The sequence below is a fragment of the Lynx canadensis genome, chromosome B4 (genome assembly GCF_007474595.2).
Source record: "Lynx canadensis isolate LIC74 chromosome B4, mLynCan4.pri.v2, whole genome shotgun sequence".
Lineage (NCBI taxonomy): Eukaryota > Metazoa > Chordata > Mammalia > Carnivora > Felidae > Lynx > Lynx canadensis.
The window spans coordinates 131,037,834-131,105,373 of NC_044309.1; the positions used below are offsets into that span (position 1 = coordinate 131,037,834).

The 67,540-nt window shown below is 57.9% G+C and overlaps 4 protein-coding genes across 4 annotated transcripts; 2 read left to right on the forward strand and 2 right to left on the reverse strand.

The window, feature by feature from the left end:
* Window positions 1-2,819: 2,819 nt before the first annotated feature.
* MICALL1 (MICAL like 1) lies at window positions 2,820-29,457 on the forward strand. The gene is given in 19 exon segments (XM_030320584.1): window positions 2,820-2,965; window positions 2,968-2,991; window positions 2,994-3,030; window positions 4,463-4,465; window positions 7,328-7,376; window positions 7,863-8,004; window positions 12,503-12,591; window positions 13,947-14,089; window positions 15,681-16,126; window positions 16,752-16,809; window positions 17,710-18,101; window positions 19,530-19,945; window positions 21,973-22,107; window positions 22,731-22,857; window positions 22,997-23,087; window positions 23,253-23,326; window positions 26,213-26,327; window positions 26,513-26,559; window positions 27,523-29,457. Coding segments are annotated over 19 exon segments (2,586 nt in total). The 5' UTR covers window positions 2,820-2,889; the 3' UTR covers window positions 27,645-29,457.
* Window positions 29,458-30,446: 989 nt separating this feature from the next.
* Window positions 30,447-38,090, reverse strand: CB4H22orf23 (chromosome B4 C22orf23 homolog). The gene is made up of 7 exons (XM_030320583.1): window positions 37,986-38,090; window positions 37,532-37,643; window positions 36,391-36,453; window positions 32,409-32,591; window positions 31,633-31,764; window positions 31,316-31,416; window positions 30,447-31,174 (listed from the first exon to the last, which is right to left on the reverse strand). The coding sequence occupies exons 2-7, from the start codon at window positions 37,632-37,634 to the stop codon at window positions 31,103-31,105; spliced, it is 654 nt and encodes a 217-aa protein (XP_030176443.1). The 5' UTR covers window positions 37,635-37,643; window positions 37,986-38,090; the 3' UTR covers window positions 30,447-31,102.
* A 149-nt stretch (window positions 38,091-38,239) lies between these two features.
* Window positions 38,240-47,634, forward strand: POLR2F (RNA polymerase II, I and III subunit F). The gene is made up of 5 exons (XM_030320586.1): window positions 38,240-38,353; window positions 39,982-40,051; window positions 42,725-42,855; window positions 46,894-46,965; window positions 47,457-47,634. Exons 1-5 carry the CDS (start codon window positions 38,334-38,336, stop codon window positions 47,545-47,547), a joined length of 384 nt encoding a protein of 127 aa, XP_030176446.1. The 5' UTR covers window positions 38,240-38,333; the 3' UTR covers window positions 47,548-47,634.
* Window positions 47,635-52,343: 4,709 nt separating this feature from the next.
* SOX10 (SRY-box transcription factor 10) lies at window positions 52,344-61,737 on the reverse strand. Its single transcript, XM_030320585.1, has 4 exons — window positions 61,588-61,737; window positions 60,552-61,087; window positions 55,633-55,901; window positions 52,344-53,342 (listed from the first exon to the last, which is right to left on the reverse strand). Exons 2-4 carry the CDS (start codon window positions 61,007-61,009, stop codon window positions 52,639-52,641), a joined length of 1,431 nt encoding a protein of 476 aa, XP_030176445.1. The 5' UTR covers window positions 61,010-61,087; window positions 61,588-61,737; the 3' UTR covers window positions 52,344-52,638.
* Window positions 61,738-67,540: the final 5,803 nt, after the last annotated feature.

The window sequence follows — 67,540 nt, forward strand, 5'->3', positions numbered from 1 at the left end:
ACTCAGATAATGAGCTTATAAATGGGCTACCCACAGTTGGACTAATGGGGGCCCAGAGGGCTGTGCCGTATAAGTTATTATTATGGCAACCGGATCAAGGTCTGATCTGGGGCTGTCTTCAGGGACTTGAAGGGAGCCCCTTAGGCTGGTGAGTACAGGGATATAAGCCCTCTTGGGGGGCGCCTGGGTGGCTCAGTCGGCTAAGCGTCCGACTTCAGCTCAGGTCACGATCTCGCAGTTCGTGGGTTCGAGCCCTGCGTCGGGCTCTGGGCTGACGGCTCAGAGCCTGGAGCCTGTTTCGGATTCTGTGTCTCCCTCTCTCTCTGACCCTCCCCCTTTCATGCTCTATCTCTCTCTGTCTCAAAAATAAATAAAAAAAAATTAAAAAAAAAGAGCCCTCTTGGGTATTAAAGACAGAGTCCTGGCGGCCTTTGAGGGCCAGGGTGGGTCCTGAGGCCAAGTCTCTGATTTAGTGAAGGAACCTTCCTTTCCTGGAGTTGCTTTCCCACAGGGGAAAGGGCAGGATGTACGGAGCTCAGGGCTGGTGAGGGGCCAAGAGGTCTGGCTAGGCAGGCTGGCCCATGGCAGCCACTTCCTACGTGGCCTGAGAGTCCCCATTCTGGGCCGAGAATGTGCCTTCCGGCCTTGAACAGATCTAAGATGGGAGGCTGGCCCCGGATGGGGTCATGATGGCATTCTGGGCTGGGGCTCCGAAAGTCCTTGAGGAGGTGGGAATCCCCAAGTGGGCTTCTCTCCTCCACGATTTACCAAAAGGCCCAGGTAAGAAACTGGATACAAACTGTTTCTAATCCATTTTACCTCATGTTTACCGCGTACCAGATAACAATAATTAGAATTTATGAGTGATGACCGAAAGGTCTGGCACATTATGTCTTAATCCTCTCAGCCACTTTGTAAAGCAAGAATTATCCCTATTTTTTTTTTCCATTGGAGAATAATTAACACGCGGTGTTACATTAGTTTCAGGCGCACGATATAATGATTCGACAATTCTGTACATTACTCAGGAATTATCCTTATTTAAAAAAAAATTTTTTTTTAACATTTATTTGTGAGACAGAGAGAGACAGAGCATGAATGGGGGAGGGGCAGAGAGAGAGGGAGACACAGAATCGGAAGCAGGCTCCAGGCTCCGAGCCATCAGCCCAGAGCCCGACGCGGGGCTCGAACTCACGGACCGCGAGATCGTGACCTGAGCCGCAGTCGGCCGCTTAACCGACTGAGCCACCCAAGAGCCCCTAAAAAATTTTTTAATGTTTTTTTATTTGAGGGAGAGGGAGAATCCCAAGCAGGCTCCATGCTATCAGCGAATGGCCTGACTCGGGGCTCAAACTCACCAACTGTGAGCTCAGGACCTGAGGCGAAATCAAGAGTCGCTGCTTAATGGACTGAGCCACCCAGGTGCCCCTGTCCCTGTTTTTAAGATGTGGAAACTGAAGTTCAGGGAGGCCCATCACTGGGCCGAGTGAGTGGGGGGAAAACCAGGATTCCAAGCCCGGGGGGATAGGACCCCCAAAGGCCCCTTCTTTCCAACCTCCAAGGGCTGAGTGGTGGCAGAGGTGACTAAGACCCTGCCCCTTCCCTTGGGATGTGGAGCGACAGACCCATCCCAGCTAACTATTACATTGGTCAGGGTGACGTCACCACCATGGCAGCTGAGTGGGAGGCTGATTCATCTGAGGTCTGGATGGGGCTCTGGGGAGGAGTCCCTGACCCGGGTCTTGGAGAGGGGAGCAGAATATGGCTTGGGGCTGAGGCCCAGAGCCCCGCTTGACAAGGGCCTGCTTCCCACAGGCCGGGCCCACGGGGGCCCCACCCGCCACCACTGTAATCCGGGCTGGCGAGGAGGAGATCCCGGAGCCTACACAGGGGGAGAGAACCCTGGAGGACCCGTGGCTAGGCTCAAAACATCGCTGAGTGGACACCTAGGCTGATGGGGGGGTGGGGGGTGGGTGGGAGGAGGGGTGGGGGGGCATGGAGGCTCCCGGGCAGGCAATGGGGGAGGGGACGGTGGCAGACAGGGCTGTGGAGGTCAGGGGTGTTTGGGAGTGGTGAGACAGGGTCGGGGAAGCTGGTGGCCATCTGGGGGGCGCTTTGCGGTCAGCAGGGGAACGACCCGACGGACCTGACGTGGGGGTAATGCCGGCGCCAAGTTTCGGGCCAGGAGAGCTGAGCGGGTTGAGGGAAATCAGTGTAGGGGATCTGCACGCAGGTCCTTAGGCCAAAGCGTGGGAAGAGAGCAGAAAGGAGAATTCCAGGGGGGGCATCGTGGTGGAGGTAGTGGGATGGAAGAAGTCATTGTGGGCCGGGCGAGTCTCCAGGAGGTGACGGGGCTGTCCCGGAGTTGTCTTGAGGGCTTCCCGAGGGGAAGCGGTGGCCGGGACCGCGAAGCGAGGGGGGCTGTGGCAGTCAGGGCCATCGGGAGCGGCGGGTCGGAGAGGAGCGTCATGGGGGAGGAGACGAAGCACTGCCTGGCTTGGGGACAGAAGCCAGGCCACACAAGATCCAGTGACGCGGCAAGGAGGAGGTGGAAAGAGGAAAGAGGGAAGCAAAGAGACAGAGAAAGGAAAAAAGAGAGGGGGGACGGGAGGAGGGGAGTAGGCGGAGGAGGGACGGGCAACGCGGGAGGCGCTGAGGGAAGGTCAGGGAAGGGCAGGGAAGGAGCAGCGAGAAGAGACGGGAAACGCGAAGGAGACGGAGAGGAGCGCGGTCACCAGGCCGCGGCCCGCCTCCTACGCCCTGCGCACCGCGCCGCGGGTCGGCGCCCGCAGCTCGGAGCGGCGCCGGAGCCGGAGCTGGGGCCGCCGCGCGAAAACGGCCCGAGCGGGGCCCGGGGGTGAAGCCTGATCCCGGCGGCGCCCGGAGCTCATGGCGGGGCCGCGGGGCGCGCTGCTGGCCTGGTGCCGCCGCCAGTGCGAGGGCTACCGCGGCGTGGACATCCGCGACTGAGCAGCTCCTTCCGGGACGGCCTGGCTTCTGCGCCATCCTGCACCGGCACCGGCCCGACCTGTGTGAGTGACGGGGTGGGGGGAGGCGGGCGGGCCGGGGAGTAGGGCGGCGCGGGCCCGAGCTGGGGACCCCCGCCCCCCTCAGTGACGCGGAGCCCGGGCGGTGGCAGGCGCCGCCCCCCGGAGACCGAGACGCCGACCCTGCCGACGGCCCCGAAAGACTTTGGAGGCACTGAGCACCCGCCACCCAGGGGGGCGCCCCCCCTTCCCCACGAGGCCCCGCCCCGCCCACTGGGACACCGAACCTGTCCCCCATACTGGTCCGTGGCCTAGGGGCACCGACCCCGCCCAGAGGGCACTGATTTCCGCCAAAGGGACGCTGAGCCCCCGTAGGCCTTGACTCTCTGAAGGGGAGCCGAGCTCTCCCTGGGGACCCTGGGCCTTTCCCCGCACCACAGTGCTCTCAAACAGGCGCACTGAGCACCTCCCTCCCGGAGAGGGAGGCATTGAGGCCCGTCCCCTCTGTGAGGGGTTCCCCTTGCTCACTTCTGTGGTTCCCCCAGGCCGTCTTGTCTCCAGCCCGGCACAGAGGAGACCCCCGTTAAGTGTGGTTGGACGGGTGGATATACACCCCCTACCTCCCACCGCAGTTAGGACACACACACATCTGCCTCCCAAGTGTGTGCCCCACAGCCCTGCTGTCCTCAGTGGGACAGGGTGGCTGAGTGAAGGCCACCACGGGGCTGCTCCAGGGTGGGAAGTGGCCCCTTCTTACCCCCAGCTGCCCAGTGGGGTTCTCATGGAAAAATTTATTCCGACCCCCCCCCCCCCAGCAGTTGGCAACTTGGGGCTTTGACCTCAGCTGGTCCTGCCTTGGGCCCTGGAACCTCTTCCATTCATTCATTCACTCAATTCATAAGACACCAAGTGAAAATTAAGCTGGGGCCCGCCACTTCTTGGGCTTCCTGTCTCATCTGCAACTTGAGACCAAGAGGTCCTTGCCTCTCTTGCGGACGGCGCCCCCGACAGGGCTCCCCGAGCCAGGCGGGCTCTGCGGTCTTTCCGTGTCTGTTCCACTGCAGACCTGTGCTCCCCCTGGGAGCGTCTGGGGGGGCTCTGATGAGGGAGAGAAGGGAGGCGAGGATTGCCACAAGGATTCCATGGTGCAGATGCGCGTGGTTCACTCTGTACCGGGGGGTACAACGTCTGCGTGCCGTGGGGCCCTGTGTTGGACCCTGGAGCAGAGGGTTTGGGGGGACGTGGACGCGAAGCTTCTGCCTGCCGTGGGACAGGTGACAGCTGCAGTAACACAGACACAGGGTGGGTGAGCTCAGGAGTGGGGCTTGGAAGGAGGGAGGAGAGGGGCACCCACATTGGACCCGTGTGTTGGAAAAGAGGGCTCACGGGATCTTCTGTTTGGGCAGGGGGCGGGCCTCGAGGCGGGAGGCAGGGGACAGGGCCAGTGTGTGAAGGGACCTGAGAGTCAAGCTAAGCTTGTTGGGCCTGAGCTTACCAGTATCAAAGTGCAGGCTGTTGGGTTTTGTTCAGCTCCCAGGTGTTCTAAGTGTGTGACCTTGGGTAAATCACTAGACCCCCCCCTCCGGGCATCAGTTCCCTCATCTGTAAAGTGGGGTTGATAATAGGACCGACGTCACAGGATTGGTGTGAGGCAACGAGCGTGCAATTAACAGTAGTTATTGTAAGTTGTGTGATTAGAGAGTCGAGTATGATGAGTGTGTGTTGTTCCTTCCTTTACTCAACAGTGTTACAGAGTCACCACTCTGTGCTGGGCCCTGCCTGGTGGCGGAGACGGCAGGAGCCAGGTGATGGCAGGTGCCAGCCAGAGGGGGCCACCTGAGCAGAGACCGGGGGAGGGAGCACTGCTGGGGCCTGTAACGCGTGGCAGGGGGGACCCGAGATACAGCTGGCCCGGAGCGCCAGGCTTGCTGGCTCAGGAGGGGGGATGGAGCCACGGGGAGCTGTGTGGGTTTTATTTTATTTTATTTATTTATTTTTTTTAACATTTATTTATTTTTGAGACAGAGAGACAGAGCATGAACGGGGGAGGGGCAGAGAGAGAGGAAGACACAGAATCAGAAGCAGGCTCCAGGCTCTGAGCCATCAGCCCAGAGCCTGATGCCGGGCTCGAACTCACGGACCGCGAGATGGTGACCTGGGCTGAAGTCGGATGCTTAACCGACTGAGCCACCCAGGCGCCCCAGCTTTGTGGGTTTTAAGCAGGGGAGGGCAGCTCCCCTTCTGAGAAGAGATCCGGAATCCTGTCTAAACATTCATTTGTAGAGCAGGCCAGTGCCCGGGCCACCAGCCCATTGCACCGCAGAGAAACTGAGGCCCAGCTGCCACATGAGGCGTAAGGAGGATCTCCATGAGCGTAGGGGCAGGGTAAGGGCCGAGGGCAAGAATCATCTGGAAGGTTCAAGCTCTTGGAGCTGTGGGCCCTGCCTCCGCTAGGGGGTGGGGTTTGCCCTCCTGAAGGGGCTGGTTCATTGTTCCCCACCCCTGCCCCCCCATCCCTTGAGGACAGAGACCATGTGGGTTTCATTTTTTCGGTCCTGGTCTCCCCCCAGAGCCAAATGAACTTCCCAGGGTTTTTTGAAACTCTTAGAGAATATCTGTGTACTAAAGTCCAGATGTTGATGAGGGACAGAGATGGGGGTGGGGGAAGAAGCCGGAGGAAAAACTAGTATCTCAGGGGCCCTTATAGTTTTCACACTGTTTCCGGAATGTATTCATTCAGTGAACATTTATCGAGCACTTACGAAGTACCGGGAATGACACAGGGCATTGAGGGCACAGGGTGAACAAAATGTGACCCCAGCCTTCTAGGAACCCTGCCAGGGAGGCTGAAATAAACTGCCAAGACTAGTTGCCTTTGTCTCATTGGGTCTCTGAACAAGCCTTTGCTGGGGCTGGGCTGGCGACTGCTCACCTATCCACAGAGCAGGAGGCTGAGGTTTAGGGGTGTGAAATAGCTTGCTTATGGCCAGACTCTTAGGCAGTGGCAAAGCAAGAGAACTTAGGGACCCGGCTTTGGGGTCGGGGGAGAGGGAAGCGAGCCGGCCAGATGTGGCCAAAAGGGCTGAGGCTCATACGTAGTCAGCTCCCCTGTCCTAGTCCACCCAGCCTTGGGGCACCTACCTCTGGGGTTTTCAGGCTCCCCTTTCCTGCCTCTGCCACGGTTCATTGTCTGGGGCAGGAGGAGAAAGGCATGCGAGGCCCGCCCTTCCCCCTCCCAGACTCAACCCTAACCCTCCCCACCAACCTGGGAGGTGGTCTTAGAGCTCCCCCCACACTACCGATGGGAAAAGGGAGGCCGAGAAGACTGGTGACCTGCCCAAGGCCACACAGCAGGCCGGAAGAGCAGAGCTGGGACTCTGACCTGGAGGTGGTGCTGCCTGCTCTGGCCCCTGGGCCCACCGTCTGGGAGAGTCAAGGCGGCACTTTTCATCCATAGAAGGGCAAGGCTTTTGGCGGGGGCACCCGGGAGGCTGACGCGCAGGAAGGCTGTGCGAGTTGGTGTGGCCTCTCTGGGTTTGTGATATGCAGAGGAAAAGTCCAGAAATGTGGCTGCTTCTCGAGGCCGAGTGGCTTCCCCTCTCTGGGTCTCAGGGTCCTCATCCGTAAAATGGGATAAATACCTGCCAAATAGAGTTGCTGCAAAAATAAATTCCAGACAGGAACTCGGCACAGGTCAGCTATCTGTGGCTGTTTCTGTCGTTACAAACATTAGTCCTGGTCTTAGTGTTGTCTTTTTTTTTTTTTTTTTAAAGCTTATTTGTTTTGAGAAAGGGAGAGGGAAGGGGAGAGAGAGAGAGAGAGAGAGAGAGAGAGAGTGAGAGAGATAGAGAGAGAGGAGAGAATCTCAAGCAGGCACAGCACTGTCAGGTCCACAGCCCAACTCGGGCTCGATCTCACGAGCCATGAGATCATGACCTGAGTGGAGATCAAGAGTCAGACGCTTAACAGACTGAGCCACCCGGGCGCCCCTTAGTTTTTTGTCTTTGCCACTGACTCAGGACTCGGCTTTCTGGTACAGTGAGAGGAGGGATCTTAAACTTGAAAGCTTGGACTTGAGCCCCGCCCCTTCAGAGTGATTTCCAGCCTCTGCTTGGATGCCGGAGGGGGCCATGAGCTCATCCTCTGCCCCTCCTGGCAGACCTGGCTTTGTGAGTGTGTGCCCGTGCCTTGGTTTCCTCCTTGACTGTCCACAGACCCCTCCCGCAACCCTGCTGAGGCCCACACTGGGTGGGATGAGGTCGGGGCCGCCGTTCCTTCCAGACTCCATACCCCTGCCCCAGTCACCTCCTCAACGCTCCTCCTCCCTTTACCTTTTACAGAGATTTTGATGCGCTTTCCAAGGACAATGTCTTCGAGAACAACCGTTTGGTGAGTCCCCAAGCGGATGGAAGCTCTGTGGGCTTGTAGGGGCTGTGGGCGCGTGGAGCGGGGTGGGAGTGGGCAGGGGTGTTGCAGGGCAGGAGCTGAGGCAAGGGGATCCTGGACCAGCTCCCTGAGAAGCTGCTTTGCACTGGGGCCCTGCCTGCTCCTCTCCCCACCCCCTTCTTCCTTCTGGCCCCCCTGTGTCTGGATTACCAGCCGGCCCTCCGCCAGGCCATCGTGTGGGGCCAGAGGGGAGCCTATAGTCTCGGACCCTTCATCCCACTGAGGGGAGCTGGGCCTAGGCTGAGGGGCGCCCACTAACCCCGCCTCCTCCTCCTCTTCCTGTTGTGGCTGCTTTCATACCCACTCGTGCACCTGCCCCCGCTCCCCCCACTGCCTCTACCACTCCGCCTTCCCCCACCCCCGCCCCCACTCCTACCCTTGCACCCTCCCCTCTACCCCCCACTCCACCCACGCCTGCCCTCACCCCAGGCCTTTGAAGTGGCCGAGAAGGAGCTGGGGATCCCTGCTCTCCTGGACCCCAATGACATGGTCTCCATGAGTGTCCCTGACTGCCTCAGCATCATGACCTACGTGTCCCAGTATTACAACCACTTCTCCAGCCCGGGCCAAGGTGAGAGGGGACCAGCCCTACAGCGAGGCTGGTCCTGGGGGTGGGGCCGGGGATGTGCAGGACTGTTTTTCTGAGCGTTCAAAGGGGCAGCGGGGGAGGCAGCACATCATTTATTCACCAGATGATTCATTGAGGCACTGACATATGGACCGAGTACAACAGCACCGCGCTGGGCCCCGGGGGTGCAGCCGTTCACGATCACTGCCCTCGTGCAGCTCACAAGTCTCCTGGGCAAAAAACACCCAAACCAATCGCCGAACAAAATGAAGGTAGAGAGACACAGCAGGGCGAGTTCGTTCGCTGCCTGTGAGTTCACCTCTCTGGCACTCGCCCTCACTTCCTGTTTGCTGATACTTCCCTGGGGTTTTTCCTCCCGAGCCAGCGAGACCTTCAAGGTCTGAACGCTGAGAGGCTGGGGAACTGGGGGTGGGGCTGGGGAACTTGGGGGAGCTACAGGGTACTTCTCTGCCCTGAGGTTACTGGCTGCTGAGCCCCCTGCCCCGGGGCATCCTCCTGCAGAAACCTCCCTTGAGGACAGCTGGGCCTCTCCTTCTGCTGAGAAGAAATGGGCCCAGGGGCCCAGAGGGGAAGCGAGGAGCTCAAAGTCACATAACAGGAGGGCTGAATGTCTGGACAAGAATCCAGCTGTCCTGACACCTGTGCCGGGTCCCCGGGGGCCTCGCCTCCGCTCTCCATGTGGACCATCGCAGGCAACCTCTTTAAAAAAAAAAGTGTTCTATAAAGACAGATTTTTTTTTTTTCTTGCTAAGAGTAAAATATACTTCCTATAGAAAAGGGAGAACATAGAGAAGAGCATAAAGATGAAAATAATCTGTTACCCACCCAGCCATAGAGATCGATAGTGTAATTGAACAGATACCACTATGTGTGTTTTGATAGAAATCAAAATGAAAGTATTTCCTGAGCACTGAGTCCTTGGTGAGAGGCAGTAGGGTGGGAATTAAGAGCACGGACTTAGAACTTTAGCTTTGCCATTGACTCTCTGGATGACAGTGGGCCACCATGGCCCTCTGCCTGCCTCAGTTTCTCCTTTGCGATGGGGATAAGAATAGCACCCGTCTCTTAGGATTGATGTGAGGAGCGAGGACCTGCGAACCTGTCTGGTCCTTATTTAGGACTCAAGGTTGATACTATGACTTCTTTATTTCGTTGGTTAGAGTTTTAGCCTGTTTACCTAGAATTACAATTCAGTCTTACCTTCTGGAAGGTCCCTTGTTTCCAAACCCTCATCTCTTTCAACTGAGCTCTTTTCCGGACGGCCACCCTTCCGAGGACCTGTGAGGTGGGAGGGGTGGGGAAGGGCCTTCCACAATACTGTTGCTCGTGCCCGCTGTATTCTTGGGTCCTCACCGGGCGACCCTGGTGGGCCCAGCTCCCCTCGCTGCGTCTGGGTGGGATCACCCCCTTTCTTATCGCTAAAGGCACAGTTGGTGCTTTTCATACAACTTGGCCCCTAAATGCAAACCATTTTTATCCCACCTGATGTTCAACCCACGGAAACAACAGCAATGTGTCCCCACCCTGGGGGCAAAGCTGGCTGTCAGACTTCCCCAGATGGTCCTGTACTGTACTTTCTGGGCAAGTAGAAGGATTTCAAGGGCGATTTTGACTAGACTTGACTTTCGCTGGACTGGGTAGCTTTGGAACCTGGCCCTGGCTAAGACACCACAGCACCGTGCCGAATGTCCCCCCTGCACCAGGCTCCGTGGTGCCAGTGACCCTGGGCACGGCAGCTGACCCCTGCCCTCCAGCAACCACGGCGTGGTCTGGAACCAGAGTGTGAGTGAAGGAAGCCCGGTGGCTGTGCGAAATGGGCAGTCACAGGGTGGCACGGGTGAGGGTCATCCTTCTTTTTTTTTTTTTTTCAACGTTTATTTATTTTTGGGACAGAGAGAGACAGAGCATGAACGGCGGAGGGGCAGAGAGAGAGGGAGACACAGAATCGGAAACAGGCTCCAGGCTCTGAGCCATCAGCCCAGAGCCCGACGCGGGGCTCGAACTCACGGACCGCGAGATCGTGACCTGGCTGAAGTCGGACGCTTAACCGACTGCGCCACCCAGGCGCCCCGAGGGTCATCCTTCTTAGTGGGGCCCCTGAGGGTCTCTCCCGTAGCTCAGTTTGAGCCGCTCGCTGCCCCAGCCATAGTCATAGTGAATTGTTTTGTGTTTTGAGTCTATCACATCCCTTCTCTGCTAAGCCTTTCTTCGTGGTGATCCCCCAGCCCCAAACGCCATCTTCTTTTCCACTTTTCCCACCCACAACGTTCTTTCCTACCCACCTTCCCATCTTCACATTTTGCCTCCTCTAAGCAGCCTGCCCTGATTTACCCCCTCCCCCCCCCCCCCGGTGCTCTTGTGGCTCCCTGCCCTGTGGTGAACACATCAGACTCTGTTCATAATATTTTGATCACTCCTCCCTCTTCCCCTGCAGACCATCTCTGTCCGGTTCACGGCTACGTAGCCCCAACACCTGGCACTTGATCATTCATTTAACAAGTATTTACCGAGCCCCCTAGGGGGTGTGCCAGGCGCTGGGGAGAGAGGCGAGAACAGGAGGGAGGGAGAGAGAGCACAGGTTAACAGTAGGTAGTATAACTGCAAAGAAGTCTGATGAAGGAGACAAATCACGGAACTGGGGTAAAAACCAGTGGGAGGATGAAGAGGCTACTGGACGAGTGGTCACGGAGGGTCTCTCTGAGGAGCTGACATCTGAGCTGAGCGTTGGACAGAGAGAAGAAGGAGGGCATTTGAAGATCTGGGGAGGAATGTTCCAGGCAAGGGGCAGCACAGGGGCCTGTGTGCTTCAGCGGGGAGTGGGCAGGACAGAGGGATGAGGACAGAGGGGGATGATGGAGGGTGCTCCTCGATTAGGCTGCCCCGCTTCCAGAATCTCTGACGGTGACTCATCACACACGTTCCCATCACAGTCCAAGTTCACGCATGTGCGTGTCACTGAACCAAGTTTCAGGAAACGATTCTTCCCCTTAATGACATGTGATACACGCAGGGGCGCCTGGCTGGCTCATTAGGTAGAGCACGTGCCTCTGGGTCTCAGAGTTGTCAGTTCAAGCCCCACGATGGACGTGGAGAGTACTTAAAAAACACCACCACGGCCGTGGCGCCGGGGCGGCTCAGTTGAGCGTCCAGCTCTTGATTTCAGCTCAGGTCATGACCTCAGAGTTTGTGAGTTTGAGCCCCGTGTCGGGCTCTGTGTTGATGGTGTGGAGGCCGCTTGGGATTCCCTCTCTCTGTCTCTCTCCAAATAAATAAATAAACCTAAAATAATTCTTTTTTTTATTTAAAAAAAATTTTTTTTTTCAACGTTTATTTATTTCTGGGACAGAGAGAGACAGAGCATGAACGGGGGAGGGGCAGAGAGAGAGGGAGACACAGAATCGGAAACAGGCTCCAGGCTCTGAGCTGTCAGCCCAGAGCCCGACGCGGGGCTCGAACTCACGGACCGCGAGATCGTGACCTGGCTGAAGTCGGACGCTTAACCGACTGCGCCACCCAGGCGCCCCCCTAAAATAATTCTTAAAAACAAAAAAAATAAAGTTTGTCAAGTGATATTTTAGACTACAGTAAGGAACTTGGGTTTTATTCCTAAAATTATCAAACCGTAAAATTGACTTGTTGGGGTATATGGTTTTCTGAATTTTAGATTTTTATTTTATTTTATTTTATTTTTACATGTTTATTTATTTATTTTGAGAGAGAGAGAGAGAGAGCTTGCGCACAGCGTGAGCAGGGAGAGGGGCAGAGAGAGAGAGAGGGAAAGAGAGAGAGAATCTCAAGTAGGGTCTGTGCTGTCAGCACAGAGCCCGACATGGGGCTCGATCTCACAAACCTGAGATCGTGACCTGCGCTGAAATCAAGAGTCAGACGCTTGACCCACTGAGCCACCCAGGTGCCCCAGGTTTTTATTCGAATCATGGGGTACAGAGTAGGCGCTCAGTGGATATTTGCTGAAATCGTAAAGGAGTGGAGTTTCAGAGGGGGCTGGTGGGGTACGGTGGGTCTTTTTTTTTTTTTTTGCTTGAGGGAGTGCAAGCAGGGTTCTGGGCCACACCAGCTCATTTTCCTGAATCTTCAGACCAGCGCCACGTGGCTCGTCTCTTTTCCTTCCCTCCAACCCCCTTCCCCTGGTGGGAAGGGAGCCACTGGTCCTGCCGCATACTGGGTGCTGCTAATTCTGTGATCCTACTGTTGCCTTAGCGTTTACGCTGCCCCTGAGCGGTAGGAGTCACTGTCCCACTTAGTGGAGGCTCGGGGAGGTTAACTAGCTTGCCCTTGCCCTTGGCTCGGAAGAGGAGGTGTCCGCTGGCCAGTGTGAAGTCGGGGTCTGCTCTGGTCCAGCTGTGTTGGGTGGTCTGCCCAAAGGCGATAGCTGTGGAGCTCAAGTTGTAGGCCAGGTGGGGGCCTCCTAGGACTTCAGGGTCTCTACCTGCCTCAGGGTCTCCCTCCTGTCTCTTGGCAGCTAGTGTCTCATCACCTAGAAAGGCCCAGGCACCCTCCTCCCCGCCATCCGGAGCACCTACTCCAGCACAACCAGGAGACAGGGCTCAGGTAGGCAGATGCCTGGGGTGGGCGGGCTGGGGCCACTGCGGGGTTCATTCTTGGTGCTTGTCCCATTGGCTCTGGCCGTAGAGCCTCATTGGCCAGGGTGGGTGAGGGGGCATGGGTCAGATTCCAGTCCCGTTCTGTGAGCAGGGAGCTCCTTCTCTTTCTCCAGGGCTTGGGGTAGAATCAGGAGCTGCCAGGCCTGGGAAGGGGGCATGGGACAGTCTGCAACACTGACTTTGCCCTCGTGGCGCTGGCAGGATTTACACGTTATCATAGAGCAAATACTCCCCAGGTTCCTGTTGAGACAGGGTTTTAGCTTCCCAGCATGATTGCATTGTATCCTCTCCACACCTCTGGGACGTCGGTATTATGTGTCGAGAAAACTGAGGCTCCGAGAGGTTTCTTCACCTGTCCAAGGCCGGTCCCCTGCTCCCAGATGTTTAGAGGAGCCACATTTCAAATGTGGATAGCACTTCCCGGTGTGCAAAGGGCTTTTTCCCCTTCCCAGCTTCCCCTTGCTGGAGGGGCTCCTGAGGGACGGGGAGCTGGTGCAGTGTGGGTGCCCGGTGAGCTGGGGCTGAGACAGTCAGGGGTTCTAGGATTCCGTCTGCAGGAGGGAACCCAAGGCACAGAGGGTATGAGAAGCAACCTCAAGGTCACAGTGCTTGGACGTGGAGAAACCGGGATTTAAATCTGCAGCCCCAGGAGGGGAGGCAGAGAAGGCAGACGAGGTGGGCCTATGAGGACAGTCACCCCTCAGGGACCAACCTGCAGGGATGAGAGAGGGGAAGGGGTAATACAGCCAGGAGCCGTCTTTCTGGCCGGGAGGGCCCCAGAAACCGGAAGTCAGGATTTTTGTTTCCATTCTGACCCAGTGACCTTGAGCCAGTCTCTCCCCGTCTCGGGGCTTCAGTTTCCTCATCTGCAAAGTGGTGACTGTCTCCCTCTGCTCCTCCGGGGCTCTGATGAAGTACATTACTACCGCAAAGCTGATGCAGACGTGGGGGGGGTTGGGCAATGGCTTTTGGAGGGGAGGGGGACTATTCTTTAAAAAAAATTTTTTTTAGAGAGAGAGAGAGAAAGAGACAGTGCGAGCAGGGGAGGTGCAGAGAGAGAGAGAGAGAGAGAGAGAGAGAGAGGGAGACACAGAATCCGAAGCAGGCTCCAGGCTCTGAGCTGTCAGCCCAGAGCCCGACGCGGGGTTTGAACCCATGCACCGTGAGATCATGACCTGGGCCGAAGGCGGACGCTCAACCGGCTGAACCCCCCGGCGCCCCGGAAGGGGGCTTTTCTTAAACAGGGTGGCTGGTGACCACACCTCTACCCACCCCCCCCATCTGCCCACCCTGTCCCTGCAGGGTGAGGAGCTCTCCTCCGGCAGTCTGTCAGAGCAGGGCGCTCACCGGACCCCCAGCAGCACGTGCGCGGCCTGCCAACAGCACGTGCATCTGGTGCAGCGTTACTTGGCCGAGGGCAAACTATACCACAGGCACTGCTTCCGGTGAGTGGCGGGGGGAGCCTGGGGGGGCAGCGGGCTTCACTCCCCCCCAGCACCCCATTTCCAGGGAGGGAGATTCCATGGATTCAGCACCTCAGGGGGCCAGGCACATTGTGGGGCTCTTCGTGCCGGAACATCTTCCTTATCCCCATTTTACCGATGAGCACACTAAGGCTTAGTGAGGGGAAAAGCCTTGCGCCGTCACGGAGTTAGGGAAGGAGCTGAGCTCAGGGGTTCTGCCTCCGGCGCCAAAGCTCTCTGAGGCTAACGACCTACTGACAATTCAGGAGCTGCCTTAAACGCCCTTGAGAAAAACAAAAAGGGTTTTTAAAAAATCACGACTTGTTTTCAATGTGTGGCTCCCAGGGGAAGTCAAGTTTAAAGAAAATGGAATAAGAGACAAGGAAAAGACAGATAACTTAGAAAATGTAGAAGAACAGTTTATTTATTTTTAATTTTTTTTAATGCTTATTTATTTTTTGAGAGAGAGAGAGAGAGAGAGAGAGAGACAGAGTGTGGACAGGGGAGGGGCAGAGAGAGAGAGAGAGAGAGAGAGGAGAGAGAGAGGGAGACGCAGAATCCGAAGCAGGCTCCAGGCTCTGAGCTGTCAACACAGAGCCCAGTGCGGGGCTCGAACCCATGAACCACGAGATCATGACCTGAGCCAAAGTCAGATACTTAACTGACTGAGCCACCAGTCGCCCCGGGAAAACATTTTATATGTTGCGAAAAAGCAATTAGAAAATAGTCGAGAAGCCAGTGACCGAGTTACAGAACACGCATTCGACTCTGGGTTAGTTTGTGTCTATGTGAGTGTGTGTGTGTGTGTGTGTGTGTGCGCGCGCGCGCGCGTGTGTGTGTGCGCGTGTGTGTGGTCGCATGATGGCCGGGCCTGGAACCCCAGGGGCCTGATGGCAGAACTGAGGTGTCATGAGGCAAAAGTCTCAAGCAGGCCCATCGTTACACCAGCACAATCACCTTTGGCCACAAGCGCGGTGTTTTTAAAATTTTTTTTTTTTCAACGTTTATTTATTTTGGGGACAGAGAGAGACAGAGCATGAACGGGGAGGGGCAGAGAGAGAGGGAGACACAGAATCGGAAACAGGCTCCAGGCTCTGAGCCATCAGCCCAGAGCCTGACGCGGGGCTCGAACCCACGGACCGCGAGATCGTGACCTGGCTGAAGTCGGACGCTTAACCGACTGCGCCACCCAGGCGCCCCGAGCGCGGTGTTTTAAAGACTTTTCACAGTGTCTTCCAGTGGAAAACACGTTTGACCCTGTGAGAGTTCTGACACGTGCCTGAATAAAAACCTGTGTAAATAGGTGCGCAGCTGGCGTTAGAGTTCCCTAAAACGATATAGTCTCGCTTGTGCGATACACTCTGATGTGTCGTATTTCATTCTATTTCATAAAACAACACCAGCAACAAAACCCACGTTGCCTGGAAGTCCAGCGTATTGAGACAGAATCCAGGCTGGTAGATGGGAGGAGGGGAGGGAGGGAACGGCCTTGGCTACTGGGGGAGGAGTAGCCGGGGTCCCGGGCCTGGTGCCCGGCTAAGTCGACGCGCCCACCCCACCTTCTCCCCGGCAGGTGTCGGCGGTGCTCCAGCACGCTGCTCCCTGGAGCTTACCGAAGTGGGCCCGAGGAAGGCACCTTCGTGTGTGCGGAGCACTGTGCCAGGCTGGGCCCGGGTGGGCGGTCGGGGACCAAGGCCGGGCCGCCTCTGCAGCTGAAGCAGCGGCAACTTGCAGAAGAAGCCGAGGATGTGGACGGAGGCGGCCCCGGCCCCGGTGCGCCTGTCGGGGCTGAGGTGGATGTGCCCAAGGCCGGCCCCGAGGCCCGGCCCCAGATCCCCACCAAGCCCCGGGTTCCAAGCAAACCGCAGGAGCTGGGCAGCTCTCCGGCCGGCCGCCCCACGCCTGCCCCGAGGAAGGCGTCTGAGAACACGGCCCCGACGCCCCCCACGCCCCGGCCCCGGTCCAGTCTGCAGCATGAGACCCCGGGGGAGCCGGGTGGTGGCAGCGGCTTAGTAAATGGTGAGCGAGGGTTCTTTGGGGGGCCGGGCGCTTGCAGGGGTGTGTCTGGGGTTTGACTGTGCGTGTGCACTGGGAGCACTCGTGGAGGCCTGAGCTGGGCCCTGGGGCCGGACGTCCTGCTGAGGCCGATCTGTGCCTTCGAGGCACTGCCAGTGTCAAGGGGGAGATGGGCACAGACGGAGGGGTTTCCGGAGAATGTGGGAGCCTGTCACGACGGGGGAGGGGGGTCTGTTGTGGGTTGCATGGAGGCCACTTGGGGGTCAGGGGGAGCTTTGAGGAGAAGGTGATGCTGGGCCTGAGTTGAGGCAGTGTTTCCTGTCTGCACTGGGGACGTGTCCGCGGGCCACTCGCGTTCCCCCTTCTCAGCTGAAATGCAGATGGGGTTTCCGGGTACCCTGGCCTGGCCCCTATGACCATTCTTTACCCGTCACCTTCGGTGCTTATCTAATGTCCCTGAGTGCCGGGCCTTGGAGGTGCAAGGTTGCAGGGGAGGTCGCCACGGCTACCTGGAGTCCCGGATCTGCCAGCTAGAAAGGGAGGGCGCCCCAGGTTCCCCAGTGCCTGACTCTGCCGCCTTGCCCACAGCCGCCCGTGGAGGCCTGTCTCACTCTCCTTTCCCATCTAGGAAGGCTGCACGAACCCCCTGTCCCCAAGCCGAGAGGGACCCCCAAGCTGTCTGAGAGGTACGCTGGCTCTGAGAGGCTTTCCTGCACCGGAGGCCCTGGTGGTGGGAATGGGGGTGTTCCTGGGGCCTGGGGGCGGGGGGCGAGGCCTCCCGTGGGCACATGACTCACCAGCACACGCTCCCGAGGACGTGCAAGGCTCACTCTGGGTGGGGTAGGAGCTCTGTGCCCGCCTCTCCTTCCCTGAGGCTCCCCCCGGGGTCCCCACTTTGGGGCAGTAGTCTGGTGGAGACAGTGCCCCCGGGGCCCCTTTACCTCTCCAAGCCTCTGCTGCCCTGTGAACATGGGAGAGCGAGGCCTCACTCAGAGAGCTGTTGTGAGAATTGGCAGCTGAGTATAGAAAGACCCAGAAAAGCTCAGCTCTGTCCCCGGCTCAGGCCCTCCACCCCGGGACCCTGCGTCCTGCGTGCGGGCATCTATTTCCAACTGTTCTTTGGAGCTGTGCTTCCCCTGTGTGGTCTGTGAGGGAGAGGGTGGGCCCCAGCTGAAATGGGAGTGCACTCAGTGAGCGCTTGCTGTATACAAGGCACTCTGCCCATTGGATCCTTATAATAACCTTGTGAAGTGAAGACTACTGTCCCCCTTTCATAGGTGGGCGACTGTGGAGAGAGGCTGGGTGACTTTCTCAGCCTCATGCAGAGAGCCGCTGTGAGTCCTTTCCTGGGCTGGGCTCATGGAGGCTGTGTGATGTGAAGGTTCACGCTCTCTGGGCCTTAAGGGGCCCAGCCGACGTGTGACTGTAACAGTGCATTTCGGCCTTGGACCCAGACTGGCCCCCCCTGGGCTGGGAGAGAAGGGTGCGGTTTCTCATCTACCTCCTTGGAAGGAACTGTCAAGAGAGAGGAGGCTGCTGTCCCCCCGCCCCCTGATGGTTTCTGCCTCTTCCCCACCTCCGTCCAGGACACCAGCCCCCAGGAAGGATCCCCCATGGATCACACTGGTGCAGGCAGAGCCAAAGAAGAAGCCAGCCCCCCTCCCCCCGAGCAGCAGCCCCGGACCCCCAAGCCGGGACAGCAGGCGGGTGGAGAACGGAGGCGTGGCGGAGGTGGCCCAGCAGAGCCAGGTGACAGCTGGCCTGGAGCCCAAGCCCTACAACCCCTTCGAGGAGGAGGAGGAGGAGGGGGAGGAGCAGGAGGCGTCCCCAGCTGCACCCGGCCTGGCCACAGGCCCCGCCCTGGCCCACTCGGAGTCCACACCCAAGTCCCTGCACCCCTGGTATGGCATCACCCCCACCAGCAGCCCCAAGACAAAGAAGCGCCCTGCCCCCCGAGCGCCCAGCGCCTCCCCACTCGGTGAGTGCCATCTCTGGGGGCCCCCCCGGACAAAACTCTGGGCTCGGCTGCCTGGGTCAGCCCAGGGCTGGGGAAGGGTGTGTGGTGCGGTGGGATCCCCGCCGGGCCAGGGGCCACGTGTGTCCTCTCATTTAATTCGAGAGCAAACCGGTGAGGTGGGTGGTCACACTCCCATTTTGCAGGTGAGGGAGCTGGGGCACAGAGAGGGTAAGTGATTTACCCAAGGCCTCATAGCACGTAAGCAGTAGAGGCAGGATGTGTCAGGCAGGAGGCTCCAGACTCTATACTCCTAACCCTTCGTAGTGCGCCCGCAGGTGAGGTGTTGTGAGGGTTATATGTGCGCCCCGGCCAGGGGTTCAGCGCAGCCCGGCTCGCGGAGAGCGTGCGGCAGGGGTTGGCTTGAGTCCGCCTGTCTAGTCACCACCCTCCAGTTGCCGGGCACCTGGGACTCTGACCTGGCTGTGTGTGACACACGCGTAATGACCTTGAGCGGTTCCTTCCCTGTGTCCGTCTTCAGTCTCCCCGTCTGGAAGATGGAGGTGGCGGGCCGGCTCCAGGGCGCTGTGCCCCCTCCGCCCATTGCGCCCTCTCGCGTCCAGGCACGTCGTAGTTTTTGTCGCTCGCTGTCTTGCGGTTTTCTCAGGCCTTGGGCCTGGTGGCCTCCCACCGCGGCTGGGGGGTGGCCCTCAGGACCTCAGCGGGAGCCCCTTAGACAGTGGGACTGAGAGCACGTGCTCAGTTCCCTGCTCCGGCCCCTGCTGGAGCCCTGGGACCCTGGAATTAAGGGTGGCTGGCAGCTTCCGGATGCTTCGGGCGGGATGAGTGCTGAGTCCCACATAGCTGTGTCAATCCCAGCCCTTCCCGGGCAAGTGCCTTCTCTCTGGGTCTGTGGCCTCATCTGGAAAACACAGATGGTGGTACTTTGAAGCACGGTGTCCATCATCCACGTGAGGACTAGCGCGACACGGGGCGGTGCCTGGCCAGGGCCGGCCGCTGCGAGGGCTGCTGGCTCCTTCCCTCTCCTGCTGGTCGGGGCAGAGGAGAGGCCAGCCTTGATTCCGTCTGCCCTCCCCTCCTCTGGCAGATCTGCCCCTTCCATTGGGCTTTGCCCTGGGTCAGATCGGACGTGGGCGGGGAAGTAGGGGCAGGCGCCATGTGCACGAGGAAGTGGGGAACAATGAGGAAACCCGGGGCGACAGGTGTGCCACGAGGTGGCACAGCGCATCCCAGAGTGTGGGGGATGAACGCGGATGATTTGGCCCCTCCTGACCTGGGTCCTAGCACGTTGCTGTTCTCTGGGCCCCGGCCTCGACTGGACACGGGAGGACTTGGGTTTCCAGGGCCACCCCCAGCCCTGTGGAGAGTGGGGGGCGTGAGGTGAGGCTGTACCTCCTCGTGTGGCGCTCACGCGCTCATTTGTTTGCCCAGCTCTCCACACCGCCCGCCTCTCACACTCGGAGCCTCCCTCGGCTACCCCGTCGCCAGCCCTCAGCGTGGAGAGCCTGTCGTCCGAGGGCCCCGGCCAGACCCCGCCTGGGGAGCTTCTGGAGCCACCGGTCGTGCCCAAGAGCTCCTCAGAGCCTGCAGTCCATGCCCCTGGCACCCCCGCGACCTCTGCCAGCCTCTTCGCCAACTCCTCCCTCTCCTCCTCTGGGGAACTGGTGCAGCCCAGCACGGACCGGATACCCCAAGCCAGCCCTGGCCTCGCTCCCGACACTAGGGGCAGCCCGGGGCCCCAGCCAGCCAAGCCCTGCGGTGGCGCTGCCCCCACGCCTCTCTTACTGGTTGGAGACAAGAGCCCCGGGCCTTCTCCTGGAACCTCATCCCCGCAGCTCCAGGTAAAGGTGAGTTCTCCCCGCCTGCTAAGAGCTGCTGTCCTGTCCGGTGGATCTGTCCGGTGGTCTGACTTATTTACTGACCCGGATGTGTCCCTCGGCCCATTCACGACTGTATTTGCGGAGGCACGGATTCATCCACCCGTCCACCCGTGCGTCCGTTCCCCTGTCCCCATACCTGGCCCTTCATGTAGTGATGTGTCCGGGCCCCTGTTTACTTGCCTGTCTCATGTACTTGTCTTCACATCCTTCTGTCCACCTCTCCATTCTCTGAGGCCCTGCTTCTGCCAGAGGGCCCCTCCCAGGCTCACCCCAGGCTCTGTCTCCTCTTGGGGGTAGAGTGGGCAGGGGGCTCGTTTTCCAGGTGACCTTCGTGCCTGTTTGTGTAACTGTTTCTCAGTCCCGTGCCAAGGACTGGGGGTCGTTAGGGATCAGGACATTTCCTCTAGGCGGCTAGTTCCTGAGGGCACCTCTCTTGTAGCCACAGTCCTTTTGGGCCACCAGGTTCTGATGGTCCACATCTGCACACTCTCTGTAGCCCGCTGGGGCCCAAGGCTCGTGCAGCCCCGGGGGCAGGGTGGCAGGACAGCTCATGGGGGTGGGGGGTGGTGGCCGTCGTCATCTGTCTGACGGACCTGACAGGGGATAAGTCGGGGGAGAGGGCTGAGCTTTCGGTCCAGACAATTTAACCTGCCCCGGCCTGGGCAACGGCGTCCTAGCCAGTTCTGCCACCCGCCTGCTGTGTGACCTTGAGAAGGCCCTGCCCCTTCTGTGGGCCTCGGACTGCTCTGGGGAGGCCCAGGGTTCCTTAGGAGGGGCAGGTAGGGGAAGAGGTCAACTTTGGACACCTCCCCCTTCAGGCAGCTCCTTTGAAACGTCTTCTTCCCATCCTGGGGTGTGTGTAAGGTTGGCTTGACAGTTGGTGCTGGAAGGCTGAGAACCCTGAGGAGCTTGGGGGCCTCGGGCTGTTTGGTCCTGCTGGGCCCCTGCGGGCGCTGCCCTGTGGGAACCAAACCCTGTCTCCTTGCCATGCCTGGACTCAGGCCCTGGTACTTTCCCTGCTTTAGAAATCCCAGGGCAACTGCCAGTCCAAACGAATCCCTGGGCCGGCACAAGTGAGGGGAGCAGAGCTCCCTCCAGCCTCCCTGAGCTGCTTGGAGAAAGTTGGCTAAACACTCCTGGGAGCACTGCAGGCCTCAAGTGAGACCTTTCCGTGGGGCCCACGATGACCCCTCTGTTTCCGATGAGCTGGGGAGAGCAGTTGGAAGACGCTGGCGCCGCTCGTATTGGCAGGCGAGGCCCTGTCCCAGTGCTGGGGCGGCCTGGCTGTGCTGGCCTCGGAGGGGGCAGGGGTCTCCGCAGAGGGTCAGACAGATGCAGGGCTGTGGATATGTGGAGGGGGCTGCAGCAGAGAGAGGGTAGGGGTCTTTCCTGGACAGGGAGGAAGCCACTCTTTTCCTCCATCTACTGGCCAGATGGAAGGTGGGATATCTGCTTTCACACTTCCTGGCCGGGCGGTGCTGGGCAAGGAGCTTCGTTTACCTCTCTGAGCCCGAGTGCCTGCTAGAAAAGGGTGGTTGTGAGGCCTGAGTGAGCTGTCTGGCCCTACGTTCCATGTCCTGACCACTGCCCCGGTGCTCAACAGCTGCCCTGGCCCTAGCTTGGGCCCTTGGGAAGTGCATGACCTTGAGCCAATTAATTAACCTCTCTGAACTTGAGCGTCCTCCGCTATAAAATCGGCCTTCCAATACCCATTTCGCAGAGAGGTTGTGAGAACAAGAGTGTAGAAAGGCATCCGGGGCAGCAACTACGTGTGGCAGGTGCTTGGAAGCGGAAATGTTTGTTGAATGCCTCAGTGCATCCGAGACTGAATGCTGGGAATCTCTCTCTGCCCGGGCTGCCTCCTCCCAGGCTCCAGGCCATGGTCCCGTAGTCCCGTAGTGATCAGGCTTCAGCAGGGGGCCGCAAAAGGGGGGCAGGGCTTGTCTTACTGCCTCTTCCCCAGACTTATCCTCTGCCATTCTCCCTGCCTTTAGTCTTCCTGCAAGGAGAATCCCTTTAACCGGAAGGCATCACCCACAGCATCCCCAACCACAAAGAAGGCCACCAAGGGATCCAAGCCAGCCAGGCCACCTGCCCCAGGACACGGCTTCCCACTCATCAAGCGCAAGGTACCAGCCACTCGGCTGCCTGAGCCCTGGGGACCCCTCCCTTGGCCGCCTCAGGCATCCCCTGGGGCTCTCCCAGAGGATGGGCTGTCTGGGCAGCTGCCCTCGGATGCCCGAGGGTGGCCTGGTCGGGAGGTTTAGCTTGCAGCCAGGGGGATTTTGAGCAGACCAGCTGTTCTCAACCGGGCGCAATGAGTGGTGCATTTAACTTGTTACTGATAATAGTTCAAGGATCAAAGCACTCACATGATATACTTCTAGTTAAACAGATTAGAGCGTTCTCGAGTTTATCTGCCCACTAGGGTCACTCTCTCACATTGTGGTATCATTTCTGGAAGGGCAGAGAAGCGGGGGGGAGGGTTGCCACGAGAGGCAGGAAGTTGTGCCTCCCTCTGGGTGTGCCTGTTGGCCCTGGCTGGGGCCAGGGGCATCAAGGGGCTGTGGCTGTCCCCACCGCCACCCTTCCCTGCACCGGGATCCTGTACCTGGCCACGCTGGGGGGTGGGACACAGCCTAGGGCCCGGGTCTGTGGTGGCCAATGCTGGCCAGAAATGGCTAAAGCTCCGGGAAGCGGGCAGGTGGGAGGAATGGGCTGTCCTTCAGGTCACCGGGGCATTGTCGGGCAGGTCCAGGCTGACCAGTACATCCCCGAGGAGGACATCCACGGAGAGATGGACACTATTGAGCGCCAGCTGGACGCCCTGGAACACCGTGGGGTCCTGCTGGAGGAGAAGCTTCGTGGCGGAGTAAATGGTGCGGGGGCTGCTGGGAGGGCCTGGCGGGTGGGACTTAGGGGTGACGGGAGCCTCTCTCCCTGGGGGCAAGCCCCGATGGCTTCTTTGGGGGCCGGAAGCGCCGCCAGCCCTGGCCTCAGTGGGCATCTGGCTTCCAGAGGGCCGTGAGGACGACATGCTGGTGGACTGGTTCAAGCTCATCCATGAGAAGCATCTGCTGGTGCGGCGGGAGTCTGAGCTCATCTATGTGTGAGCCCCCGCCCCCCCCCCCCCCCACTTGGCCCCCTGCTCCGGTCCCCAGAATCCGCAGAGTTTACAACGGAGAATCTTCCCTATGTTCCCTCGTCGCTGACAGCACAGGGCAGGGCAGCCATGCAAGGGGCAGGGTTAACAGTCAATGTTCCTGCCTTCTAGTTTCAAGCAGCAGAACCTGGAGCAGCGCCAGGCGGATGTGGAGTACGAGCTGCGGTGCCTTCTCAACAAGCCCGGTGGGTATAGGCACACGTGCTCCTCTGGCACCCGCCCGGGGGCCTGGCGACATTTAGGAGTGGGCTGGGTGCTGACCCTCCAGACTGGGGATAGGCAGACACCGGAGCAGGGCCAGAGGAGGAGAGCGCCGGGGGGGGTGTCGTCTGGGTCACGTGACAGGTGGTACGCGGGCTCGAGCGATGGCAGGAGAGGGAACAGCATGGCCGGTGTGGGGTTGTGGACTCATGTGGCATCAGGGGTGACAAGGCTCTCAGGCAGCACCAGGCCTGGGAGCAGACTGGCCTGTTTGGGCTGCTCCCTCTCCTGGAACTTGTGGGTAGAGCGGCACCCACTGGGGAGGGCCTTCAGGCTCCAGGGCCCGGGGCTGCCCCAGGTGAGTGGGTGACAGCAGATGCCTGGCCATCAGGCTAGAGCATGGCAAGATTGCACCAGTGGTGGGAGGGAAGGTGGGTCCCCTGCACAGTGTGGCTCAGCGGGACCCTGGGAGTGGCTCTGGGAGAGGCAGGAAGGGCCTAGAATGGTGGAAGGGCAGCAGGAGGGATCGGGTGTGTGTGGAGTCACATGGTCCTGAATTCTGCCACTAACAGGCTGGGAGCAGTCCCACTTGGGCTCAGGTCATGATCTCACGGCTCGTGGGTTCGAGCCCCGTATCGGGCTCTGTGCTGACAGCTCAGAGCTTGGAGCCTGCTTCGGATTCCATCTCCAACTCTCTGCCCCTCCACTGCTTGTGCGCACGCGCTCTCTCTCTCTCTCTCTCTCAAATATAAACATTTTAAAAAATTAAAAAAAAACATGCTGGAAGCAGAGGATGGGGGGGGCGCTGGTTAGGCAGGTTTCTTAGTCTCTCTGAGTCTTTTTTTTTTTTTTTTTTTTTTTCAACGTTTATTTATTTTTGGGACAGAGAGAGACAGAGCATGAACGGGGGAGGGGCAGAGAGAGAGGGAGACACAGAATCGGAAACAGGCTCCAGGCTCCGAGCCATCAGCCCAGAGCCTGACGCGGGGCTCGAACTCACGGACCGCGAGATCGTGACCTGGCTGAAGTCGGACGCTTAACCGACTGCGCCACCCAGGCGCCCCCTCTCTGAGTCTTAGTAGCTTCAAGTGTAAGACAGGATGAAGGTACCCACCTTGTAGGATATTCCTGGGACCAGGAGACAGTGGGTATGGAAACACTCCGTGCCCTCTGAGGGGCTGATGGTTGATGGTTATTATATGTGGCCGAGTTGGGGTCTTTGGCCATGACGTGTAGTTGAGCCACAGCTAGGCAGAGAGATCAGAGGCATCAGGGCTCTTGACCACTTCTTGGTCCAGGCAGTGGACCTCACTGTTCCCATTTCACAGATGAGGCAATGGAAAGCTGGAGGTTGAGAGTCTTGCCCACTGGTGGGGGAGCTGGGCTTCTAATCCAGGTCTCTGACCCTGTCCTGTTCCTGGACACACAGCCCTTCCTGTCTGCTGGGACAGTGGCCCTGCCTCTCCACTGACTGAGGAACTTGGGGGGCTGGGTGAGACCCAAGGCAGGAGTGTCTCTGGAAGCCACTCCATTGCCATCTGTGAGTCATTCCCAAATCTCCTGGAGGCTGGGGCACAGCCCCCACCCCCCCCCCCACCATGCAGAGGGAGCCACAGTGACATTCTGTGGCTGGGGTGGGCGCAGCACCTGCACCCCCAGGCCAACCTGGGCCTGGGCATATTGTGTTGCTTCTCCAGCCTTCTGTGTGATGGCAGCACGTCCTGGACTTGTCATCCTGTCCCAGATGTTGCCTTTGCAGAGATGTTCCCTTTGGTTTATAAGGCCCCAGATGGGGTAGGGACCCACAAAACACCATAAGGGCTGTGGCTTGGGGGTGTCAGGTTCCCCGGGCTCCAATCCTGGCTCTCCCCTTGCTGTGTGATACTGGTCAAGGATTTAACTTCCCCGAGCCTCAGTTTCCCCACATGTAGGTTAGGGACATAACCTCCCTGGGCCCAAGGTTTGGGAAGCGTCAGAGTAAGATTTGATTTGGGCCGTGACTCAGAAGCCCGTGCTGTCCCCAGAACTGTGCTGGGCCACCTGCTCCTGAGCTTTGGCAAGATGAGGTGTTAGGACATTGGGAGAGGACTAAGGGGCCTCAGGATGTTTCTTTCGAGACAGGGAGGCCTGTGGTGCCAGATGTCGTGGAGGGAAGGCTAAGTGTGGGCACCCTTCCCCTGGGAAGCTATGGGCTGGATGAGAGGTAAAAAGGCACAGGTGGGCCCCTGGGTGGTCCTGTGGGATGGCTCGGGTTCTTGGGAGGAGGCTGGTGGGGCAGTAGGTACGTGAGACCTCAGGGACACCTCCTGTCTGGGGTCCCCGCCCCTAAGTTCCTGTCCCCTCTAATCTGCCCTCCTTCATGGCATTGTGTTAAGGTCCCGATGTGCCACTTGGGTCCACACACTGCCACACACTGCTTCTACTGTGCAAGGACCTAGGAGTCCCCTGTTGCCCCCCCCCCCCCCCACCGCCCCACTCTGGCCAGCCCACCCTTGGAGACTCTTAACAGGCCCAGCCTGAATCCTGCCTCTTCTAAGAAACCACCTAGTGAACATTCGTTGAACAGAAGCAGGAATGCTTCGGCAAGAGCTGGTCTCTGTTCTCAGAACGTGTGTTGTACTTGCCCTCCTGGAGCCCCCTTGAAAGGTTTTTTGGTAGGCATCCTAGTATGCTTTGTCTCTGCCAGGACCACCTTCGTTTCCCCCAGAACTTGTCATCCCCACCCAGCTGGGCCCCTCCTTTCTGTCCTCATAGGATCCAGCATGGGGGCAGCCCGCAGCCGCCTCAGCACTTAGGCATTGGTTCCTGGCTTCCTGGGAAGGCAGGCGGGTTTCCCACCACTCATGCCCCCGACCTTTCTCCCTGGGCAGAAAAGGACTGGACAGAGGAGGACCGGGGCCGAGAGAAGGTGCTGATGCAGGAGCTCGTGACCCTCATCGAGCAGCGCAACGCCATCGTCAACTGCCTGGATGAGGACCGGCAGAGGTGACATGGCTGGGGTTCCTTGCTGGAGGGGTCCGGAGGAGCAGGCCCGGCCAGCCCTGTCCTCACTGCCAGCGATCCCAGCGCACCCTTGCTCAACGCTGTCGGAGGGACTCAGAGGCTGGAAGGGACTGAGAATATCCGGGCCTTCCTCCTGTGGGACCCTCGGCTTCCCTTTCTCGTTTCAGGGAGGAAGAGGAAGACAAGATGTTGGAAGCCATGATCAGGAGGAAAGGTGAGGCCCTCCTGGGGCTCTGGTTCACCAGAACGGTTGGCGGGCAGGTTGAACAGAGGGTCGGAGCGGATGCTACAGGGACGTTGTGTGCAGACTCCCAGCCTCTCTCTTGCCGGGAGGGCCGTGTGTGGCGAGAAGGGCTATGGCCTGGGCTGGGAGTGGGGGGCTACGGGGAGGGCTGTGGTGGGCAAGGGGCACTTTCCTAGGGTGGCTGCCTGAAGCCAGGCATTCCTCCTTGACATCTGGAGCTGATCTCGGAGGAGTTGGCGGCCTCACACAGCAGTGCCTACCAGAGATGAGACGGTGCCTGGAATGGTGGAAAGGGCACTGGCCGGGGAGTCAGGAGACCCGGGTTTAATCTTGGTTCCACCAGTGACTCATTCTGTGGCTTTGTGGTTGGGTCTGCACTCTAGTCAGGCTGCTTGGGTTCCAGTCTCAGATCTGGAACTTACTAGCTGGGTGACTTGGAGCCCCAGCCGTTTCAGCCCTGTAGACCTCCCCCTCCTTGTCTGCAGATTGGGGGTGATAGGGGCACCCCTTCACGGGAGGGCTATTCAGATAATGCATGTAAATAAAGCACTTAGCCCCGGGCCTGGCCACTACAAAGAGCTCTGTTCGTGTTAGTTCATTTCAAAGGCCCACATTCTCGTGGTCTATAAACTTGGGGGTTAGGCAGATGATTTCTGAGGTTCCTTCCAGCTCTGTCCGTGTTTGCGTTGTAACCCACAGAGCTGAGCACCAGCCTAGGGGTCGGGCCTTTTCATGATAAATCTTGGCCATGCTTCAGAGTTCCAGACTGTTTTCACATTCGTTTATTTCCGGATCCTTGCCAGAAACCCCATCCTGTAGGCCCAGAAAGGTGAAGTGACCTGCCCAAGGTTCCACACGAGGTGGAGGGGCGGAGCTGGGCCTCTGTCACGGACCCTGGCCTCTCCCGACGTACTCCCCCTTTCTCTTCTGCAGAGTTCCAGAGGGAGGCTGAACCCGAGGGCAAGAAAAAGGGGAAGTTCAAGACCATGAAGGTGCTGAAGCTGCTAGGGAACAAGCGTGATACCAAGAGCAAGTCCCCGGGGGACAAGAGCTAACAGCGAGGGCAGCCAGCTGGGACTTTCACCCCTCCTGGCTCAGCCCCTGGGCTGTGCTCCACTCGAGGGCGGCGGGGGGGTGGGGGGCTCCCTGCTTCCCATCAGGATCAGTCCTGAGGAAAGATGATGCAAGGGGAGGGGGCCTCTTGGTGACAGCCTCTCCCTCCTCAGGGTCCTGTTGCTGGTCTGGGCCAAAGAGTTTTCTTCCCCCTTCTCTGAGCCGTAGGCAGCTGTGGCTCAGCTCTGCCCAGTCTGGTTCTGGTGATTCCAGATGCTGGGACTGACCCACGGAGCGAGCAGGGTCCTGGGTCCAGGATCCAGGGAGGGGCCGCGGCCCAGCACACCTGCCTTGCCCACCACCCAGCCCCTGCTGTGACGGGCAGCCCCTTGGTCCCTCCTCTTCCCTTCTGTACTGTGTCCAGATGGGATTCTTAGCTGTCACAGTTCTGACCTGGAGGTCTTTCCGCCCGCGTGGTCCGCCCATGGCGGACCTCCGGCCAGGGTCTCCTGCCTTCAGGCCTCTGCTGCTGTTGGCAGGCCAGCACTCAGGGCTTGGTGGCGCTGGCTTCTTCCTGCCCCAGCCCTGGCTCTGCGTCCCCGTTTTCCTTTCTGGTGCAGGTGGCCCTGAATCTGTTTCTCCTCACTCAGGAGCTCTATTTATGAAGTCTAATTAGGTTTGAGCTCATTACCGTGTCCTCAGACACAAACGGGCCTGATGGACAAATCCCTCCCTCTGTCCCTCAGAGTTCTAGGAGGGGCCTCTCTCATTTCCCCTGGTTCCATAGGAAACCTCACCCCCCGGAGCCACGGGGCTGGGCGGCCACGCCGGGTGGATGAGGGTCTCTGGGAGGCAGGCCCCATGGCAGTTCCGGTCCCCGATCATCGGCCGAGGGAGGATGTTTCACAGAGGTGCTAATCCTGGTTCCTTAACACATTGTAGTCTGACCCCTCACTTAGGCCTCCCCCCACCTCCCCCAGGGCTGGGGATGGCGGGCCTGTTCCTGCGTGTGGCCGTCACCAGTCTGTCTACTCACACTCGACTGTTGTCCCGTTCTCTCCTAACTTGTTCCCCCGAAGGACTGATGGCCACTTACCCCACTGAGATGGCCGGGGGAGAGGAGGAGCCGATGGGGACAATGGCCTTTTCCCCAGGGAATGTGTCCAGCAGCTCTCGGTCAAAGCACTGTTGCTATAAGCTATCTCTGGGGTGCTCCAGGGCATCACCCTCAGCACACCTCTGGGGAAAGTACGCACTGTATTAACTCACGAGGGTTTTCCTCGCCAACAATAAACGGAGACAACCTCAGCTGCCGGTGCCCTGGAGCCTTGGGTGCTTTGCCCTTAGCCAGGTCTGCCTACTTCCCTGTGTCCGCCGCATGCCGTGGCCGGACATCTCTGGTCACCTGGGCGGGACCTGTGGGGCCGTCCCTGCCAGGGAGCCTTGGTCCTCAGTGCCTGCCAATGGGCAGGACTCTTCTGCAGCTGGGAGAGGTGGCTCCCGCACCCGCACAGCCCCTGGCGGTCTCCTTCCAGACGTGCCTGTTGACCTGGAGCTGGTCACCAACTCCACAAAGGCTTTCAGGGGCCAGGCAGGTCACATGCATGACCAGGCGGGGTATAACCTGAGGAGTGGCTCTGGCAGGCTGTCTGGGTGTCTGGAGACTCAGGTGGTGGGGACTGGGGTGAACTGGGGTGTCTGTGCCCCCAACTAAAGGGGGAGGTTCTTCGTTACTTAAGTGAACTGTAGTTTGTGGGAACGTGGGCCCAGTGTTGCCAGACTCTTCCATTTCTCAAAAGAAGCTAGAAATCCAGATTGCGTGTGCGTGTGATTTGTAAACGTTGGCAACGGATCTGAATTTAAATCAAGGGTAGGCTGTATTGTCACGGGTGGCCAAATTTGTCCTGGCATTCTCCAGTTTGCTGCCTCTGGGCTATGTGAGGGGGCCTTTGAGGTGGAGGACAGCTGTCCTTGTCATATTATACCCTCTGCCCTCAGGTTCTGGAGGGTGTGTGGACACAGGCCTCCCATGGAAATGTTCCTGAGCCGGCCCTTCATCTGGCCTCTTCTACTTACCTGTTTGGGGCTACGGGGCCATGTTTGTTCTGCAACCCAAAGCTTGGGTCATGTATGTGGCCTGTAGGATGATATGCATCCCTCCAGGTGGGAGTGTTGGTTGAAATTGCCAAAAAAATTTTTTGGGGGGTGAAAAGGGGGATTTTGTTAAAGCACGGGGATGGGACCCTTGGGCAGGAAGAGTGGCCCAAATTTCCAAAATATTTTGACGTGTGCGGACAGGAAAGTGTCAGAATACCGGAGAATGTAGGGCTCGTGGCTGTGAGAAGAAATGGGGACGTCCATGTGCTGTGTGCCAGGCCTGGGGGGCTGTTCTTGTGGTCGGAGGTCTCCGTAGCCCTCTGAGGCAGGGCTTCGCCGATGAGCAGTCGGAGCGGAGTCTGGGGTGCTGCCCAGGCTCGCAGAGCACAGGCTGGGATCGGAGCTCCAAAGCCCGGCTCTTTTGGTCTGTCTCCCACCCTTGTGTCTCTGTGGGCCGCGGGTTTAGCGGAAAGACCGAGAACTAACTTCTAACCCTTAGTGGGCTACTTGAGTTGAATGACCTTGGTTACGGTGTCCTGGGGAGCCTCAGATTTCACACAGTGGGTAGCAAGCCGTCCCAGGGCTTTATTGAGCAAACGGACCAAGTGAAATTCAGCACCTGCCATGGTGCCCGGCCATGGGGTGTTCAAGAGGCGTTGGTTCTCATTTCCACTTGAGACGTGCAAATGGCTAAAAACCATCCGGGCTTGAGAAGTCCTAACTCCTTGAACACATAAGCCTTCCCTCTGAAAACAAAACAGTGTGTGTGATGACCTAGGGTAGAGGTGTCTTACTGGCCAGTTAATGGTAGTCGTTAAACATTTGCCCGAGGCTGTAAGAAGTCAAATAAATAGGTCCTAAGACAGGTCGAAAGGACTCCCATTCATTCCTGGGTTCTGAAAAGCAAATGCGTAGGGCACACAGGGGGTGCTGGGTGGGGAGGAAGGGGCCCGTGGGATGCCCTCTGACACGTGGCCAAGAGGGTGCGATTGGGCCTCGCCTTCACTGTATGTGGGCTCTTTCCCTGAGAAAAGACTCCAAGTCATGTGTGCTTATGTGTGTGGTGTGTGCTGGGCATGTCTGTGACTGTGACTGTCGGTCTCAGTGGCTCAGCCGACCCAGGCTCCCTGCGCAGAGCCTTGAGGAGAATCAGCTCATTCTCGGAGATTGGGCCATTTTCTAGGGTGCTGCGTGTGCCCAGGGTTCCCCGGGCCAGGGCAGTGCCGTGTGGCCATTTGACGTGGCTGAAGGCCAGGGTAGGTGAGCTGATGGGGGGGGGGGGGCACGGGGGAGCCTGCTTGGCGATGGGGTGGGGCTCCAGTGGTCCAGGTTGGGCTACTCTGCTCCTGTCTCTGGAGGCAGATCAAGGGTTGGCAAGAGCCTTCCTAAGTTCCTCACTCCTCTTGTGGTCAATGTCTTCCATTTCCCGCAGTTTCTGCAAAGGGCATCGGGGAAAGCTGGGATTCAGGGCCAGGACCTGAGGAGCCCCAAACCTGGGCGACGGGTGCCCTGTCCACTCACGTCTCATGCTGCGCACGCCCGGCAGACCCTCCCCCCTCTTCCCTGTGGCTTCTACCTGGGAGATCTCCGCAAGGATGATCCCTCGGTACTGTCTTCCCTGTCCCAGCGCCTCCATGTCAGCCAGGAATTCTTTCCTGTCCTGGATTTCCTTTACCACTGGACAGGGGAGAAGGGCCGTCAGTGTACAGGGCAACGGGGGCCGCCAGGCTCCCGGGAGGGGTGGCGGGGACAACGGGTTGCTCCCTTGGGGAGAGGAAGCGTTTCTGCGGTCCGTGTTCCCCACTCGTTGGCCCTCAGGGTTACTCTCCATCCCCCCTGATTGTGGACCCCTCTGCCCACCTTCCCGGCCTAGGTGGCCCATCGGTGGCTTACATTCTTCAAACCGGTCCAGCTCAGGGGCTGGGTCCTCCTGTCGCACCGGAGGGGGCTTCCTTTTCCGTTCCTCGGAGTCCTTCCCAGTGGCAAAAATGTTTTGGAGTCTTCGCTTCTCTTTCTCCAGATCTCCTACAGGGCCCAGAAATGGCCTAGTTAAGGCAGGCGAGGCACCCCACTCGTGGTCTGAGCTCCTGGTTGGGCATGCTTGTTCCGGGGTCCCGGCGCCTTGAACCCCGGGAACCCCTGAGTTTGTCCTGTGCAGACAGGCAGGAGGGGGAAGGGCCGAAAGAACTAAGGTCGGAACCCACACGCTCTGGTGCAGAGCGAGGCTGAGAAAACTGTGGTCGCCGTGGAGGCGGCCTGCGTGTAGAGGCCACGTGGAGCTGTCGGCAGGTCTGGGCCAAGAGCTACACCGGATGCCAGGCAGGGAGCGAGGCAAAAGGCTCCAGGAAGTAGGTTGGCGTGCCTACTGTGTGGGACTGTGTGACCTTAAGAGAGCAGGGGCCCTGAGATCTGACAGCCAAACACTCGTCAGGGACTGGTGGACTCTAGTTAATCATTACAGAATTCTAAAAAAAATGAAAAAGGACCAGTTCACCGGTTTCCTCTACACCCTGAACACCCCCAAGCTAACAGGTGCCCAGGCTCAAGTACATTAGTACAAACAGTGAGAGAATTTGGTTAGACAACTTGCCCTGCCCTACGGGCCGCTTGGCCCCCGGCCCCCTCGGGGAGGGAGGTGGAAGAGGGGCTCTCGAGGCCCTCTCACTTACGGGTGGCTTGAGGCTTGAATGGTTCCCGGCTATAGGCCCCGCCGGCTTGGCACACACTGGCAGGCCGGAGGTGGGGCCGGGCCACCAGGATGGGAGGCAGGTAGATGGCCGAGGCCGGCTGTTTGGGAGGCAAGACCCTCTGGCTGGATGTTGGGCTGCACTGGAGGGGCAGAGTGTCTCCTCCTGGGAAAGGAAGGTTCGAGGTGGAGGGGGACCCACCTGGCTTTTTTTTTTTTTTTTTAATTTATAAAAGTCATACCTGCCTGTTACAAGCAGTTAAACAGTGTAGAAGTCTTCCCTTCTCCCCTCCAGTCCCCCACCCCTACCCCATAACGAGCAACTGTTATAATCTGGTGGTCTCGTTCCAAACTTTTTGATGTTAATACAAACATGTTCAAAGATATGTGTGCATATATGAGCTTCGTTTTTCAAACACTGGACCATACTGTATTATATTCAGTAATTGGCTCTTCACTTAACAATTGATCATGGACAGTTTTCCAGATCACTTCATTTATACAGAACTTATTTTTTATAGCTATATACTAGTTCGTAGAATGGATACATTATTTATTCAGCTAGTCTTTTAATTTCAGAAACTCAGGCTGTTTCCTTTTCTTTTTTTTTCCTGCTACTTCAAACAATGCTGCAATAAACATTCTTGTGCATCAAGCTTCTAGACTGCTGCTTTTATTTCTATAGGCGGATTCCTAAAAACTGCTTGGTCTCTAGGCAGGGAGGGATGGTTCCGATGGTGATACACACCAGTCCCCCTGACTGTCCTTCCCTGCTGTCTCGGCCCAGATCTGGGGATCCCCCTCCAGGCCAGCCAAGTGTATCACCTCCTACCTGGTTGACTGGCCCCTGCTCTCAATTGCCCCAAAGCCCAGCTCGGAGCGGCCCCCCCCCCTGCATTGTTTTGATCTGGCCCCCCATCTACCACTTCCACCTTTTCCAGCCTTCTATCACCCACCCAGCAAATACGTACCGAGTATCTGCTCTGTGCCGGGCCTAGGACACTGGGGGTAAAGTGGTAAGTAAGACAAAGTCCCCTCACGGCACTTACATTTGGGGTCGGAGGAGTGTGGATGATGAGTAAGTAAAATACATAGTTGGTTAGTGACGGTACAGGGATGGAACAGAGGAGGTCAGGGCAGAATTTACAATTTTAAGGAGGGGAGGCAGGGAAGGCCTCATGATGAGGTCAGCCCCCAAAACGGTGAGTTGCTCTGTCGTGCAGATATTTTGGGGAAGAGCATTTCGGGCAGAAAGAACAGCTGGAGCAGAGGCCGGGAGGTGGTCACGCGCCTGGAATGTCTGAGCAACAGCCAGAGGCTAGGGGGCCAGGAATGGAGTGAGCGAGGCAGGAGTATAGTGGGAGCAGAGGTCAGAGGTCAGGGAGGGCAAGAGAAGTTCAGGGACCGGCAGGCCTCCGGAAAGACCAGCTTTTACTTTTTCTTTATTAATGTTTGTTTATTTTTTTTTAATTTATTTTATTTTTTTTTTTTTAAATTTTTTTAACGTTTATTTATTTTTGAGACAGAGAGCATGAACAGGGGAGGGGCAGAGAGAGAGGGAGACACAGAATCTGAAATGGGCACCAGGCTCTGAGCTGTCAGCACAGAGCCCGACGCGGGGCTCAAACTCACAGACCGTGAGATCATGACCTGAGCCGAAGTCGGACGCTTAACCGACTGAGCCACCCAGGCGCCCCAATGTTTGTTTATTTTTAATGTTGACTTCTTTTTGAGAGAGAGTGAGCACACGAGAGCAGGGGAGAGGCAGAGAGGAAGGGAGACGGGAGAGAATCCCAAGCAGGCTCCGTGCTGTCAGCGCAGAGCCCGCCTCTGGGCTCGAGCTCACGAACCGTGAGATCGTGACCTGAGCCAAAATCCACTGGCTTTTACTTTGAGGTGGGAAACCATCGGAGGGTTTGGAGCAGAGGAGTCACATGACCCTTTGGTTGCTGCTGAAAGTACCGTGTGGGGGGGCCCGGGGCAGAGGTGGTCAGAGTCAGGATATGGTTTGAAGGTCAAGCAGACCCACGCTGATAGGTTGGATGTGGGGTCGGGGAGAAAGACGAGAAGGAGCCAGGGATGATTCAGAGGTGTCTGTCCCATAGGCCTGGAAGATGGAGTTGCCATTTTTCCCCACAAACGAGCCCCTTCTCATACCCTCTACCTAGAGCCACACCATGGCCTTCCTGCTCTTCTCTGGAGAGACGCCGTGCTTCCCAGAATGTCCCTCCTGCTCCCTCCGCTCCCTCCTTCCGCCTGTCCGGTGCGGTGTGCCGTCCCATCCCCCGGCCTACCCTCAGCAGATGATTATGGCCTGAGTAATTCTGGGAGGTCAGGTGAAGGAGAGGAATTTGTGGCTAGCAACAGAATTTGAATGAAGCCTCAACACAAGTAGGATTTGGTTAAGAGGAGACAAAACGAGACGGGATTCCAGAAGAAAGCAGACCCAACACAAATGAATGTCTGGAGACAAGTTTTTAAAAAGAAAACTTAGCAGAAGAAAACTGTCAGGCAAACCAGTTACTTGCCTAATGAAATCAGTCCTTCAGTAAATATCGAGCACCTAGGTGCTGGGGGTCCTGCGGCGAACAAGGCGGACACAGTCCTTCGTTTCCTGGAATTTATTGGAATTTCTAGCACATTCTCTTTGCAGTCCTGCTAGAGGGGCCACCAGATTATTAGTGGATTGCTGAGTGCGGAGATAGAGTTACATGATGCAGATGTATGAAGGCACCAGGCTCTGACAGCCTGGGCTGTCCTTGTCCCCAATAAGTCCCCTGGCCACTGCTGGACCGGCACTGCTAATATTCGCCTCTCTGACACTCTCTTCCCTTCGCTTCTGTGGCTGCTCAGGTGCCCTCCCACAGGCACCCTCTTCCGTACGTAAGGCAATCACTTCTGGTAGATTCAATAGAGAAGGTTCTGACGTTCTCTCTCTCAGAGGCAACTTCACAGGTCTCTGTTCCGATCCATTAAATGCTGATTCAGTGAGACCTCAGAAAGCAGGGTAGTTTTCAAGATCTCAGGGCGCACCTTGCTACCGTGCCCATGTACTTACACTTTGTTGTTTTCCTTAAAAATAACTAATACAATGGGCAGTCAGAGGTGAGCGGTGGGAGGCCTTTGCATACTCCTCCTATGTTGGAATCCTGCCACTTGTCTTGCTTCTACTAGCTAAGCTGTGAATGAATAAAAGTAGGAGTAAGACACACAGTCCTTTCCTCTGGAGAGCTCATACGGTATGTGTGTAACAGACTGCAGACATGACCACGTGGAGACTATTTTGGTCGGGCAGGACGTCTCAGCTGGGCTGTGATCTCTTGGAAGGATGGCTGGAGACAGATGGCAAGAGGCTTGTTGTTGTGCTAGGACCCGTGTCCCAGAAAGAAACAAAGGCCCTGAACGATCAATTCCCCAGGAGCAAGGGTCAAAAATACTATTCAATTTTTTTGGTCTTTTTTTTTTTTAATAGAATTTTTAAAAGCTTATTTATTTATTTTGAGAGAGACAGAGAGAGCGAGAGTGAGCAAGCGAGCCAGGGAGGGGCAGAGGGAGGGAGGGAGAGAGAGAATCCCAAGCAGACTCCAGGCTATCAGCGTGGTGCCTGATGGACCTGAGCTGAAACCAAGAGTCAGTCGCTTAACCAACCTAGTCACCCAGGTAACCCTTTTCGTGGTCTTTAAGAGATTTTTTTCTTTCTGAGAGCCCAAGCAGGGAAGGGGCAGAGAGAGAGGGACAGAGGCTCTGAAGGGGGCTCTGCGCTGACAGCAGTAAGTCTGACGTGGGGCTTGAACTCGTGAACCGTGAGATCATGACCTGAGCCGAAGTCAGGCGCTCAACCCACTGAGCCACCCAGGTGCCCCTGGTCCTTTTAAACGAGATCCCCAACCTCTGAATATGGAGGAGCATTAAAAGTGTGGTCCAGAGTCCCTCCGCCCAGGAAGCCTCTGTGGATTGCCTCTTACTTTTCATGGTGTCCATGATGTGTCGCTGTTGGAAGTTTGTCAGTTTGGATTCCTTCATCATCACTGCAAAGGTAAAGCACCGCTATGAGGTCTCCCGGACGGCAGACACAGCCCTTCATCTCACCTTATTCTAGTGTAAAATTGTATCCCCTCCTAACCCCATTCCGCACCTCAATGCTCCTTCCCTCCCTTTCCTGCTTCATTGTTTTTTCTGTAACACTTACTATCATTGAAATTCTATATACTTACTGTCACTCCTACTAGAATATGAGCTCATGAGAGAGCAAGATTTTTCGCTGTTTTTTTTTCTTTTCATTTCTTTTATTATTAATTAAAATTTTTTTTAACGCTTATTTATTTTTGAGACAGAGAGAGACAGAGCATGAACGGGGGAGGGTCAGAGAGAGAGAGGGAGACACAGATTCCGAAACAGGCTCCAGGCTCCGAGCTGTCAGCACAGAGCCCGACGCGGGGCTCGAACTCACGGACCGTGAGATCATGACCTGAGCCGAAGTCGGACGCTTAACTGACTGAGCCACCCAAGCGCTCCATTTTTTTCTTCTTTTCTTTTTAACTGCTGTGTCTCTGGCACTTCGAACAATGTCTAAAGCACATTAAGCAGGTTTAAAATTTTTTTTGTTGTTGAGTGAGTGAACCAATGGACAGTATTTTATTAAGCATGTGCCAGGTGCTGGAGCTACAATCGTTGAGCCCAAACAGGCACAATCCCTGCCCTAATGGAGTTCGTGATCTAGAGGGGTAGGTGGCTATTAATCCAGTGGGAGACAACTAAATATCTGACTCCAGGTTGTGTTGTCCATTGAGGGACAGGGTATTTGGTAGTGTGAAAGCACGGAACTGTTGGTTCCACTGTGGTGGTGGGTGGGGAGGAGATCAGGCTTCCCTGGGGAAATTGAAAGCGTGATCTAAGGGACGCGCGGGAGTTAATCACTTCAAAATTCTTATTTCTTTGACTTTTGGCCACTTGCAAGTTGTAGGATCCCCAAACCTTTCCGAACCCCAGGCTTCTTATCTGTAAAATAAAAGTAGCAATTGCTAAGCACAGATCATGTAAGGGATAACTGAGTTACAGAGGGTACCTGCTACCACCACTCTTCTCCGGTCCTTTAAACACACTGACCTCTGAGCAGCTGGCAGGTCCCGGGGGTGTAAGTGGCTGGCTTGGAGCAGCGCCAGAACCCTGTTCCTTTGGTCACTGCCTCCACCCTTTCCTGGGAAGCCATGGAAGGGCCCTGAGGAGGGAAAAACGCAATGACAACCCCTGTCTCCTCCCAGGCCCAATTTCTGCTCCCGCGCCCCCAACCTCCTCGACGCCACCCAAAGTCCGGGAGTGGGGGGTCGAGTCTCAGCAAAAACGTGACTCGTTGCCGTCAGTATCGCGATAGTGCCCTTCCCCCCCCCCCACCCCCACCCCGAACAGATACACAGGCAGATCCTCACACATGAACGGAGACCTCATCCTGACCCGACGCCTGTGGCAGGGAAACAAACCCTCTCTGGCGGAAAGGGGAGGTTAGGATAAGCCGTGGTCCGGACAGAGCCCGTTGGGGGATAAACCAAAATGGAAACCTCACCCTAAAGTAAGACCCCGCTGGTGCCTCCTCCCCACAGGGAGCAGCTGGGCTCGGGAGACCGTAACCACGGCCTCGCGGCGGTTGTGCGGCGCCTGGACCCCGCGCGAAACCCTCCGGACCTCAGCGACTAGAGCCCGCCCCCAGCGGCTCCGGCTACCATGGGAACGGGCACACGCCTCCCGGCGCGTGCGCACAGTTACGGCTTCGGCCTGCCTACCGGAAGTACTTGCCTCTGGGTCACGGCGCAGGCGCAGAGCACGCGTGGCGCCGCTCGAGGCGGAGGCGCGCTGTTTTCGGGTCTCCGCGCGGGTCCCTGGCGCGGAGTGGGGTCGCTGCGGCGCCGGCGTCATGTCAGATAACGAGGACAAGTGAGTGCGGGAGCTTGGGAAGGGGCGGGTGAAGCGGGAGCCTGGGTCGAAGGAGGCCGAGGAGCCAGGCTCGAGGGGCAGTGTCTTGAGGGGACTGCGGGTGCTGAGTGGGCCCGCGGAGCTGCGGGGGAGAAGGGCGGGGGGCCGGGAGGAAAGATCCATCCAGAGGCCCGGCTCGAGGAGCAGTGAAAAAGGTCTTTCAGCCGACTTCCAGCGAGCCGGGCTCCGTGTCTTGTAATGAGAGTATTGAGGTGAACTAGGCATAGTCTCTCGTCCCCGGGGGCGCCCTTTCTAGAAGAGGGGACAGGCCCATAAACAGATAATGCAGGGTCGTGTGAGAGTACGTGGTAGACGTACGTAGTAGAGAAGGAGTCCAGGGGAGAGTCTGGCGAGACTCGGGGGGGGGGTGGTAAAGGTCTGGAAGGGTTGCAGGAATCTCGGTGAGAAGGTCGTGGCTTGGACTGGGGTGGCACTAGGAGAGGTGGTGACGGCAGGTGGTGTTGAATTCTGGATCGATGTTGAAGGTAGAGCCCAAAGATTTCCTGATACGTGGGGTCGGAGGAGATGCGTCTTACGAAGATGAAAATAGTGGAGTCATCAGCAGTGTGTATATGAAATAGAGTATACTGTATTTAGTCAAAACTAAGAATCAGGTGAAAACCTCAGGGGAGTGTCGGTAGAGAAGAAGAGATGGCTGGGGACTGTTAGGGCATTCCAGCATTGAGTGCCTGTGGGGAAGAGAGGGGGAAACCAGCATAGGAGACTGAGATGGGACAGCCAGTGAGGTGGGGGAACCCCAAGAGAGAGGTGTCCTTGTAGTTAAGTGAGGGCAGAGTATTGAGCTGGGGAGTGTGTGTGTGTGTGTGGGGGGGGGGTGGTCTGGTGTGCCAACTGAGAGATTCAGCTAAAGGAGAACAAGACTTGTCCGTTGGATTTAGCAACGTGGCAGCCATTAATGAACTTGAGAAGGCTGGTTTTGCTAGAACTGTGGAGGTAAAAGCCTTGCTGGCATGAGATTATGACACAACTGGAGACAGAAGAGGGACAGCTTTCATGAATTTGGCTCCCAAGAGGAGCATGGACATAGGGCTCGGTGGGGGGTACAAGCGAAATAAGTTTTGTTTATTTTTTAAGATGGGAAAATAACTACATGTTTATATGTTGATGGGAATGATCCAGTAGAGAAACAGTGATGATGAGTGAGTCCTAGCGAAATTTGGGGGCTGATGGGGGTAAGGATGGAAGTAAAATGGAAAAGAAGTTTGATTCACTCATTAAGTAGTTATTTATTGAGTCAATTCTACATACTGAGTGAGATACGGGTATCTGCTGTCTTTAAAAAATTTTTTTTTAACATTTATTTATTTTTGAGAGACAGAGTCTGAGCGGGGGAGGGGGAGAGAGAGAGAGAGAGACAGACAGACAGACAGACAAACAAGATCTGAAGCAGGCTCCAGGCTCTGAGCTGTCATCACAGAGCCTGAAGCAGGGCTTGACCTCACAAGCCGTGAGATCATGACCTGAGTCGAAGTCGGATGCTTAACTGACTGAGCGACCCAGGCGCCCCTCTGCTGCCTTTGATTCTAGTAAGTGATGCTCCAACTAACTGCCCTCTTCTTCTTGTACAGTTTTGATGGTGACGACTTTGATGATGTGGAGGAGGATGAGGGGCTGGGTGACTTGGAGAATGCCGAGGAGGTCAGTATTTAGCTGTGGACTCCCCTTTTCTGCAGTCCAAGCTGCCAAATAACCCGGCCGGTGATAATCGCCTGAATGGATCTGCCTCTTGCGGGTCACATCCCCTGCCACAAGCACCCCCAGTTAGAGTGAGCAGTGTTCCAGTCCTGGGTGGAGGAAAAGTCCTACAGGGTGGGCCATAGCCTGTGGCTTTGGGGGCAGTCGGTTTACTGATGCGTGAAATATCACCTTCATTCATTCAGCAAGCGTGTGTTGATTGTTTGTTATGTGTTAGGTGCCCTGTGGGCAGGGTTTACTTAAGGAGCCCTGGGGAGAGTGATCTGGGATAAAGCTGGAGAGGTAAGGGCCCACATCAGGCAGGATTTTATAGCCTAAAGGCACTTAGAAGCCACCACGTGTTGTGGTTTTTTTAAATATTTTTAGATTTATTTTTTTAAAGTAATCCCTACACCCAGTGTGGGGCTGTGGGGCTCAAACCCACAACCTTGAGATCAAGAGTTGTACTCTCTACGGACTGAGCCAGCCAGGCGCTCCCACCGACAAGTGTTGAGCCGGGGAGTGGCACTATCCCGTGTACACTTTAGAAAGGGCATTCTGGCGTCAGAGTGACGAGTGAGTTGGGGAGGAGCGGGAGTTAAAGACAGAGACCTTGAGGGTCTCTCCATCTAGGCGAGAGACCCGTGGCTTGGACTTGGGTGCTGGTAATGTAAGTGATAAGAAAATGGACAAAAGAGGTATTTTTGGTGGATTGGAGATGGAACTAAGAAAGTGGGAGGTGACAGGGGTGACCCCCAGGTTTCTGACTTGTGTCACCAGGTGGATGGGTTACGAATTTCATGAATGACATTGGGCTTTCTGTGCCGTGACTGATGGAGGAAGTGCTTTATGGCTCCTGGAAAGGGAGTGATCCCTCAATTATTTTAGGCTTGGAAGCCGAAGCCCCCATTTTTGGATTTTCTCTTTCTTTTGCACGGCACTCTCGGGTACCTGTTCGCTGAGTCAGAAGCGTCCTCCCCTGTCCTGGTCGCCTACCATCCCTATTTGGTTGATTTTGCCTCCTACACATGGTCCAGCCCTGTTGCTGTTTCTCCATTCTCAGTGCTTCAGCCTGGCTGAGGTCTTTATTCCGCTTCACTCACTTTGCTGCGGAAATGTGTTACTGCTCTTCCTGCCGTCAGTCTCCCACCACTCTGCTGGATTGGCCATTCTGCTGCCACAGTTTCTCTTACCTGCCTACCTGATTGCTTACTACTCGTCTTCCTCTATGGTCTGCTTCTGCCCTTACCCTCTACAGGATATGCTCGACAGAGCATCTGTAGGGATACCTTTACATTTTTTTTTTTTTTAAGTGTATTTATCTACTTGGGGCGGGGGAGAGAATCCCAAGCAGGCTCCATGCTGTCAGTGCAGAGCTCACACAAAGCTCGATCCCCTGAACCGTGAGATCATGACCTGAGCTGAAATCGAGAGTCAGATGCTTAACTGACTGAGTCACCCGGGCGCCCCTCTTTAGTTTTTATACCACGTATGTTATTTGTTAATTTTCTTATCTCTTGTAATACAAGCTCTATAGGGGAAAGAATTTTTATCTGTCTCACTCTTCTATTTCAGGCACTTAGAACACTGACACGTAGTAAGCACTCAATAAATATTTGTTGATTTAATTCTTTTTTTGTTGTTTATTTTAGTAATCTCTACACCCAACACGAGGCTCGAGCTCATAACCTCGAGATCAAGACTCACATGCTGTATCCACTGAACTAGCCAGGCGCCCCTAATTCTTTATTTATTATAGAATTTATTCTCTTGCCTAAAACCCTTTGCACACCTTTTGCTCCAATCATACTTCACAACTCATACATTGTCTCCCACCGCTGTGCTTTTGTGCCTGCAACTCAGCCTACCTGGACTGCCCTTCTGTTTCTCGTTGGCTTGGCAGCTCCTACTCCTTCTGGAGTTGCTTGTTTCGTCTCTGGACAGCCTTCCTAACCCCCAGCATGAGTGTGATGTCCCCCCCCACCTTCTCGTGAACTTCATTGTCCACTTGCCGACCTTTGTAGCACCTGCTGCTTTGTTTACTCTTGTCTCCTCTCCTGACTGTGAATTCTTTGACAGCAGAAATGCTTCACTTGCTGTCTTATCATCCATTATGATGTTTGGCACATGACAGATCCTTCATAAGTAATTGTTGAATACACGTGAGCGCCTGTGTATCCTTGCCTTCACTTTGACTTTTTAGCCACTTGACCTGTTGATTCAGTTACCCTGTCTGAAAGATGGGGTGCTTATTCCTTGCCCCCTACTTAAAGAGACTTGTCTGTGCCGAAGGACTTCTTGGCATATGGCTAATGTTCTGGGGCCACCCCATCTCCAGGCCATCTGCTTCCCTCTTCCGGATGAGGCAGTTGGCTCTGGAATCCCAGTCGTGGTTCTTCTTTTTCGCTAGGTCTGAGACTTTGACCAAGTTAGCTAATGCTCTGAGCCAGGCACTATAATGGCCACCACGTAAGGTTATCGTGAGAATTAAAGGAGGTGTCACTAACTGCAGGTGTGCATGCTGGCACGTGATAAGCAGTAATGGTAGGGGGGATTGTAATCATTGTCATTATCGTCCTGCCCCTCAACCCAGAAAATACACCTGAGACTTTCCCTCTTTTCTGTCTTGGCGTCCAGGAGGGCCAGGAGAACGTCGAGATCCTCCCCTCTGGAGAGCGACCACAGGCCAACCAGAAGCGAATCACCACACCGTATATGACCAAGTATGAGCGAGCCCGTGTGCTGGGCACCCGAGCCCTCCAGATCGCGTGAGTATATGCCCTTTCGTGATCTTTCCTGTCGGTCAGGCCACAGTAAGCTTCCGAGCTATTGATGTGGCCCAGCCGGCACCTGAAAACACTCTCCCTGCTCTCGCATGCTAAGCAAGGGTGGTGCTGTCTCTGTGTGCCGGGCACTGTTCTAGACTCCTGCCCTCAGGGAGTTGGTGATCCAGTAGGAGAAATAGGACGTGAACATCTGAGGAGCCAAATAACAGTCCAATAGAAACATAAGGAAAGTACAGAACTCGGGTGCCTATTAGGTTAGTGAAGCAAAACAAAGAAAAAAAAGTGTGAGTTCAGGGAGCTATAGACCATCGTGGGCTGGTGGATCAGGGCTGCTGTGGCAGCACCTGTCTGGCTTAAGGTGGTTCTTGACCCGACGTGGACGGTGGCCAGCCCAGAGGAGTGGGGAGGCCCTCCATGTAGAGGCCAGGCTAGAGGAGCGAAAGCACAGGGCAGCCTTGCCTTTCTCCTAAGTTTGAACCCAGGAGAAGAATGAGAAGGTTCAGGAACTAGCCAGTGGACAGGTGATTCTGTCATCTGAACGTGAAAATGTCCGATGGCTGCACATTCCCCCTGTCGGCCATAGGCACTGTGGGCATCTGGAGCCTGTGTCTGCAGGGGCCAGCCAGCCTGCCTGCCAAGGCTGTGGGCGAACAGACCTGAAAGCACCCTCTCTGTAGGCAGGTGGCTTTGAGAGAGCAGGGACTGTCGACGCTGGGCCACGGACGCTTTTCCTCCCACACTCCCTCTTGGGAGTTACTCTTCTTCCTACGGACCAGTGAGTCCGGGAACAGAGGGAGGACACACGTGCTCTGCATACTCTAACAGGATGTCCTCCCCAGGGAGAGACAAGGCTGAGGAAATGAACCCCCACCCCAACGTCTTACAAGCTGGTATGGGAGATGGGTGTCTGGTCGGATGGACGCATCAGGTAGGGAATCGTGGAGAATTGGCCAGAAACGCTGGGGTCAGCTCTGTGGAGTGCTGATGCTAAAGGAGATTCTAATCTGTGTGTTCCCTCATTTGTTTTCAAATAGCACTGGGCTTTATCCCCCTTACTCCTGTGGGGTAAAGATGACCACCATGTGCACTTCGAACAGGGTTTTATGGGTGGGTAACCCTGTTCCTCGCCTTCTCTAAAGCAGTAGACCTCTCCCCGGTCTGCTTGTACTCTTGGCTGGTCTGGGCGGAATTAGGGCTGCACTCAGCATGACAGTTGGGATAGTCGCTGGGTCACGATCCCGTGGGTCTGCACCATCAGTTATGGCAGCCACCTGCCGCATGTGGCCATTTATGTTAAGTAAGATTAAGTGAAATCAAAAGTTCAGGTTTTCAGTCTCATTAGCCACATTTCAGGTGCTCAGTAGCCACGTGTGGCTAGGACTCCATAACAGAGAGCGCAGATAGAGGACGTTTCCATCATTGCAGAACATGCCAGTGGGCAGTGCTTATCTAGGCTAAAAACGATCCAGCGGAAAGAACTTCTCAATTATCTTTCAAGCAAAGAGAATGATCGTATGCAAGCTTAAAGTCTTTCAGTGCTGACTGAGGTAGTGTGCTTGCACCCGCTGGGGATGCAAAGATGATTCCAGATGGCCACAGTCCCCCCCCCCCCCCCCCCCCCCCCCCCAGCCCAGTCCTCCAGGTGTTTGCTGCCTTGGGGGAGATGGCTCACAAATAACCAGAACCCAAGGCAGACGGGAGCAGTGCTTTCCAGAAGGCACGAGAAAGAGAAGGGAGTAGTTGTAGGGGTGACTGGGAGAGCCTCATGAAAGGATTAGAATTCAAGAGGGATGGGGAAAGGCATGTGGTTTTGAGGGTGACCCAGGTGCCAGAGACAGTGCGAGGAAAGACAGGCAAGCGTGGATTGTGGTGGGGGAATGGCAAGTAGCTAGGGGCACAAGGGGCTGGAAAAGATGTCACCGGTGCCTTGAATGACAGGTTCAGGGGATCGGCATGCGTTTGGTGGGCAGGGTGGGGCACTTGAAAGTTTGGAGGCGGACGTTCAGCACGCTACCAAGACCCGTGTCCTGCTTTGCTTTGGGAGAGAAGCTTGGTTCAGCTTAGTTGGGTCTGTTGTGCCCCTTCCAGTTAAGGGTTAGGATGCCGTCTGGTGGTTCCCAGCGAGCCGTAAGCCCTCAGACAGCCAAGGGCTGGATCTCGTCCCCTAGTACCAGGCGTGCGATGCTGCAGCTTGTTGGTGCTGAACAAATAGTTCTTGGATTTTTTGGATGAAGTCTCACTCTGGTTTTTTAGCACCACCTGGTGGCTGATGTTTGACACAGCCACTTCCTAAGGATCGTTGCCAAGTTTGTGGGGTCACTGGTGCAGACGTAATACCTGAGGGCACACTCATGATTCGCACATTGTGTGCACAAGGCTGGATGAATGAACTTGGATTATTCCTATCTTGAAAGAAATAAGGTGTAGGCAGATTAGGAAAAACAGTTTGCTACGTTTTTTAAAGCTTTAAATGTAGGGAAGGACTTACATACTTGAGAGGGGATATAGGGAAAGTTAAACATTTGGTCCCTGCCCCTGCGAAATTTTCAGGGCTTTTGGAAGTAACAGAAATCAAAATAGTAATAAGATTAGTCAGTTACACTGTGTAAACTGGTGGCTCTCAGACCGGCTGATGATCAGAGTCGCCTGGTAAGCTTTGCAAATGGAGGTTCTCAGGCTCCTTCACCAGAATTGCTAGTCAGGGGGTCTGGAGGAGGAGCTGCGAGCCTGTGTTTTTAGCATGCTCTCCTAGTAATTCTGGTGATTGTTAGGTTGGGGATCCGTTAGTATAAACTTGTGCTGAAATCATGAATGGTGGCTTCCTAGAGGAGGTAGGCCTAGAGTTGGCATTCCTCCTGTTCATTTTTAGAGCCTCTTCTGAAGAGCAGTTGTTGTTAGGGCATGTGGCCCTGGGTCACAAGGTGCTCTGGTCTAATGCAGAAAACTTCAAATAAGCAGCTACAGTACAGTGAGATCGAGAAGCTTGTGTCAAATGAGTCAGGGCACTGAGCATTTTCAGGGCGGACGATTTCCAGAGTGGAGACATGTGAGCCCCTCCCAGGCTTGTAGGGAGAGGAAGAGCTTACAAGAGGATGCAGAAGGGAAACAGCAGGGTGTGTACAGGGAGCCTTGGGGGCGTGGTAAGGCGGGAACGTGGGATAAGTACAGGCAAGTAGCATGAGAAGGTGCACCGAGAAGGACGAGCAGGAGCCAGACTGGGTTCTGGCTGATGGCCGTGGGGCGCCATGGAGGGTTGTAGGCAGGTGCGTGCCTGATTGCAGGCCCCGCATGGAGGCTGGAAGAGTAGGACGGCGAGGGGTGTTGCCGAGGTAGAGAAGGAAAATGAGCTGGCTGGGCCCTGAGGCAGGCCTGAGGAGTTGGGTTAGAGCGAGCCTTTGCCTGGCCATTCCTTGGTGCTGGAATACTCTGCCGTGGTTGCCGGGCCCAGGAGTCTGTGGTCGGCTCTGCCTTTCTTAAGTGTATGGATCTTTAACTTATGGGTCTTTAACTTATTAGTGGGAGGCATTACAGCACAGTGGGTAGGAACATGCGGGATTCAAATGGCTGTGTGATCTTGGCAGATTACTGATCTCTCCGTGCCTCAGTTTCCTCATCAGTAAAATGGAAATAATAGCAGTACTTACCTCAGAATGGGGTCATCCCCATAAAGAGCTGAGAACAGCATGTGGTTCTTGGTGAGCCTTTACTTGTTAGTAACGTTTTAGTGTCGTAGGTGAGGCAGGACTGTCTCCCGTTTTCAAATGAGGATACTGAGATTTGGAGAGAAATTCAGTGTGTCTTTGGAGGCAGAATTTAAATCCAGTCTCCTGGTTCCCACTTGCTTCTCCTCACTATGGCAGCGCCCCTGAACACGTTCCCACCCTCCCATGCCTGCCTGTCTCCCTGGAAGGTGACCTTTCTAGGTGAGGACTGGGATGCTGATCTGATCCTATCTGTGAAGTGAGCCCCCTGATTTCCTGCTGGGCCCTTCTCCCCCAACACCTGTCCCTGTACCTACAGGATGTGTGCCCCTGTGATGGTGGAGCTGGAGGGGGAGACAGATCCCTTGCTCATCGCCATGAAAGAGCTCAAGTAAGTCACCCAGATCGTGGTTCACTGCTCCTGAGCCCTGCGAGGTATCCCCCAGGTTCTCTGCTGCACACCTCTGCCCCACACCCCTGCCTGGGAGGTGAGGTTCTTGTTCCTCTTGGTCCTTAGTTTGTTCTGGAGTCAGCCCGCCAGGCAGGGGGGTGGGAGGGGGCAGGCAAAGGGGGAGGGCTTTGACGAGGCAGGGTCCTCTCCTGTCTGTCAGAATCTCCCTCTTCCTGCTGCACTTGGCCTTACCAGTATCCCTCCACACTTCCCCTCCTCCCCTCTTGAGCCCTCGGATGGCAGAGCCTTTCCAGAGCCACCGTCCCTGGGACGCAGGAACTCTCTTTTTATTGTAATTTCTTTTCCACACCTAGTCCTAAGAGGATGCTGCTACGACTTCCCTCCCCTTGCATTCTGCACACAGCGTGTCCCTTCTGCTATAGAGCTCGGGTCACCAGCCCTCATATACTTGTGACTTCTCCCTGCCACAGGGCCCGAAAGATCCCCATCATCATTCGCCGCTACCTGCCAGACGGGAGCTATGAAGACTGGGGGGTAGACGAGCTCATCATCACCGACTGAGCTGGAATCATCTTCTGACTGTGCCTCATCCTAGTTTCTATTTTCACATTCTTTATACATGTAAATAATAAACCGTTCAACCTTTCATCCCCCTCTGCCTCCAGCTCTCTGTGGTGCCCCCTCGCTCCTTCCCTGATAGCACCCTGCTGCCTGGCGGGTGCACCCATTCCTGTGGCCCCATGACTGTCAGCTCAAGAAGCACCAGGGGCCTTACTCCTTGTGGATCCCCCGCATCCCTCCCTCCATCTCCCTGTTCACCAGCGCAAAGGCTGCTGCAGGGAGACACCTCAGCTGCCTTCCCAGCAGACAGACGAGTCTTTGTGCCCAGGGAACTGGTTGCCACGGAAACCCCCAATTTCCTTTCCAGTGGGGACTGGCTTCAGGGGCTTCTCCCTTCTCAGGAGTATCACAGAGCAGGTCTCATCAAGCCACCCATTGTTTCCTGAGGACCTGCCTCGAGCCTCTTATCGTGGGCTCGGATCCCCTTTCAGGAGCTAGTGCCCCAGCAGGAAGCTTGGGGATGCAGTGATCTCCCGCCCTCCCCAGGCAGAGCCCTGCTGGGCAAGGCAGCAGCTGGAGCGAGGACTGAACACCTGCCCACCCCTGTCCCAGCCCTGTCCCCACTCCCCAGGTCACCGCCCGTACACTGCCTTCCGTGGCCTTCTGGTCCGCCTCCGCCATCCTCTCTCCTTCCCCACCTCTGGAAGATGTCCTTTCCCTTCTGTGTAGGGCCCATGCTCCTCCCAGACCTTGACTGGGATGATGGTGGGCAGGGAAGCAGGGCTCCTGGGTTCCAGGTGTGACATTAAATCGGGACTGGAGCTCCCCTTCCTCTGCCCTAGGCTCTCCTGGGTCCTGTTCTCTTCACCCTGCTTACCCAGCTTGCAGTAAGACCAATCACGTTGCTTCCCCTCTCCCTTGTGGGGACAGGAAGAGGGTGTATCTTGATACCAACAGAGATAGAGGGGACGGTTGGCTCCCTGAATATTCCAGCCTTGCCCTCCATTCTGCTGTCAGCTCCCCTTCCAGGAAGAAGAGGGGCAGGCTTGCCTGACTTCTGCAAGAGGCAGGGCCTCCTGGGTGGGTGCTCTGTGGACAGAGTGGGAGTAATGAGCGTCCCCGGGGGGCGGGAGGGGTGCCTGCCACTCTGAAGAAGGGTTAATCCGGGGAGCAGTGGACTTCGCACCCCCTTCCTCCCTCCTCCAAGCCTGTGGAGTCCTTTAATCAAGTTGGGTGCTGAAATTCCAGCTCTGAAATGCCGCCTTTGTGCTGGCGTCCAGGCGGCCGCCCCAGAGCGCGGGGTCACTTTCTCGGCCCCGATCCTCTAAATGGTCTCTTTGTTCCTGCTGGGCCGCTCAGTATCAGATGTGATTAAAGGGAGATGGGGTTTGGGCGGGGGAAGAGAGAAGGGGATGGGAGAGGGAGTAGGGGGTTAACCCTTAGGGGATAGGGTGTAAGGGAGATGGAAAAAGGGGTGGTTTTCCTCCTGTCTCCCTTCCCCTCTTCCATGGAGTCCGTCCCTTGCTGCTCAGCTGGCCAGGCTGGGGCATAGCCTCTTCAGTCCTCGCCAGAAACATGTGGCCCCATCTCTATGCACATGGGGCCACTGCCTTGCTGAGGCCCAAGCTCATCCAGAACCTTAGGTCTAAGGGGTGAGCACAAGCCAGGTCTTCCAACTTCTCCAGGGTCATTTGTCCTCTCTGGGGCCACTTTCCCTCCTCCCGTATCCCCAGTGACTTCCCAGTCCATCTCTGTCTCATGAGAGGCAGGGTCCTGGTGGTGGCAGTTTCATCTCGATGAGGCCCCTCCCCTCTGCCCTGCTGGCTCTGTGTCCACAACCCCACTGACAGCAGGAGCAGTGAACGGACTGGAAATGGACCAACCACCTGCTCTTCAATAGAGGGGAAAGGGTGGGTTGTAAAAACTGCGAGCACCTAAGGTTAGTACTGATTGATCCCTGACAAAATTCTAGAACAGGTTGTTGCATGTTTGAAAACACATAGCTAATAAAGAGGAGATCCAGGAGCTGTCAGGGTTTCTAAGAATATCGCCAAATGAGCCACATTTCCCTTTCTCAAAGGTTACTGGTCTGGTAGGTTGGTGGGATAGAGCGAATCTTGATTTTAACAAGGCATCAGGCCAGTCTCTGCATACAGCCACAATGGAGAAGTTTGTACTTCTTTTTTTTTTTTTTTTTTTTTAAATTTTTTTTTTCAACATTTATTTATTTTTGGGACAGAGAGAGACAGAGCTGAACGGGGGAGGGGCAGAGAGAGAGGGAGACACAGAATCGGAAACAGGCTCCAGGCTCTGAGCCATCAGCCCAGAGCCCGACGCGGGGCTCGAACTCACGGACCGCGAGATCGTGACCTGGCTGAAGTCGGACGCTTAACCGACTGCGCCACCCAGGCGCCCCGAGAAGTTTGTACTTCTAAATAGATTCCAAATTGATCCGACAGTCTTCCCCTAAGAGTGCAGATAATAGAACCGATGATGGAGAATCTTCAGTAGTGTATACGGGCCTGTCCCTGTTCATTTCAACCTTTTTTTTTTTTTTTTTTTTTTTAAATTAGTGACTTAGGATATTCAAGTCTGCAGATCCATAAAGCTCGGAAGGAGCGCTAATAAGTTGGACCCAGAATTCCAAGACTTAATAGAGGTGGGGAAATGGTCAGATCCCACAAGATGAAATCTGTTAAAAATCAGCATAAAGTCCTGCATTTATCCACAATATAACAAACGAAGACCCCAGAGAATAGCTTCTGTATAGTTTGGGCTGGAGCCCACAGATCGAAGAAACAGATGAGGGGGCTGAGGATGCTGGTCTGCAGCAGCAAGAGACATATCACCAGGTTACAAGCAGAAGTGTGGCCCGCAAGCCATGGGCAGGTGAAAGTGACAGTGGTTCAGAGCACAAGCTCCAGAGTCCCCTGGCTTCAGATTCTGGCACCAGCCCTTCTCAGCACCCACCTCTCGAAGTTTCGCAGCTGCCCACGGGGAAAATAGGGAGAATGAGCGGGTCCACTCTCTCCTGAAGGCCTGAATGGCAGAAACCACTTGGCCGAGCACTTGGCCAGGGAGCGCTCAGTGCATGGTAGCTGTTGCTGTTGCTACGCGCGGGGTCTAAGGAAGACTTCCAACCGCCAGAGCCATCCATCGGTAGAGCGTGGCGATAAAGAGGTTTCCCTGGTCCCTGAGAACTGTCTGGAATGGCACCGAGGGGAGAGCTCTTGGGAAATGAGCCCTGGAGGATTAGGTCGCGTGTCTGCCATCCCGGGTTTATACCCAGACACAGGCAGCTGCCACGAAGACTTGGCTTGATCCTGGAGTGGACCAAGGTGTGTGTGTGTGTGTGTGTGTGTGTGTGTGTGTGTGTGTGTGTGTTAGGGGAGAGGGGGCACAGAGAGGGGCGCAGTGAGCGAAGGCCCATCGACACATCCTAAAGGACAGGCCTGCTGGCTGCAGGCAGCCAGATGTCAGGTTTGACCCCCGCCCCTCTTTCAAATTCCCACCCCCTCTGCCAGGCAAGTAAGAGGGGCTCCTTGGAAGGTGCTCTTGCTGAGTTCCAGCTGGACGGCAAATGAGCCACCTGCAGCGTGGGCACAGCTGGGCTGGGGGAGAGCTCCCGGCTGAGGCCTCAACCCCGAACTCAACGCTGAGCCCACGGGGATGCCGGCCGTCCCCATACCCTGCCTGGCCTCCGCCTTCTCAGGGGAGAGAGGAGTCCTTTGGGTGATCTGTCCTTTGAATTCCACCCCTAGGCCACTTCCAGAGAGCATTTGAGGGAGCCCAGTTGAGGGATAAGAAACCAAGAGACAGGCCAGGTCAGGCCCACCAAGCAGGTAACCGGAACCTTTAATTTTATTATGTGGAAGGCTTAATGCAGAGTTAATAGGGGCTGGAGTACCTAGGACGGGGGCGAGGGGAGAGGGAGCTACTGAGATAAATAAAAGGGGGCAGTCATGAGTTACATGTGGACTGTGGGGGCTGCAGAACAGGAAGATGGGGGCAGACAGAGCTACATACTTTATTCAGATACCACTGGGAAGCACAGGGCAAAAGGCCAGGGCAGAATGTACATGTCGGGAGTTTAGTGTCCTCGGCCTGCTCCCAGCCACCTGGGCGCCGGGCCCCGCGTCTCCTCCCGGAGCTGAGGGTCAGGGCCTGAGCAGCTACAACACTCTGGGAAGCCTGAGGAGTTGGGGCTGACAGAGCAGGGACCGCAGAGCCTGGTGAGGGGCGAGGCGGCGGGGAGCCTGGGAGGAAGGCTCTGTGAATTGTCTCTGAACCCTTGCCTGGGGCCCTGCCTCCTCACCTGCCTCCTCACCTGGGCTGTGCCTCCAGGTCTGGGAGGCTGTGGCGGAGGAGGAAGAGAAGGACCGGGGCCTCTTTCTCCGTTAGACGAAGAAGGGGGTTTGGTGGGCACAGAATTGCATCTCGAGGCCTCTGTATCAACTCCTGCCTGTGTCCGGAAGGGGAGGGGGCGCTGAGGGGATAAGGAGACCTCCCTCTGAGACCCCTCCCCTCCCAGGCTTTCAAAGCTGTCCTCCCCGGGGGCGGACGTAGCCCACTGCAGGCATCATGCAGGTCTCTGGCTGGCTTTGATCTTAGGCACAGTGGCGAGGGCTATGTCAGACCCCTCATTCTCCACGAGAGCGCGAACATGGGCACAAGGTACGGCAAGGCCTCCGGTTCCTGCCCAGCCCCGGCTGCCTCCCCCACCCCCAGAGGAGGGTGAGAGTGGGTCTTTCTCAGGTCCTGGGATGAGGGTCATTCCGGGGGCGGGGGGGCGGGTGGGGGGTGGGAAGGTGCGGCCCCTCATCGTTCAGTCTAGGGGCGACAATCAACCTCCTTCTCCTCTGCCCAGCCTAGGAGCCCGGGGCTTTGCCTGGGCTGGAGCCTGGATAGGACGGGGTGGGGTCATCAAAGGCAGTGAGCCAGACAGAAAGCCTTCTCTCCGCTGTCAGGCTCTGCACCCTCCTCCACGGCCCACCACCAGGTCTGAGATGGGCGAGGAACAGGGCACAAAGGCTGGGGGACGGGGCATGCTACCCAGAGGGGCCGGGCAGGGTGGTGATGACAGGGCCCCCTTTAAGGCCGGGACAGCGTCGTGTATACTGGCTGCTCCCAGTGCGTGGGGCTGTGGGACTGGGGCCCTGAGGGGCTGGGGTCAGAGATGGCCGTGTAGAGGGGCCGCTGCGAGGGCCCCATGTAAGAGAAGGCCGAATAGAGGCCAGAGGCCTGGCCTGAATGGCCGTAATAGGGTCCTGAGGGCTGATGGTCAGAGTAGTCAAACTGGGGGCGGGAGATGGAGGGGAAGGCAGAGCCGTAGTGGGGCAGGCTGAGGGAGGTGTAGGCGATCTGCGAGGTGGATGGCTGGTCGGTGTAGTGTGGGGGGCCCTGGGGCCCCGCGGTCTCCGTCTTCACCTGGGCTTTGGCATCCACACCGGGTGGCGAGACCGTGGGCAGAGCCACACCCGGTGGCTTGGAGATCCAGGCGGAATGTCCACTGGCCACAGCCAGGGCGCTGCCCAGCCCGTAGCCGGCTGCCGAGTAGCTGCCCACGTGGCCCGGGTGCCCGTTGGGTGGCAGGTACTGGTCCAACTCGGCCACATCAAAGGTCTCCATGTTGGACATTACCTCGTGACTGATCTCACCGATGTCCACGTTGCCGAAGTCGATGTGAGGCTTCCCGCCCTCCCCCATGGAGCGCCCATCCCGCTTGGGGTCTGCCTTGCCCGACTGCAGCTCTGTCTTTGGGGTGGTCGGAGGGGTAGGTGGACCATGGCTCTGGCCTGGGGGGGAAGGGAGACAGAAAGCAAGCGGGAAGCCGGGTCAGAGGCTTCTGGATCCTGACGGCTCACCTTCAGAAAAGCTGCCTCCAGGAGGCCGAGGACCCATCACTGCGTGACCTCGTGGGTTCTGCGTGTTTGGGCAGCCCGAGTTGGCATTTCACTTATTTAATGGTCCAGGGCTGGTCTCCAGTTGTCTCTGAAATTCCCCATTCTTAGGGGCGTGTCCTGCCTCCCGCCCAGAGCGGGGGCTCCCTCCGTCACCCATGTCCTGGAGAGGCTTGCTGCATTTTGAAAAGCCCTCTCTGTTGGGGAGTTCTTCCTCATATCGGCTGATGTCGGCTCCCCGCCCTGCTCCCCTGCCCCTTCGCTGTCGGCCCCGACGGGTCTGGCCCTTGGTCTGCACTTGTCTGATCTCTTCTGCGCATGCCTGGCTTCTGCCAGCTGCTCTCCTTGGTGCCGACCTCTCCTGCCCTCATGGTTCTCTACTGCTTCACTTTTGCTAGCTTGCCTGGGCCCCCTCCCCCACCCTCCACCCCCACCCCTGGCCCCCAAACAGCCATGTGTCCCCTCCGGCCCCATCCCTCCTGCCAAAGCCAGCTCAAGTGCCCCTCACTCCAGGAAGCCTTCCCTCCGACTCTGCCCCACCAGCCACGCTCTGTCCCCCCACTCCTTGCTCAGCTGTGCTGCCCCCAGCCCTCCAGCAGCTTTTCCTTGCTGGATCAGGAGGACACTTAGATATCTAGCTGACTTGCTCCACCCCTCTTCCAATGTCTATTTTCTCACTCACATTGTCATTCACCCGATGCTTAGGGCGGGGGGCGGGGGGGGGGGCAGCGTGCCAGGCACAGGGCATACAAACGTAAATCAAGTGGATCCTCTCTTCATAAGCTCAGAGTCTTGGGGGAGATCCAGAGACGCGCACAGTAGTGGAGGGCAGCGTCAGAAGTTACAGGGTATGCAGAGGGCTCAGGAGACTAGAGGAAGGTGCCACCCCCACCCCCCACCTGCCCTGGGGACTTGGGGAAGGTCTCACTGAGGAGGGGTAGCTGAGCTGGGCCTTGGAGAAAAAAAGCCCATGCCCACAGTTAGAGCCTGGGGTGGTGGTTCTGTACCTGGTCCGGGGTCTTCTGATGTGTGTGTGTGTGTGTGTGTGTGTGTGTGTGTGTCCCTGAGTCTCTGAAGTAAAGTATACGTGTGTGGGGGAGAGATGGCAGGACCGGGGATCCCCTCAGAGAGAGAACACGTCCACAGTCTACGAGGCCAGGGGCTCCTTGAGGGCATTTCTGTGTCTCTCCCCGCCTCTCCCACCACTTCAGACCAGAGGCAATGCCAAGTCGTGCCCCGGCCAAGCGCTCTGGATTTTGAGACACCGCCTGGGTTTGAATCCTGGCTCTGTCACTGTGCGATTCTGGGGAAATGCCTACCGTCTCTGACCTACTGCCTTATCAGTAAAACAGAGATGACGGCAAGCGGCTCAGACGCGGCCTCCTTCTGGGAGGCTCTGGCTTCACGCACACTTGTGTCTTCTTCATGCATTTGTTTTCATCCCTGCCCTTCCCTCTGGACTGTGGGGACTCCCACCGCCAGGGACCGTGGTGGCTTCTCTTGTTGATGCCCCTGGTGTCTGCTCCCAGGCCGGGCACAAAGGGGGACGCCAGGTGTGTCTTCTGAAGGTAGAGCTGTGCTCACGCAGGCTTCTGAGCCCAGGCGGCGCGGCTGCCCTAATCACAGTTTGGAGTGACTGAGTTAATACTCAGTATGGCAATCAGCAGGGTGCCTGGTACACCCCGAGCAGGTGCTCAGTTAATGTCAGCCTTACTTGCGCTAATGGAGATGAAACAAGATGGCCCTATGTCTGTTCCTCCGTGGCACGATCTCAACATCCCATGCCGTGGCTCCCCCATCAGACTGAGAGGTGGGCAAGAGGCAGGGGTCTCTCCTCCATCTGATCTCCCATTCCTCAAAAGCATCCTGTCTCTGCTTTCCCTGCTGTAACTCACCCCTGCGCCTCCGCGGCCTCCTTAACTGGCCTCTTGGCTCCGCAGCAGCGCCCTCTTCCATCAGCCAGAGCCATCGTGCCCAGCCACTTCCTCTGGCGCCCCAGCTCCCACTGAGGTCCCTCTGGGCCCCTGCACCCCAGCTGGGGCAACGAACGAATGGCACAGCGCCGCGAGCCTCCCCAGCGCCCAGGGCGGTTGTGGGTCATCAGAGTCTCACGACGGCCAGCCTTCGCCCCTCCCCAGCGCCCCGGCTGTCCCCGCCCAAAGCTCATCCTCAGCCCAGCGCTCACCTGAGGGGTGTTCAGGGTTCCCGTCTGACATGGGGGAGCCCTCTCCGGGGTGCCGGTGGTCCAGGTGGGCGCTCTTGTAATGGGCCTGGATGGCGGCGGCCCCACCCTGCTCGGCCTCGCCGCCGGGACACTCTGACTCCCCCTGGGCCGCCTTCCCATTCTTCCGCCTCCGGGGCTGGTACTTGTAGTCCGGGTGGTCCTTTTTGTGCTGCATCCGGAGCCGCTCGGCTTCTTCAATGAAGGGGCGCTTGTCACTCTCGTTCAGCAGCCTGGGGCAGTACAGTTGGGGGAGACAGCAGAGGGGCCAGAGTGAGTATCTGCCCTGGAAGAAATGAGGTCCCTGGATGGGGAGCCCAGCGGGCAGGGCCCCGTTCTTTGATTTACAGTCTGGAAGATGTGAGGCCCAAGGAACCACAGGCTTCTCAGAAGGCTGTGATCTCTGTCCCTAAACTCAGGAGCTTTGGTGCGAGAGAGGTGTGAGAGCGGGATTAGGCTGCTGTTTCTGGCAGCCCCCGATGATGGAGTTAGCAGTAGGAATAGAGCATCTGAGGGACGCAGAGCTTCGCTCAGTTCAAGGAAAGGAAAAAACTTTCTCGTCATCAAAGCTGTCCGCCGGTAGAACACTGGCGGCCTCCTTAGGGGGTGAGCTCCCCGGAGCTGGAGGTATGCGAGCCGAGAAGCAGCAGAGTGCGGGGGAAGAGCCCAGTCTCTGCTACTTGCTAGCGTGTGACCGTGGACAAATCACTTCTCTGAGCCTTAGTTTCTTCCTGTCACTTCTCTGAGTCTCAGTTTCTTCCTATCAAATGAGGATGATAAAGCCTACCTCCCTGGGTGTGGGATTGGCCAAGGTAGCGTGCGTGAAGCACTCTGCACTGGGCCTGGGGGCGGGGAGGGTGGGCACCTTGAGGAACAGGTGCCGTGCCAGTGCTGGGGGTAGGCCCTCTCAACTCTGGAGTGCTCATTTTGTGAATTCCAGTGTGGTGCGGCTGGAGGGGCAGGACGTGAGCCCCCTTCCCTCTGTGGGGTCACTGCATCCTGGGGGAGATCCTATCTCCTTGTCCAGGGGGTGACAGAGGGTAGAGGAAGCTAGACTTTCTCCCCAGACCCTGGGACAGAGGCAAACAGACCCTCTCCCCAGTCTGAGACCAAGCTTGGAGGAAAGCCTTGAAGGCAGTGCCCCTGCCCTCCCAGCTCCAGCCTCGGGGCCCGGGCTGGAGGACGGTGGAGGGGGTGATGTTTAAGGCTCCGATGCCCCAGGGTGAGGAGGGCAGGACAGGGTACCTTGCAGAGGGAGCGGAGGGGAAAGGACGGACTCCTGAGTCCTACACAGGAGGGACTTTGTGGGCGCGGCTCTGTCCCTCTGCCCAAAGGGCCTCTCCAGCTGCCCACCCCCTCCGCAGTGGGTGCTCTCTTCCCCCAGTCAGCAGAAGCCGAGCCCTCCTGCCCAGGATGGGAGGGGGTGGTCATACCAGGCACCTCCTAGCCGGTGGCAGCATTCCTGTGCGGCTTAGCTTCCCCGGCTGCCCCCCTCCCCCCAGGCTGCCGGCACCCAGCCTAGCGTAGCCCAGCTTTTGCCAAGGGTCCGTCCGACTGAGTGATGGGATGGAGACCCCAGGCCAGCGCCCCAGGGGTCAGAGAGTGGGCTGCAGCCCCAGGCCGGGCCCCTGGGAGACTGGGCCTGCGGAGTGGGTGGGGCGGGCCCGAAGGGGTGTGTGTGTGTTGGGGGCGGGGAGACAGCGGTACTAGAGGGCGCAGAGCAGGCCCAAGACCCCAGCGCGGAGGCTCCGGAAAGGCTGGGGACCCTGAGCTTCCTGTCCCACCCAACTCTTCCTTGTGCCCTCTGTGTAGCTGGCAACTGGGCGTGACTCAGCAAGAAAATGGCAGGGGGCACGGAGCGGGGGCACAGGCCAGAAGAGAGGGAAACTTCCAGTACCGCGCTCACTGTCACCTCCCATGCCGGGTCCCAGCAGTACCCTCACCTTGACAGAATCCGCACTTTCAGTCCTCCCCACCCCCACGCGGTTGTCGGATGGCTCCAACCCCAACCTCACACTGACCTCAATTCTATTCACTCCCTCCTAACCCCAGGCCCATCATCCGACCCCACCTTGCAAACCCTCTCAAATCTAATCTTGACCCCAACACCAGCCTCACTGGGCATTGCCCCCTCCCAGGCCCCAGCGGTGCCCACAGCTCTAACTGCAAACCCGATCCTCATTTGCCACCCGGCCTCTGTCTTCTACGTGTTCAAAGTTTGGAATAGAGGATATGGAGGGTAGACTGGTTCTCCCCCACCCCGGGAAAACTGGAAACCCCGGCCAATGGGTGGGGGGCTCCCAAAGTGGGGCACTCACTGCTGCTCTCCTGTTAGGAAAGGGGCCTGTGGGCTTGGGGGTCAGGAGAGGCTCCAGCCTGTGACCCCCTTTCTAGTCTCCTGACTCTATTCTCTCCAGACAAATCAACCCATATACAACCGTCACCACGCGATCGGTGTCTAACAAGCCTTTCCCAGGCGCGCACGGAAGGTTAGCTCGACTGTCGGAGCTCACGTCGCCACTTAGGAGCCAGGACCTGGACGCTGGTGTGTCTGACCCCAACCTACTTCCAGCACCCCACACATGCAGCAAGTCTGCATGTCTTGCTGTTTTCGGGTGTAGGGCCCCCGTTTCCCAGTTCTGTCTAACCGTCCCCCTTCCTGATGGCCTGGGAGTCGTGATCCTGGGAGGGCTTTCAGGAGGAGCCCCTGGAGGGACTGGCCAGCCCAGCCCAGCCCATCTTTAGATGCCTCTCAGGACCCCCCCGCCGGGATCCTGGTAGCCCGCTGGGCGTGGGCATGGCCTTGGATCCTTGTCAGAGTCCAGCCACCGTCCTGCCCCCTGGGGCTGGGTCCTGGGGAAACAGTGTCTGCTTTCCCGATTGCCCAACTCTAGCGTGGCCCTGGAGGCCAATCGATGATGGCCAGAAACCAGTCTTCCTGAGGGAGCCCGAGCCCAGGGCTCTGGTCTGGGGGAACGGGGACAGGGACGATGGAAGGTCCGGTCTTAAATCCTTCGCAAGGGGTGAGGGAGACGTGGGGGGTCTATCCTGGCTTTGATGCTATCACTGGGCCGGTGCTGTGGGCTGTTCACAATCCCCAGGGCCTGCTCTGTCTGCCTGCCTGTCTCCCTTCTGGCTCTCTGGCTCTCATTTGCTCTTCTCTGTACCAAACTGGCCCCGGGCTGAGCCCTACCTGGGTGCGGATGGACCTTGGGCAGAGCTGGAGCCTCTGGGTCCACACAGCAGGCTGGCCACTAAGCCCAGGGCCTGCCTGCCCAGGATGAACGGAGCGCCGAGGGCGGAGACGGGGAGGTGAAGGACTACCAGGCCATCAGCAAACACGTGGCCAAGGACAGGGCCATGGGACTGGATGTGAATCCCTCTCGGTCTCTTGGGGGCCCTCTTCAACCTTTGGCCTTCTAGGCCCTTCCATGATGCTGGGGACAGCATGGGGACGGCAGCAGCAGGAGGGAGGCAGGCTCCCCTGAGAAGCCCAGACTTTCTGAAACTCGGGTGCGCCTCGCTCCTGCCCTCCCCATCTCTGCCTGTCCGCCTCACTCCTGACCACACCTTGGAGTGAAGGGGTAACCCGCCACTGTCACCAAGGACAGTGTGGGGGGAAGACCTCCAGATGTAGAATCAGGAGACCTGGGTTTGGCCCTGCTCTGCCACCAGCTGTGACGCGGCCTTTGCGATCCCTTTGCCTTTGTGGGCCTGTCTCTCGGGCAGCGTCCTGGGGAATCAGGTGGCCTCTGTGGGCTCGTACCTCCCGGAGCCCCTGTTCTTTTTCTGAGCTGCCCAGGATGCCTGAGGTTGGGGGTTGCTGCCCTGCTCAACATATCCCAAGGGGCCGGGCTGAGCCCGAGACCTGAGCTGAGGGGGGCCCCGACTTCCTCCCTAGGGGGCATGTTCTTCCCCAGAGGTTTGGCCCCAGGGAACCTGGGACTCTGAGGGACCCTGGGTAGGAAAGGGCCAGGGTTTCCTCCTGGGTAGGGCTCTCAGCGCCAGCTCTGGGGCTGAAGGGGTAGGAGGTTACTCAATGCTGGGTGGGGCCCTGGAGAAGAAAATGGCGGCTGGACTGGGAGAGGGAGTGGGGGAGGGAGGGAGGGAGAGGCAGGCCTGGCAGCTCTGGGACAAGGTGGGAGGGGAGACTTCTTTCTGTGTGTCCCCTTTCCTAGGGAATGAAGAGCCCCCCCCCCCTTCCTCCCCTCCCCAGCCTGAAGGAGGAGAGGATGAGGAAGGCACCGTGAAGGTAGCTGGGACGGGACGGGATCCTGCAGTGACAGATCCTTGGTGGTTCTTCGTCCCTCACTCTTTCAAAGACTCCTGTCCGAATTCCTTGTTTTCTTGAGCTGCCCCCTCATGCTCCAGCTGGCTGCCTCAGTTTCCCTGCCTCTCCAGCCAGGCCTTCAGCTCTTTCCCCAAGCATTCCTCGGGCATCCCCCTGACCACTGGGACTGGTGGCCGTGGCACCGCTGAGTGTGCTGTGCCTGCGGGAGAGCCATGAGTGAAGGCCTTTGGTGTGGGCCGCGCGGGATCCTTCCCTCCCCCTGGCCTTCGCTCCCCCAGGAAGAAGCTCAGACGCTTCGCCCTCCACCCGACAGAATTCCAGCCACGAGGGGGCGCCCTCTAGCCCGCTGCCCCAGGTGGGGAGCCGTGCCTAGGCCGCAAGAGTTCCAAGCCAGCGCCACCCCAAGGGGGTACTCGTGGGGGAAGGGCGGGCCCGAAGCCCACACCTGGTCTTCCAGGCCCATCAAAGCGGTGGCTCCCCCCCCCCACCCCCCACCCCGGGAGCGGGGCCCGGGCAGTGCCCGTCCAGCCTGAATCCACCCGCAGCCAGGGGGCCCGCGGGAGCTCCCCGGAGGCGAGTCGAGGGCGCTCACCTCCACAGCTTGCCCAGCGTCTTGCTGAGCTCCGCGTTGTGCAGGTGCGGGTACTGGTCGGCCAGCTTCCTGCGCGCCGCCTGCGCCCACACCATGAAGGCGTTCATGGGCCGCTTGACGTGCGGTTTGCTCTTGCTGGCGCCGTTGACGCGCACGGGCATGGGCACCAGCGTCCAGTCGTAGCCGCTCAGCACCTGGCTGACCGCCTCGCGGATGCACACGGGGAACTTGTCATCGTCCGCCTCGCCGTCCTGCTGCTCCTTCTTGACCTTGCCCAGCTCGCCGGGCCCCGGGCTGGCTCGCAGGCCCGATCCGCCGCCGCCACCGCCGCCGCCGCCGCCGCCGCCGCCGCCGCCGTCGGGCCCCAGCGAGGGCGCGCTCCCTGGGGACAGGCAGCGGGGCTCCTCGGAGCCCACGGGGCTCAGCTCCACCTCGGACAGGTCCTGCTCCTCCGCCATGTCGCCCCCGGCCGCCGCCGCCTCGGCCGCCTCCCCGGGGCCCGCCGCCGGGGTCCTGGCGAAGAGTCCAACGCCCACCTGGACGGGAAGGAGGGAGCGATGGAGCGGCGGGACGCGCAGCCCCGACGGCGGCCCCGAGACGCGACGCGGGCACAGCCCCGAGGTGGCGCCCGCCCTGCTCCCCCTGCACCCGCTAGAGCCCCTGGGGCCCGCGCACATGCCAGCCCCGGGCTCGGCCTCCTAGCGCCCGCCCTCCTCGCCTTCCCACCACCTGGTCCCAACCGTCTCTTGGTGTGGGTGGGTTTGGGTTTTTTTAAACCTCCTTTTGGGTGGAGGTTTGTTGATGGAAAGGAAGAAAAACGGACTCTTTATTCTGCTCTAATCCTGGCTCCTGGAATTTCCCACCTTTTCTCTCACCTTTCCGGCTTCCCTTCTGCCTGCCCCCCGATGGAGTCTAGAGGAGCCGGGTGGGGGGCAGATATGGGTGTCAGTCACTCCCCACCCAGCCCGACCCCGCAGGGGCCCAGGCCCGGGCCCAGGAAGGCAGGAGCGGAGGAGCGGGCTGTGCACTCACTCACCTCCTCGGACCTCTCCTCCAGTCTGGGGCTCGTCCTTAGGAAGTGGAAAACCGTGTCCCAAGGTGTGCGGTCCAGCTCGGGGCTGGGGGGTGACGCTGGTGGGCTGGGAGGGAGGGGCTGGGGGGCCCTGAGCCTCAGGCCGCGGCCTCGTCAGGACGCAGCCTGAATCCTCACCACCAACCACCCTGGCCGGACAGCCTGAGACTGACTGAGCACTGAGCTGCTGCGGAGGGCTGGGAAGGAAGGAGGGGGAGAGGGGGAGGGGGAGGGGAGGGAGGGAAGGGCAGAAGGTGGAGCCTCCAGCGCTGTCCTTCATCCCCAACACTCAGGGCTCCTCCGCCAGGCCCCCCCACCCCAGCTCCAGGCGCTGCTGTCCCAGGCCCGTCTTGGGGCCTGGACTTAGGGAGATAGAGGAACGGGGGTGGTCAGGCCAGGAAAGCCAAGGGATGTAGGTGGGCAGGGTCAGAACCGGTTGCTTGCAGGACCCCTTACCCTCTGCCAGCCGGGACCCCCAGCCTCCACCTCAGGCAGTGGGATGGGCAGGTGGCAAAGGACGGGGGCTGCGTGAGAACGCGGGTGAACTTTCTGTCGACGTGTGAACTCGGCTGGCCTGTGTCGCTTCCTTTAAGACGTCTTACGGAGAGTGCCTACGGTGGCCAGACGCCGGCTTCTCAGCCTGCCTCACCTGCCTCCCGCCCCCGCCTAGGCTGCCCTCTGCCTCAGCTCATATGGCAAGAGAGAGAGCATGCAGGCCCATACCTGGTGAGGTAGGGCAGCTGGGCCCCCCACCCCCACCCCCTGCCCAGTGCAGAGGCCCCTGCTCCACCCCTGGGCCCTTCTCACCAGACACCCAGCACATGTAAGGGCTGGGCTGGCTCAGGTACAGAGGCAGGACTCAAGTTCCCAGGAGGCTGGCCAGGGGGCTGGGCTGGGGGTCCACTCCAAGTAGGTCTGAAAGGCGTCTGGGGCCCCATTTCCTGGGCCCCAACTCCCTCCACGCTGGAGTTCATGCTCTCTTGGTGTGTGTTTGGGGGGGTGTCTCGGCCCCCGGTTAGTCCCCCACCCCTCCACCCCACGCCCGAAGGGGGGGGAGGTGCCCTGCCTCCCTCTCCCACCTCTCTGCCCACTTCTGTCCTCAGCCACCTCCCCAGTGGGGTGACCTTCCTCCTTTTACTTTCCGGCCCATCACCCAAGGTTCCTGGTCCTCTCCTCTTTCCTAGATCCCTCCCCCGAAGGCCACAGCCCCTCTCTCTTCTCAGAGGGTGGGTGTCGAGGGAGCGGCAGATAGAGCCCGGGCCATGCTGGCGGCCACGTGCAGTTCTGAGCTCAGTGGCTGGGCCAGGCCCGAGGCCCACCCCAAGGGAGTCTTGTCTGGAGTGGGGCTGCAAAGGGGGTCTAGGCAAGGCCTCATGCTTGGGAAAGGCCAAGGGGGTGGGGGGGGTGGGTAATGGGACACAATGAGGTAGTCACACGAGGCAAAGGCATGTTGGGGGTGGGGGGAGCGGACATTGGAACACACACACGCACACACACACACACACACACACACACACACACACATGCTCGCACACACAACCAGCCAGACAATCGGGCCAGTGTGTCTGGGGCCTCGGAGCCCAGTGAATTAGGAGTTTGATAAGGGTTTTCTCTTTCTCTCGCTTGCCGGCCTTGGACAATCTCCCCCCAGTTTTCCTCGACGCCACCCCCAGCGCTGCCAACCCTCCTCCCCCCGCCTCCCTTCTCTTCCCTGTGCCCAGACTCTTGTTCGGGGCCTTGAAACAGTGAGCTGTCTTTGTTCGAAATACAGGTGAACGGCAATCATGTGATTAACACACACACACATAAAAAGCTTTTTAACAGCGCCCGCCCGGCCTCAGAACCGCCCAGAGAGGAGCCGCCCTGGATGGACAGAGGGACGGAGGGACGCTCATCCAGCCGGTCGCGTCCAGCTGCCCGCAGCAGTCTCCGACACTCGCTGCTGGCTGCCCGCTGCCCGCCTGCCCGGCATCTCGCGATCCCGGTGGGTCCCCACTCATCCTTCCGTCCTCGGTTCCTCCTCTAAGAGGGAAGGACTTCCCTGCTTCCCGCGTCTGCCATTTGGCCTGAGACCCCCTGGGGCGGGAGGGGCGGCTGTGGCGGGAGAGGGCCCAGGGTAGAAAGCCGGGTGTGGGGTCCCACAGCGCCCCTCTCCGGCTCCCCGCCTCCTCCCTCACTCTCCGTGGCCCATCTGTGCCAGGATGGGGGTGGGGTAGCAGTGGGCGCTCTGGGTCTACTGAGGAGCCACACTGGACAGAGGGGGCCTCTCTCTCCCCCTCCCTCTGTCTCCCTCTGTCTCTCTGTCTCTCTCCCCCTCTCCTCCTGTTTCCTCAGTGCTGTGCTCGGGCTTTCTGCCGAGAGGTGCTGGGTGAGGCAGGTGGGCCTACAGGGGTGCAGGGAAGGGTGCCCAGAGCTGTGGGCCTGGGGGGACCCCCCTGCTGTGACGACCCCTGTGCTGGCAACTGGGACCCCCTCCATTCCATCCCAGGCCCCAGGGGCCCAGCTTTCCCAGCAGAGGGCAAAGGCCCCGTAGCCATCCCTGGAGAGCAGGGAGTTTGGAGAGGGGGTAGGGATCCTGGATGAAGACCCCTGGCCTCTGCCCCTGGCAGAACAGCCACACCCCCATCGAGCCCGCCCGTCCTCGTCCTCACTGAGGTGTGGTGGCCGGTGGGCTCTGTGACCTGCGCTCTGTCCCCAACAGAGAGGGGCCCGCCCTGCGGGTGTAATGGTGGAGATTCAGGCGAGATCTGCCCTTTGGTGGGGCAGGGGCTGTGCAGGGGCGAGGGGTGGTGCCAGTCAGGTCGAGGCTCTGCTCCAGCCTCAGTTTCCCCGGGTGGGCATGAGACCCTTCCTGACTGAGGACCAGAAGAGGGGACACTGGGGAAAGCACTTTACCACCTTTAGGCACCTGCTTGGTCCGGAGGCTCCCATCCTTCAGGTCTGGGATGGGACCTGAGACTCTGCCTTTCTGACCAGCTCCCAGGCAGTTGTCTAGAGAATTGGTCCTAATTCTCGCTGAACTTTAGAATCGTGTGTGAAATTAAAAAAAAAAAAAATAATAATAATACAGAAGCCTGGATCTCACCCCAGACTGGCTAATTCCGAATCAGGGGTGGGGAATCCAGACGTGTTTGCTTTGCGAACTCCCTGACCCTTGCTGTCCTTCACTGGGTCTCTGGGACCCTAAGGCTGTCGTGACCCCCTGCAGAGCCTGAAATCTCCAGGGAGAGGGGAGGGAGCCAGGGCTCTGGACCCCAGAGCTAGAGGCCAGAAGTGCAGTCCCACTGGGCTGGGTGGGGAGTTGGGGGATGTGGCAGGGGAGGAGCTACGCGCTGGGGAGAGGGAGGGCTCAGGGGTCACAGGTCAGGGGTCAAGGGTGTGGCCGCGAATCGGTTCAGAAGCTTATTCTGTCTGGGTGAGTGCATGAGGAGTATGGGAGCTCCCTCGAGCATTTCTTATGCTCCCACCACCTCTGGACAGGCGGTGTTGTTCTCGGTTTGGAGTGGCGTGGAAGGAGCACCGGACTTGGAGTCAGGAAGTCCTGCCATTAGCATCCACGTGGCCTTGGGCAATTTATGCCAGTTGACTTCTCAGGCCTCGGTCTTTGCCTGTGCAAAATGCTGATATTATACGTCACTGCGTCCCCGAGAGGATGGGAGAATTGAATAAGGATACATACGTGCACGCGCGTGCCTAGCTCAGTGTTTGTGTTTGATGTGCCGTAGCGATTCAGGTGCTGGCAGGAGGGAGCCGTGCTCGCGTCAGTTCAAGTGCACGGGTGTTCGCTGAGCTGCCCCTGTGGACTTACTTGCCTTTAGGAGTTTATAATCTGCCCTTTGAACCCCAGCGTCAGACCAGGGGGGTGCGTGGTAAGCTCCACGGGGGGTGGGGGGGGGTGGGCCTCCCCTACCCTGTGCCCACCCTGCCCGGGCTTCCCTGGGGCCAGGCCAGCTCTGAGCGCTTCTGTTGTCTCAGCAACCCAGGGAGTAGACGCTTTTGGTATTCTCCTTGGGGGAAGGAAACTGAGGCACGGGAGGTTCATTGACAGGCCCGACCTCACCCAGCCAGTGATGGGAGGGAATGTGCTGGCACCTGCGGTTTACCTCCTGAGCCCGGCCTCTGACCACTCTGCCTTCCTGCCACTAGGCCCCAGGTGTGGCCACAGGCCAGTTGTGGCCTCCCGGGCCTCCTCCCACCCACCCCCTCCGGTCCCAAGGGGCCTTCGCACTTTCTCTGCACTCCCTGTCACTGCTCCTGCTCGCAGCCCGCCCCCTTCCCCAAGGCCCAGCATGACCTCAGGGAGTCTTTCTTGAGTTGAGTTGCTGTCAGGGTTCCGAGGAGGAAAAGATAGGCCGGAGGGGGCCGACTGGCTTCTGCCCTCTTCTCAGTAGCCTTCCAAGAAAGGGACTGCTTCTTCCTGTCCTCCAGACCCAGCTAGCTGCTAGAAAGCCCTTCCTGGTGTCTGCCCTGAATCTCTCAGGCTAAGGTGAACTTTCGGGAATGTACTCTCTGTAGGGAGTACGGGAGCTCAGAGTTTGATGGGAGAGGCCTACACGCAAACCTGGCTCCTTGGCACAGCCGAGAGCCTCCACGGCTGTGCGGGCGACGAGGACCCCCGAGGGCTGGGCTCAAGTCCCAGATGGGCTATGGAGGCCCTTTGTTGCTTCGGCCACCTCTGCCCTCTCCTGGCCTCAGTTTCCCCATCCATAAAATGAGGGGCAGACTAGGTTTTCGCGAAGGGCGTTTCCAGATTTGATAGCCCATGAATTGTGTTTCAAAACAAGAGGCCAACCCGTGACCCAATGTTTCCACGACTTGGTGTGCCTCAGACGCGGATCGGCATTTCTTGAAAGGACCGTTTGGTGCGCAAACAAGCACTGATTTCCACGTCCTCTTTTTAGAGACGCAGGGCCTGGTAGGGGGGTCAAGAGCTCTAAGTTCTGCAGTTAAGAAGTGGGTCTTTGCTTAAAATACTTATCCCCGACCCCTCTGCCATGTGCACTCTCCCCACCCCCCGCCCCATGGCCCAGGCCCCAGCAGGCCAAGCCTTTGCTCCGGATACCTTGCCTGTTGGCCTGGCCCCAGCCTCTCTCACCTTTCCAGCAGGACACTTGTCCCCGCTGGGGTGTGGACCACGATGCCTGGCACGTGGAAGGCGCACAGTGATACAAATGAATGAACGACTCCCGGTAGATGAACTTACCCCGGCAGCCACACGTGGTGCTCTTGAGTCAGACGGGCTCCGGGTTTGAATCCCCGCACCCCCGCTGATTAGCTATGTGTCTGTGGCAAATGACGACGTTAACTTCTCTGGGTCTGGGTGGTGTGGGGAGGGCTAAACCGGATGATGTCTGTAAGCATCTAGGGTAGCGCCTGGCACGTTACAGGGCTCGGTAAATGGCAGGTATTGTTATCAGCACCCAGGGACCCGCCCTGGGAGGGTGGCTGTCCATTGACCTTGGGTTTGATAGGAGTCATTGCTTCTTTTCCCATCCAAGTGCTGTTGCTGTTCCTGGACATTCTCCCATCAGCCCCTGGCCACGGGAGGCAACACGGGGAGGATCATGATCCCACTGAGCAAGAGCAGAAAAGGAAGGGATTGGCTGGGACTGGCTAAGGCCACATGGCCGTTTGGTCTTGGAACGTGACCTCTCTGCCATGACTTTGTGCCCCGGGTTTCCCGACCACTCACCCCCTAGGCCAGGCTCTGCTGTCTGTGAATGCTCAGCTCGTCATCGGGGAGCTTGTCAATGAGCAGGGAGTTGGGTCACCCATCCATACGTTCCCACGCACGTATTAGGGCAACAAGGCGCAGACACGAGTGAGGATGACGGGAGCGGAGTGGGGAAGGTGGAGGAAAGAAAGGAAGGGTGGGGGAGGGCCGAGCGTGGCTTTTTTTTTCAGCGGGGACCCTGGG

Bases quoted from the DNA above. Each gene is read 5' to 3' on its own strand.
- CB4H22orf23 (XM_030320583.1), bottom strand. From the start codon at position 37,634: ATGGCTTCCCAGGAAAGGGTGGAGGCAGTGACCAAAGGAACAGGGTTC. The intron at 36,454-37,531 runs GTCAGTGTGTTT...TTACCTTTGCAG, and splicing joins GACCTGCCAGCTGCTCAGAG to TGATGATGAAGGAATCCAAA. The intron at 31,175-31,315 runs GTAGAAGCCACA...TGCCCTTTGCAG, and splicing joins TCCTTGCGGAGATCTCCCAG to AAACTGCGGGAAATGGAAGA.
- POLR2F (XM_030320586.1), top strand. From the start codon at position 38,334: ATGTCAGATAACGAGGACAA. The intron at 40,052-42,724 runs GTCAGTATTTAG...CTTGGCGTCCAG, and splicing joins ACTTGGAGAATGCCGAGGAG to GAGGGCCAGGAGAACGTCGA. The intron at 42,856-46,893 runs GTGAGTATATGC...CTGTACCTACAG, and splicing joins ACCCGAGCCCTCCAGATCGC to GATGTGTGCCCCTGTGATGG.
- SOX10 (XM_030320585.1), bottom strand. From the start codon at position 61,009: ATGGCGGAGGAGCAGGACCTGTCCGAGGTGGAGCTGAGCCCCGTGGGC. The intron at 55,902-60,551 runs GTGAGCGCCCTC...GTACTGCCCCAG, and splicing joins ACGCTGGGCAAGCTGTGGAG to GCTGCTGAACGAGAGTGACA. The intron at 53,343-55,632 runs GTGAGCGCTGGG...CTTCCCCCCCAG, and splicing joins GAACCCTGAACACCCCTCAG to GCCAGAGCCATGGTCCACCT.